This window comes from Perognathus longimembris, chromosome 18, assembly GCF_023159225.1.
Source record: "Perognathus longimembris pacificus isolate PPM17 chromosome 18, ASM2315922v1, whole genome shotgun sequence".
NCBI classification, from domain to species: Eukaryota; Metazoa; Chordata; class Mammalia; order Rodentia; family Heteromyidae; genus Perognathus; species Perognathus longimembris.
This window is the reverse complement of record NC_063178.1, coordinates 4,986,217-5,057,487: the sequence shown is the minus strand read 5'-3', so window position 1 is coordinate 5,057,487 and position 71,271 is coordinate 4,986,217. Positions and strand designations below refer to the sequence as shown.

Below are 71,271 nucleotides of genomic sequence, written 5' to 3'. Positions count from 1 at the left end.
GTTTAATTAGCAACAACAGATCATCCGCAGGTGTATTTATTAGGTCACATCTAGAATCATTTTCTGTGTATGCCACAGATTAAATACTTGCATCCCCTGAAATACTTCTGTGGAAATCCTACTCCCCTACCCCCTGCCAAGGTGATGGTATTAGGAGATGTAGCCTGCAGGGGTAATTACTAACAGTGGTGCCATCATGAATGGAATTCATGCCTTACAACAAAGGCCTCACAAGGCTTTCTTCCTCGGGAGGATACGTGAAGAAGCAGCAAGTGTCCCTCACCAGACATCAGATCTATTCCTGCCTTTGCCTTGGAACATAAGCATTGAGAAATGTAGACATGTTTTCGAGAGATATTCTGAAAGACTGTGTGTGTGTGTGTGTGTGTGTGTGTGGTAGGTGATTGGAATTGAGGGCCTTGCAACTTTTTGTGCCAGAAAGGTCTCTATCGTATGTGTCATACCCACAGTCCTTTTTGCTGTAGTATTTTTCAGAGAGCCTCTCACATTTTTGCTTCAGATTGGTCTAAGACTCAGATTTTTCTACCTCTGGCAACTGCATAGCTGGGATCTAAGGCAAGTACCACCTGCCTAGCTTATTAATTGAAGTAGAGTCTCACTAACTTTATTTCTAGGGGACCTTTGAGATAGAAGGATCTTGTCTTTGCCTCCTAAGCAGCTGAGATACAGGGTTGACTTGAAAAGCCAGGCAGACAAACTCAGACTCCAAGACAAGAAACTTGACTGCAGGAGGTAGTTGGAAGAACCGACTATAGAAACCCAGCAAGAGCTGAGACACTGATGGAGAAGATCATGTGCTCTGATTGTACAGGCACTTTAGTGAGTACATCGATCTCACCATTATCCCATGACGTAACGAAGAATTGGGTGCCCGTATCCAGGACCGAGCTGTCGTTACTGGGGTGCCTCTATGGGTGTCACTTCCTGACTGTCTGGGCTACATGGTGCTTAGCTCCCTACTCCGCAACAGAGCAGAGAGCCTCCCCTGTGGCGTGGGGAGCTGTCCAAGTGCTGGAATCTGTCACGAAGGCTATGGATGGGCACAGGTGGGCAGCGGGGCGTGGAAGGGACATCCTGGTTCCATCGGCAAGTTCAGATTGTGCATTTCTCCTATGCTAGCTTCCTGAACGCTGGCATTCATTATTACCTGAGCCCCACAGATCACCCAAACAGATGTGCAAGCCAGCCATTGGGTCACAGCGAGGCCCCCACAATCCAAGCACTCCAGAAGGCGTGTCATTTTTTACCCTCATGGTCTCTTACTCTTCCTCCTTCATCTGACAAAACATTCTCCAGGCCTTCCAAAACTGTGGCGAGTAACACAGCTGTACCTTGTGTCCTGCACTTTGACCCCTTATGAGATTAAGAGAGTCAAGTACACCACACAGTACTATTCTTTGTTAAATAAGCATGGCTGAGCTTTGTTCCACTGACTTGTGAAATTCTTTATACAAATAATGGGCTCATTTCTCCATTCCCTGACTCAAAACGCAGACGTCAGTGTGAGACTTAAGAGATTTCATATTATCCAACACCTTTGATCATCATTCCAATCATAAATCTCATCAGCCCTTAAATTATATGTGAAGGCTGTTAGAAATAAAGATGGCAATGGTCCATTTTCAGGACAAAGCATTCGACTCAGTGCAAAAATTACTATAGCTTACTTGCAGAGCAACTTGTAGATGTGACAATGTTCATGCTGCGGAGAGTCAGTAGACCAACAGGACTGACTAAAATGTCAATTGGCAAGAAGAACAGACTACAATGATTCAAGCTAATGAGTCGAAACCACCCATACCAAAAAGCACATACCCCGAAAAGCCTTTCTACCACAAAAGCACAAAATGGAGACAGCCCAAAGCTCACTTCTAAAATCCAACCAACCTCCAGAGCTTCATCTATTAGAATTACCCAATAGAAAGCAATGTAACTTAGGCAACATCTGGGAGGGAATGAAAACCCCCCAGTGCCCATTCAAGGAAGCACTGGGTAGGGAGCTCACACATCCAAAATATATTGCTTATTCTAATTGCCTAGGACACACCTGCTCATCAAACACCTGGTCTTGCAAGAGTGCCATTTAAGTCTTGCTTTTGTTGATCTAGCATGGGTGAGTGAACTCCTCACAAGTAGGTGTTTAGAAACAACTTAGGGAGATACATTCAGTGTTGTGGGGGGGGGTGTTTGTTTTCTTCTTTTATTTTATTATTTTAGATTCACCTATAATGTGATCAACTTTCTTTGACATTTCGCTCTCGGTGTGAAGTGTAGGGTACCACACCCATGTCAAATGTGAGCTCAGTAATCATTCTAATGTATTTGAGGAAATATCAATTTCATCCTAGCCCTTATAACACTCAAGAATTGCCCTCTGGCTAAATATCAGCTACTCCAAACATCAGGCTGCTATTCTCATGGCTTTGTACTCAGCCAGTGCAAAAGGAAACACCTTTTCTGAAAGCTGCTTGTCTTTATAGATGATTACAAATAATCTTTTAATATCCTCTGCACTCCAGCATTTTGATCTGCATGTCTTCTATTTGCAAACTTTCATTCGAGCAATCAAAAGTCTCTTCTTAAGCAGATCTCCAGGTATTGTGTCCAAAGCTGAGGGCATATGATATGGATAAACTTGACTTACGAGCCCTGAAGTCAGCCTCTAAGAAACGACATTTAGAGTAAAGATGAATGATCCCCAGAGCAGACATCTGATGGTGGTTGTGATAAGGTTCTGGAACCTTCTGCACCTCTCTGTGTGCAGAAAGGTTTGTGTGAAAGAAGATCAAATAAAGGATCTCCCCCTGGTCCCTCAGCCGAATTATCTTTCACTTACTGTAGTTAAACAAATATTGGTCTGGTATATAGGATTTAACCTTTATAAATGTGCACTTTGAGTGAGTGAGCTTATCTAGTCTTTGTTTAAAAAAAAAAAAAGAATAGCACCTTTGAATTCATAGTTTTGCTCTCCCGAAAGGAAAGCTAGTCAAAAAAAATTGCATAAAAGAATTAAGTTCCTATCCCCAATTCCATATTACCTCAATAGCATCCTGTAATATTAAAATACCACCTGGGCACCAGTAGCTACTCGGGGGGCTGAGATCTGAGGATCAAGGTTCAAAGCCAAGCCAGGAAGGAAAGTCTGTGAGGCTCTAATCTCCATCAAACTACTCAGAAAAAGCTGGAAGTGGTGCTGTGGCTCAAGTGGTACAGCACTGGTTTTGAGCAAAAGAAGCTCAGGGACAGCGCCCAGGCCCATAGTTCAAGCCCCCAGACTGGCAAGAAATAAGACAAAATATCAGTTACAAAGGGGGACAGTTGACAGCACCCAAATATTCTTTCCTTGAGGCTGAATCCCAACAAGCCAAGGGACTTAAAGACCGCCCTCACCCCACCCCAGCCGGAACCATGACATCTGGAGGTGAGTCTGGCTTTCACAAGCAATCCTGCCTCCTCTTGAGTGGGAAACCTTCAACAGGACACAAGCCTTCAGATTTCAGTTTTCTTACCAGTAAAGATAATCCCAGCATCTTCCTCAGGTAAACTGAGGTTGAAAATAAACATAATAATGTATGCAGCCATACCAAAGTGGGTAAAGCCATTGGGGTAAGGGAGAGCACACACAAAGCGAGCAAAGGTTTGCATTCTGTGTTGCCTTCCTCCCCTTAGCTTGGGGTGACGTTGCCAGGGAAAGGCCCCCGATGAAAGTAATCACTGCCCCCCAGGCTGAAGGCCTGCGAAGGGGTGGGTTTGGAGAGGGGTGGGAAGCCTATTACTTCCCAAAGAACCCCCTGTGAATCCTTCCACCTGCTCACTGAAAATTGTATCATCGTGAAAAAGAAATGTTATCGGAGGCCCTTCATAATGGAGTTCTGGGGCTTGGGAGTGACAGGGCTCATTTTGTCTTGGTGAAGCACACATGGCCATTTAGCTAACACCCGAGAAAATAGGTCCTCGGGACCCCATTAAAATCCCAGGGAACCTCACACCATGACAAAGCTCAACTCTTGGTGTCATTTTCCATTTGCTAGAAGACCTCTGTGGTTAGGATCTTTTTGAACAATAAATCAGGGAAAGCACACATAGCTAGGAAAGTTAGGAGGAAGCTCTATTAATTACCTCATAGGAGGAGTAGAGTTCTGAGGAATTTGCACAGCTAACATAAGAGAAGAAGGACTGAATTCTGAAAGGAATAAGCGTCCCCTGTGTTTCCAGTCCGAGTTATTTCTCAATGACCCACTCAGAAGCTGAAGGAGGCCTTGCAGCTTCTGAGGCGGCCAATGGCTGGGCGGGAGGGAGACCTCATCGGCATACACGGAGATCTGGGAACCAATCATCACTGCCTCCTCAGCCCTCTTCCCTCCAGCCTCCACCGTTGAAGAAAGAGGTCTGAAAAGTACATTTCTTACGCCTGACAGTCCTGTGCCCACATTCTTCCAGCAGCCCCACGGTCCTGCAGAGCCATAGTTATTTTAATCACATGGTGAAGGATAAAGATACGAATTAATTTTATAGCCAGTTAGGGCCAACGCATGGATTATTCAGGAAAATGAGTCTTTTTAGTGAGAATTTATGGTCCACGCAAGACCCATAACTTACAAAGCGCCTGTAACCTCAGCTGAGCAGGCCTCCTTTGAAATCATTGCTGCTCTAAACAGGGGTTTCCTGGACATTTCCAATGAGATGGCTTAGGGAGGGGGATGAGGCCTGAACCACATTCACACAGACAGAGTCAGGCCTGGCCCTTACTAATGTCCTCTACAAACCCCAGAAATCTCTTGGCTGCTCTGTTCTCAGTTCCTCTTATCAATAAAGCAAACTGGTGGCTCCCAGTTCTCTCTCAAAGAAAAAAAAAAAACCAATACATTGACAAAACCAATCTCCTCAAGCTCCAAAGGGATTTATTTGGCTTGTGCTCTTTGCAAGGCTAATCCAATTGGGGAGTTGAAAGTGTGGCTGACACATTTAGATGAGATTCGACATGGCTGAACCCACACCCTGGAAATGGTTGCATGTGTTCTCTCTTCTCTGTCACTAGTCTTAGTCTTCAGCTCTGGCCTTCCTTTGGTGTGTCCCAGGACAGGATTGAAGATGGAAGGGCCTGAACATGTAAAGGAATTTAGATCAGTAAAACAACCATCAGTGTTACATAGTTTCTTCTCATCTTAGATAAGGATAAGGTGCTGAATAAAGGCTGGCCCAGGGAGGCATTTTCATGTCCAAAGGTTTGTTGTTTTTTAAAATTTCCTCCTACATGCATTTAGTTTTAACATTATTCTAGGACACACCACAACACACAGAATCTCTCCTTCCCCTTCCCCATTCCCTCCCAGAAGGTGCAGCTTAAAAGGACATGTTTCAACCCTTCTGAGAAGTGTGAAGTCTTGGCAGAATGTCATATTTGAAGGCAGAAGAACCCTGCCTGATACCCAGGTTTTGTCGATCTGAAAACTGGATTCCTTCACTCCCTCCTCATTAATATGGGGAAAAGGGGAAACAGAAATTGAAATGTTCTCTCACATCCTTCTTTGCCATCAGGCGGAGTAACCATAGCAACAGGATAGCTAGAAGAAGTGAGGGGCGAGGACATGGTGAAGAAAGGCAATCCCCTCCCGTCTCCCCCACCTGAGACCCTAACCACTGCCCACATGCCCGCGGTTTGCCTTACGTTGCTTTTCCCATCTGGAGGTTGGTAGAGGACGTTTTCATCTTTCTCCTAAAATTTCCCGGAGGAAAAAAATAAACATAAACCACTTTTCAAGCAGAGAAAGTACATAGACTAAAGAAGAAGAGGAGAAAGATGAGTCATTCTTTACACACACACACACACACACACACACACACACACAGACTTCACCTTTGAAAGTTTGTTTAAACAAAATAATGTTTGCTGAAAGTGCTTCCGAAGAGATCAGAAATTTAAATAAATAAATACCAAGACCCTGGGGATTGTTTCCAAAAAGGACCTGTAATGTATTCCTCCTCCTTAGACAAAAGAGGCATTGTGTTCAAGATAAGGACTGTATCTGACCAAGAGTCCTAACAGACATCTGCTAAAGATTTGATCAAAATAAAAGTTTCTTCGAAGTGCTTTGACATACTTGTTGACTTCAATGTATGCGGAAGTTTCTAGAGGTCTCTGAGTTCCATCCCCCTAAAGGCATATGTGTTGCAAATTGTGTGTCCATTCAGTCAGACACCTGTTCTGTTAAATCTGAGACTGGGCACTAATTGGAAAACCGAGTCATTTGAGGCAAAGGATGAACATTCAAAGCTGGAGTTGAAGAGACAACTCCTGTCACCAGCATTCAATGTACAGAACCAAAGTTCTGTATTCTTAACTATGTTAATTTAGAAACTAGATGCAAAAAGGAAGTTAAATCTATAAACTAGATGTAAAAAAGGAAGCTAGGAAGTGAAGGAAAAAGCAACACACCAGAATATTCCATTAAAATGTCGTCATTAGGATGTCTCATCACAAAGAAACATCAAATCCAAGTCAGCACTGAATTTGAGGAAATGGTTCTTTGAGTTTCTGGAAAGTTATAGGCAGTAGATTTAAATTTCACTGGCCATCAATTGGGCTTTCTCCCTCTGTACCCTATCCCAGGAGTGCTTTAATTTAACCAAGTAAAGAAACACCGTGTTGAAAAGAATTCACTTAAATAGAAGCAAATGTAATCTATGTTGTAGCACTGATTGGCTTAGCAAGGCCTACAGACACAAAGGATTCGTGAACTCAAGGATGGAACTCAAGAGTTGGCCTCGTTCTACCTTAGCAGAAGAAAGAGCTAATCTGAATGCTTCCCCTCTCAATTCCATGACAAGTGGAAATCAAAATCTATTCCTGGCTGCAAAGTCAAGTCTCTTTTGTAAATATTTTGAATCCTTTGCTTAATTACATGAAGTTTTAATCTAGTCTCACACTGTGGGAGTTATGTGTTGTTGACTCTAGCTGTCAATCCTTAGGCAACCTGAAATGTTGCCAAATCATTTTTAAAAGTCAATGGCTTATGCCTGTAATCCTAGCTACTTCAGGATGCTGAGATCTGAGAACTGTGGTTCGAAGCCAGCCTGAGCAGGAAAGTCTGAGAGACTCTTATCTCCAATAAATTACCAAAATCCAGAAGTGGAACTGTGGCCCAAGTGGTAGAGTACTCCATCTTTAAGCACAAAAGCTCAGGGACAGTACCCAAGACCTGAGCTCAAGCCCCAAGAACAGTACCAAAATAATGTCAGGGAGAGTAAAATATATTACAACTACCCCCAAGGAACAAAAAGTATTAACATTTCAAAAGAAACAATAGAATACACCTGGTGTCCGTGGTTCATGACTATAAGCTACTCAAGAGGCTGCATAACCTAGAATTGTGAAGTTCTACACTTGTCCAGGCAGAAATTACCTAGCAAAAAGTTTGTGCTAGTGGCAAGGCTCACATGACATAGAGTAGCCCCAATGGGGAAGCGAGCTGAGTGAGTTGGAGTTTCTGACTTCAAGTCGTTGGACTGACTAAAAATTAAAAAAAAAAAAATTGAGCTGACTGTGTGACACACATCTGTAATTCTAGCATGTGGGGTGCCAAGACAGGCTAAATGGGAGACCAGCTTTACTATATGGCAAAAGCCTTGCTGAGAGAAAGTAAGATAGAAAGAAAGAAGGAAAGAAGAAAGGGAGGGAGGGAGGGAGGGAGGGATGGAGGGAGGGAGGGAGGGAGGGAGGGAGGGAGGGAGGGGAGAGCGAGATGAGGAGGCTGAAGATTTAATGACCAAAATATGGTTTAAATGTCAAAAAAACCTGCTATTCTTTTAGCATTGAAAATGAACTTTGTGAATGTGTGTAGCTAACAGTTAACATTGCTTCTCCATCCCAAATATATTACTTTACTATACAAGGATGATTCTTGAACATCCTTATCTAATGTCACTTGTTGAAAATCATGTTTTTGTTTGTTTAATTCAGAAGAGCGGAAGTTGTCAAACTATTTTATTGGACTTGATGAAAAGTGGGATAATTGAGTGCAGAGATCTTTATTCCAAGTTTAGCTAACTCACCTTCAACACTTCTTTGTTATTTCCCTTTGAGGATCTGCTTTTAAAGGAAGAGATAAGGAAAAAAGCATTCTCTGTGCCATGAAAATTTGAAGAGTGAGTGCATGGTAGAGTAATAGAATGCGGACAGTTACATGGGTGGAGAAATAAAAGGATAGGTAAGTTGGTGGGTTGATGGATGGATAGGTCAAAAGCACAGATAATATTTTTGAATATTCAAATTATTTATCTATCTATGTACATATATATAATACATATATATAGCTGTATATATACCTGCATCTATAATTTACATGTGTGTATATATGCTTCTGTAGATATAAAAAGCCATGCTATGTATCAATAAGTATTTTCTGTCTTAAAAACAGGTATATGCCACATGTAATGTTTAGAGAATAAATAGTTAACATTAGGTTGATTCCTATATTGCAAAGTTTCCTACTCTCAAATCCATTCCATCAAACATTTGTAGTTAGGAGTGTCCCTAGGTCTGTAATGATGCCATAGTTACTTCAGTAATTTCAGAAGCTCCACCAATCATTCAAGTATTATTGATCATCCTATCTTTCCTAATCCTTATTCTAGGTGTAGACAGGCCTCTGGGAAGAGAATTATCTCTCTCCATTCCCATTTTCAGAATAGAACTGCACTTTCTAACTAAATTTATGATTTTCTATAAGACACATTTAACTAGTAGCAGCTAATCACTATCATGGAGCTTTAGAAAATAAAATCTGTCCAATAAATGCAAGTGGTTTTACAGATATATTAAACCAACTGCCAATTTGCCTCTAGGAACAACTCGTTTTCATAATTTACCTTGTTTGAAATTTCAGCTCCATTACTTGAGTCTTGGGTACTGTGTGGCCAGTTCTGTTCTTTCCATGAATAAAAGTCATGACAGACAAATCTTCTAAGCTGGATCTGTTTTTCAGAAATGTTTGTTATTGCTGAGAAATTTCAGGCCTAACATTGTACTTTAAACCAAATCAGCCAGGTTTTTTATTTTAGAGAATCGACATTGAATCTCTGGAACAAATAACCATTGTGCTTATTATCTAATATGACCAGGTCCTTTACAGATTTTATGATTGCAATTGAAAACCTTATTTTGCTTCTTTTTTTGTTGTTGTTGTTTTGTTCTGTTTTAGGAAAGTATTTCACTCTGGGCTCGGCTCCTCTGTACAAAGATGAGAAGCATGCGGTATTAAAGAACTGTACAAGAAAACATGTATTCCTCCCACTTAGCTCTTCATTTTTAAGCTCAGAACTGAATCTGTGGGAGGTGAAACTGTTTGCAATCCAAGCAACTGTTTAAAGTACACATTCCTAAGCTACAATTTGAGTCGGTGTATCTCTGAGCCTGAGTACCACACCTACCCTTGTCATTTTTTCCAAGACTCTCCTCGGTTTCTATGCAAACAAGCAACCACCCTGGCTGATCACTAACAGGAACCACAGAGAGGATGAGCTGAGTCACCGGCCAATTAACGTCTCTCCCCATGGCCACTTACTCAAGGGGGAGCAAAATCAGGGAGAACAGATCTTTGCAAACCACCTTAATCACAGGTTTGTGTCAAGAAGCTATATTGTGAAATGAGTTCTTTCTTACAATGAGAATAGATTTTCGTTCGGCACATCCCTGGAATGAATATGCTGAATGACTACAGTTTAACCTAGTAAAGGGAAAACAGAGTATAAAACTGAAGGTCTTTCATTCACTACTATAGCCCCTCTGAGTCATGAAACATAACAGGAAACTGAAGCCCATACTCGGCCCCCAGAGTGCCTGCTACCCTCCCTCTCCTTGCTCCACTGCCCACTTTATCTCATTTAGCATAGAAACCACCCAAGAAACCACCACAAGGCTCTATCTTAAACAAAAAGCCGAGCGTTGACTGGTTTAATCCCATCTACACAAAATGCAAACGTTAGGAGGACAAGACCCAAGATCATCTAGGGCCAAAGTGAGAGACTCTGTCTGAAAGAGAATCCATTTTTGCACACAAGGCTAGCAGTGTGGCTCAGAGGGTGAATACTAGGAAGTGAGAGGCACTTAGTTCAAATCCTACTACTGCCCAAAACAAAAAGATACAAAAAAGAAGAAAGGAAGGGAGTTATCTGATAGAAAAAAATGCTTTTTGATTTTTTAAAGGGGAGTTCAAATAATGTGACTCAACAGGAGTTTTGATGTTTTGACAACAATCCTTTTCTATGGTTTTGTACATTCTTATTTTTAGGTTAAAAAAAATCCAGATGTGGGGCTGGGAATATGGCCTAGTGGTAAAGTGCTCGCCTCATATACCTGAAGCCCTGGGTTCGATTCCTCAGCACCTCATACAGAGAAAAAAGCCGGAAGTGGCACATGGCTCAAGAGGTAAAGTGCTAGCCTTGAGCAAAAAGAAGCCAGGGACAGTGCTCAGGCCCTGAGTCCAAGCCCCAGGACTGGGCAGCAAAAACAAAACAAGTAAACAAAAAAATCCAGATGTGTGGTCCCATGTGTATGTTGCGTAAAATACATTGAGTTCCACCAATTCAGAATTCGATTTTATATTATGATCCAGTAAATACACAAGTATACACACTATTTTATAAAAGTATGTGAACACTTTGTGCTTTCCTGTAGGTGTCACACCTGAATATTTTCTGTCCCAGTACTTCTTTACATCTCTCATTCTTTTCCTTCCTGCTTGCCTGTCTTCCTTCCTACCTTCCATTGCTCCCTCCTTCCTCCCTTTCCTCTCTCTTTTCCTTCCTCCTTCTCTCCTCTCCTCCCCCTCCTTTCCTCACTCGCCTCCTTCCTCTCCTTTTTCACGAGAAGCCCACTGAAGTGACCACATGAGCTTATGAGGTCTTAACCTATGATGTTAAAGACACGATGCAACATTGACAAGAGGGAGTCTGTGTGCGATTGGCTGTTTCTGCTGCTCCTGGCGGCCTGGGGGGCCAGTGAGGTGGTGAATGACCACTCCAACAGGAGCATCCGGTCTAATCTAGAGTGGACCAGGACTCCTCTATATACATGTGAAGGGAACAAGAAATGGAAAGAGAAAGAGGAGACAAAAGAAGTGGAAGAGGAAGCCTAGGAGAAGGAGAAAGAGGAAGAGGAGAGAGAAGAGGAGGAGGAGGAGGAGGAAGAGGAGAAAAAGGAAGAGGAAGAGAAGGAGGGGGAGGAAGAAGAGAAGAAGGAAGAGGAGGAGGAGGAGGAGGAAAAGGAAGAACATGTATGGCCCACTAGGCACCCTGGACGCATTAACACTGGGACATCCCATTTCAAACCAAGGAAGGCTGGGCGATGGGGCCTTGGAGTTCAAGCAAATCGCGTCTTCCTGGCCTCACCTCTCTGCCTTGCCTGACTTGATCAGCCATGCGTCTTCACTGCCACTGGTGTCTTTGTGTGACATGTACAAGATCATCCCTGCTCTGCTTCAGCAAAGCCAAGGGAGTGCGGAGATGCCTCTTTTCTGCATTAGGATCGCTGTGTCCCCAACTGGCCCTGGAAGACACCAGGAAGAGCTCACGATGCAGACCCCTGGGAGAGGAGGGAACAACAGAGTCCAGGCCTCACTCATTAGGACCAGGCATCTCCCTCCCCACGGAGAACACTCATCTGATTCACCTCTCCCCACTTGACCTACAGGAGGTGGACACCATACCCCACGACCACAGAGCTCCTGTGGGCAGGAACAGGACTGAGAGCACGCTTCCCTGAAACACAGGTGTCTCTGGCGTCAAAGGGCGAGAAGGAAGGCCATCCGGTATGCTTTACATTTGAGCATGAGAAGAACAACACATTTCACAGGGCCACGCTCAGTTCACTGAGAATGGAGACCAGAAAAAGAATGGCTTCAGCTCTCACAGAACCCTCCCTGTTGAATGGTTACCAGCGGGGAGGTAACCTGTGGGAGTCTTGCACAAACATGCAAGCGAGTTGCTTGCTTCTGCACACTTTAAGAAGACTGGTTATTCCGCAATCACAAGAGCTGTGTGACCCTCTTCGGTGTGTTTCTAGCCTCTGTGCCATCACCGGAGGGAGGGGAGCCCTCCATATAGATATTACTTTATGAACCATATTAAAATGACTGAAACAGAGCCGACGTGGTAGTGCATGTGTTTATCATATTTAACCCCAGGGTTCCATCCCCAGCACTAAAAACTTTTTTCGATCACCATCTTATTCTCGTTATTGTACTCTGTAGCACTCAGAGCCTCATACCTGCTAGACAAGTGTATAAACACCTGCATTTAGGTCACACACACACACACACACCCAAGTCCATTTAGTCTATTTTTCAGGTAGTGGCTTGTATTAATTTTCCTCCAGTTGATTTCAAACTCCTGATTCTCTTGCCTCCATCCCCAAAGGAGCTGAGATTATAAAGTGTACATCAACACTCTTGAGCTCATCTTTATTTTTTTTGTATTAGCACTTCAGTGGATCAACCCCCTTTCCCTGAGTATTGCCTCCCTCGGAGAAGAAAGAAAGCTGTATTCCTCTCTCCGCACTTAAACACGAATCCTTCCATCTCGCTGGACCCCATAGATGTGCAATCAATTGAAATATTTTAAAGGGAAAGGCTGCTCACCATTCCTTTACAATTTTTTTTTTCTTTCCATCTCTTCATTTGACACCACCAGGTACATTCCCATCACAGCAATTCACTGGGTGATTTCTCTTGTGTTCTCAGAGCAATGATTTTTATGAATAACTTTACATCAAGACAACTTCACTCTAACATAGATCTTGGCTTGTTGGGGCTGAAGACCGCTGGACAACTGTCAACTGAGGGGGAGCTATTGATAAATACGAACTGGAGCAACAATTAAGCAATGAGACTCAGAGGAAGCCAATCAGCCAATGCGCCCTTCGTCTTCGTCTCTGCTCATTACGTCCAGGAGCTGTCAGAGCGTAGCTCCTGAGGGCTGTGAACACCCAGCCGCCCCATTGATACTTCACCACCCCCTACTCCTCCCCTATCCGCTCACCAGGGTTCCATTTCATGGGATCACAGCTGTATTTCTCTCCTAGCCAGGAGATGCATCATGTAGAGTCATGACACCGGCCCTGGTGAAGTCAGAGAGATGACCCAGTTGGCCCTGGCTCCTCCCCGGTCCCCTCTCCCCTTACATGACGTGGTGGCATCTTGAAGTCTCCCCTGTCATCTCACGCTTCTTCTCAGTGCATGCCTTCATGACGAACACGCTGTCAATCTTGGCTACAAGGGCAGATCCACTCCGGGACCACCCAGGTCGTGGCTGGTTGTAGTCCCTCATTTATCCTTGGCCGTGGCGATGGGGGCCTGGGTCTCTTCCCTCAGTAGATCCCCCCACCTTTCTCATGTGGTGTGGCATCCCGCAGTGAGAGGAAGGCACCTTTCCTTGGTTTCCATGTTGGGTGGAGGCTGATGAGAAATTCTCTCCTCCCGTCTCTGAGGTGTGGAGCCCCAGCCCCCGCGCGACCTCCGTGGGGCGGAGGGTTCACCCAGCTGTTACTCAGTCATTTGTGACTTCGTCCAGTGCCTGGAGCTGGGAGCAGAAACATGTTTGCAAATAGATTTCCAGCACCTATCCCAGTTGACCGTGTAGAAACCAGTCTACTCTTGGAAACCAGCAGTTCGCTCTCCAGGGCACAGTACTTTTGAGGTTAAAAGTCTTGTCTTTGTTTCAAAGAAGAGGGCATGTGAACTAGATCCGCTCAGCTCATTCTATACATCGCAACGTGCTTAGAGACGGAAGACCTCATCAGGCTCCCCTTCAGGTAAAAGATCATATTGGTCCTTCAACTTAAAGAGCACATTCTTGGCCTGTTAAACAAAGAACTTGGGCCCTGACGTCATGGTGAAATTGTAATCATCGTTGTGTAAAAGCCATTATAAACAGGGCGAAGCCAAGAATCAACTGTACCCCGCAGGCAATGACTTCACCAAAATAAAGACAGGGTATGGCTGGACGTGAGAGACAGAAAAGGAAGAGGTCACCGGTGGTTGTGAATGCAGAGCCTTAAACAAAGAAAGATGGTCAGGCAGGAGCAACGTCTCCGTGCCTTACTTCAGGAAGGGCGGTGTTCATTCCTCAGGCAGCGCTCGTGCTGTGATCGCTGTAAAACGCCAGGCCTAGGAAGCAGAAGAAGCGCATGGTGTAGAGTTGCCTGGCCTCCCGGGGTGGGGCCCATTTCCTTACCAGGACCCCCCTCAGTCTTAACATGGAGACCTAATGGTTTCAGAGCTGGAGACACTCGAGCGCCCGTCTAGCTTGATCGTCTTCTGTGGATGAGAAAGGGTATAGCAAATTGGGATTGGGGAGGGGGGGAGGCTCATCTTTAAATAGCTGTACAAAGGAGTTTCAACTCAACATGTCCATTTATGTGTACAACACCTCAGGATCCTGTCACCCCTTCCATCATCCCCCCCCCCCACTCCATCTAATCCACCCATCCCCCCCTCGAGTTTCCTAGCTCCATTTTCACGTGCATTGAGAATCCTCACTGCTAGCATTCCCATCATTCCCCTCTCCGTTCATCTGCCTCTCCTACTTAAGCCCCACCCCCCACCCCCCCTACCCCCGACATAAAACCTATTTGAACTCGCTGCTCTTTGTTTTTGTTGAACTGACGGCAAGCTGTTCAAAGGACTCACCCCTTGGGATTCCACACACACACACACACACACACACACACACACACACACACACAGCTGCTTGCTCAGTCTGACCCTGTGCAGATAGGCATGTGACTCTACAGGTGCTTTTGTATATGTTTATATTCTAGATCTAACTTTCAAATAGGAGAGAAAAGGTGTGGCTTTTGTCTCCCTAAGCCTGACTTACTTAGCATCATTTTATCCAGTTCAGCCTATTTCTCTACAAAAGGCATCATAGTATTTTTCTAATGAATAAAATTCACGTAAATACATATATATGTGTGTGCTTGTGTGTGTGTGTATATATTTCTCACATTTCTTAATGCATTCATCAGTTGCACATCATCTGAGCTATGTTTATAATTTGACTGTTGTGAGCAGTGTGGTAACGGATGTACTCATGTCTTTATTGTATCTTCATGGGCAATCTTGGGATATTATATGTTTGTGTGGATCAGAACTTAAAATACTCCAGTGAAAAGTTTCACCTAAGAAAAGATGAACATTTGCATGACCAGTGACATCACATTGAACCCACGTTCCATGTCTGGCTTCCAGGAAAAGAACCGGGCCGACATTAATTAAGACTAATACATGATGATGATGGGTATGCGATGTTTACCCTTACGAAGACAAAAATGTCTATATGAATATAGAATTTGCATTGTCTAGTTCCACTCACAATACCATTGTCCGGCAGAGCTGAGTCTGTCATATTCAAAACACCAAGTTTCGGGGTTTTTTTGTTTTGTTTTGTTTTGTTTTTGGCCAGTCCTGGGGCTTGGACTCAGGGCCTGAGCACTGTCCCTGGCTTCTTTTTGCTCAAGGCTAGCACTCTGCCACTTGAGTCACAGCGCCACTTCTGGCCATTTTCTGTATATGTGGTGCTGGGGAATCGAACCCAGGGCCTCATGTATATGAGGCAGGCACTCTTGCCACTAGGCCATATCCCCAGCCCCACCAAGTTTCATTTTCACATATTTCCTGTTGGTTTACTAACTACCCAAAATGCCAGCTCTTGACAGTTCTAGAACCCACAAACGTGCACTTCTGACTGGTTTCAATATATAGCAGTAAGTGTGTATTTCTTTACCCACAGAGAAAGGCACATTCCCTGTGTTCATTTCAGACCTCACCCTCTTCTTTGCACGTAGCAATCCCCAGTGTTTTAATATTCGCGTTAAGAACATTCACTTCATTTGACCTCTCTTGGTGCCATGTTGACGGAAGCTCCCCCAGGAGCTGGTGTTGGGTCATACTGCCTCCTGCTGGATGATCTGTAGAAACCTCCCATCCCCAGGCCCCGATGGGAGCGCCCAGGGCTCATGGGAAAGAACACCTGAGAGGTATCTGCTCAATAAGACCAGAACCTCACTCGACACAGGACGCATGGTCTCCTCCTAGGAAGGCAGTCTGCTCAGTGGGGGCTGAGCCTGATGGACAATCAGCCACAAAGTGCTCCAGGCTTTGGGGTGAAAAGTGAGATTCAGGGCATGTGTTGGAATGTGAAAGGAATGCACAGAACTCCCCCCCCCATGAGTGCTGGGCAGCGGCCAGCCTCTCCTCCTCCTCCTCTGTCTCCCGTCCCTTCCTCCTTGCTCCTCATTATCTGTCTCTTCCTTTCTCTGTTTCTTCCTCTCTTCCTCTCCCTAATTCACCCAGGGCATGCACACCACAGATTTCCAAATATACACCACACACATGCAATCAGATATGCATAACATAATAGCACACACATAGCACACACCATACATGCATGCATACACATATATACCACACACAAATATTCACAGACTTTACACATAGCTATGTGCACGATCACACTGACACACACCTTGTGCAGAAATGCAAAACACACACACACACACACACACACACACACACTCCAAACTAAGCCTCATTTTCAAATGAAACTGGATCAGCAGTTATAGAGCTATCGAGAATAAAGAAAATTCTGTTCTTCAAGAGAGCGACTTCCTGGCTTTCCTCCCCTAAGATCTTTCGCTTCATCCTCTCTTCCTTTATAGCAGGTGTTCTGCATCCTGGTATAGCTTGTAGGATAGGAACTATGTCTATAAATCTGACTTTCTCACACACAAATGCACAGGCACACGCGCTCATGAACGTGTGTGCGTGTGTGGGTGTGTGTGCGTGTGTGCGTGTGTGTCTACACTTCTGTGCCTGCGTGCCATGTCTCATCTGCAGAAGCCTGTGTTCAGTGGCTGACGAGGCAGGACTTGGAGCTCTTACACATACTTAGAATATGAAAAATCCCCACATGTACAAGGTCTACGCGTTAGATATCTGCAGCTCACTAATCATCTATGTCACTGTCATGCCGTGCTGGGCTCTGTGTAGTAAATTCAGTAACACTGGCGCCGAGGGCTAGCATGCCTGATTTTATTCCATAGGCAGAAACTCTGGCTCCGGGGAATCCAGAGTACACGGAACCTTAAGGAAGACTCGCTCGCTTGCAGAAACACCCAGGACAACCAAACGTGGCAGAGTACCATCACCATGGTTACGAGAGTACTCCCGATCAGAATCACAACAATTTATTACCAATTTAGTGCTCTACTAAACACAAAATAGTACCTCTTTTAAGAATGTCAGGCTCTGTTTCTGGTCATATGGGATAGGGGCTATGGCAAGTGCCAAATTTCAGATTAAAGCTACAGGAAATAGTTCCTCTTATCCTGGAGGATCACTGGGGACCCCACCCCCACCCCATGGGAAAGTGACACTTCAACTATTCCCAACAGCCCTTCATAGTTACTTACTTAGCAAATGGCACCTGCAACCCATGCTAGCAATTTTCCCAACCTCGGATCAGGTGTGCCTAACTTCAAGCTAATGAAGAAATGATGGCTCTGAGAACTGCAGCCAGTCACTAACGACAAAGGTTGGTCCTAGTTCTGCTCTGCGATGAATAATTACTTCTGCAGGTGGAGGAAAAGCAGAACACTGGGCCCAGAACACTGCAGGAGGACCAGGCGGAGTCTGTCACACAGAATGACTCGGAACAAATCACAGAGAGTCAGAGCTGGGAACAATAGCCTGGGAAGCCCAGCCCCAGCTGTTTTTCCTCCCAGGCTGGGACAGACCAAGCCACTCTCTGGGGCTACTTTGCTGCCATTTGCCCTCCTTTCATTTCCATGTGATCTTGATGGGCTCAGCACTTATTCTATCTGGTAGAACCCAAGTAGCCCACCTTCTACCTCAGCGTGAAACCAATCCCGCCTGGGTAGCTATGGAGCTGAATTTAGAGAGAGCTCTGGGTTTGTTTTTGTGTGGTTGTTTGTTTTTTTGCTCTCTTGCTGTGGGGGTTTCTTCTGATTAATAATAATAATGAATCGTCCTTCCTCCTCCTGCCTCCCTGATGTCCGGCGTCCCCACAGCGTTGTCCACTGAAGGGCACACACCCGAGGTCTCCGTGAGGAGCAGAAGCAGCGGGGAGCTTCCAGCCCCGGACGCGTCCATGTGGGAACCCACATTGACTTTGCGCTTGGCTTTGGAAAAGTTCTAAATCTGCCCTCGGCCTCCTCAGTAAAATAGAGGTCAGCTGTTACTGCGGTGACAGGTGTGCAGCGTTTTCTACCGGCACCTGCGAAGCGCTCCCCAAACCCCTTTACGCCCTGCACTCTAGCAGGGGGGCACGTGGGTCTATATTCCATGCCACAGGGGGTCTCCTGACTGACCCTTTGGAAACCTTCCAAAACCGTCCTCAAGAGTCTACCCAGAGCCCTCGCTACCCAGAGAACACAGTGGACCACGAACCTCCAGCTTGAGGCTGGCCGGGAAAGCCGTAGCACAAAGCCCGGAGGTTTTGACGTGCCAGTTGGATACACATTTCTCTGTAGCTTAGAATCATACTTTTCCCTAAATTGAGAAATAATTTCATGCCATTTTCCGTACTAATTACCATCTCGTTACTATTAGAAAGGATGGTTTTCCTTGAAATCCAGAAAATGTTCTAGTTAATGTCAAGGCTGTCAAGCCGAGACAGGCTCTATTCAGAGGAAGATGGCGACACCCAGTGACCGTTCACTGAAGGTGCAGGCGTTTGCCGCCTAAGGGGACCAAGGCCATGGAGTTGGCTATACAAACATTTATCTGTGTCAGAATACCATCTTCACGAAACTGTGCCAACCTAAAAGGAAACTGAAATCCCACAGGCCAGGTGATCTCCGTGAGCCTGTCCCCGAATCCTCTACAAACCTAGAAGTGATGTGGTAGGCACATTTAGGTGACCCAAACACGAGTTCTGTCCTGTTCACTTGGAGGTCTCTTTGGTGTAGTAGCTGACACACATATTTTTAACTTTAATTGGCCCCACGTTACCTCCTGGCTTTTACTATAAGCTAACTTTGACATGGATGGGATGGACTTGAACTCTCTCATCTTTTGCCACGTGCTTCGTTGAAGCACCATGACAAATGCAATGTGCGGTTATAACTGCAGAATGGTACACGTACAACCCCACTCTTTCCTTGTATCCTGCATGAGAACTCATTCCACGGCTGCCTGGAAAAGACAACATGGCTAGTGGTCCTTTCGTTGTTTTTCTGTTCAGTGGGAAATGATTTGGGTTGTCTTGTCTGCCATTGTTGATGTAAGAATGGAGTTTAAATGTTTGTTCAACACATTCCTAAGCTAGACTTGATTTATAGAGTGAGCCCATTTTCCTGTCATCCAAAAGAGTGATCAAAGCCTAGAAGCAGTGTTCTCTCTAGCTGGTCCCTTGGCGCCATCTTTGTTTTCAAATGGTGGTGCTTTGCTTTGAGGAAGAGCCCGGCGCTGCCTATCCATCCTTCCCACCCCCATCTCAGCAGCTGCCGCGGGATGGGGAAGTCCAGTGCCAACCCGCCAGTGTGGACAGATTCTCGGAGGTTGCTTCGTCGGTCCTTTGTGGGGGACTGCAACCACCAATCCCCACCCATGGCCACGGAAAGCCATGTGGGTGCAAATGTGCTCAGAGACATCAATGACAGCTCTCCAATGACAGATGCCACACACAGGGCTGAGGAGCCCAAGGGGCTACACTGCTGCTCCCATGGACCCCCACTTCCGGGAGGACACTCGTGAGCGAGGACAGACTGAGCAGGGAAGTCCTTCCATAAACACACTTGCCAATGGAGGACCAAGATTGACTTCCAGACTACAGTATCCCCTCCCCCAGCCGCTCTCTCTCTCTTTCTTCCTCTCTCTTTCAGCGCGAGCGTTCAGACAAGTCCATGATTACGACAAAGCCTTCAAAGCTCAGATCATCCCAAGACCAACATCATGTCCATCTTCCTCCACCTCCTATGTGAGGTCTCAGAAAATGATACACCCCCAAAGTGTGGTGCGTTGGCTTCCTGGGTATCTAGCTCTGACCTTCTGTCTCGCCACCCTGCTAACTCCCCTCTCCTTTCCCTGCCAAGATGACAGAAGGGGCCTTCTCTGCCATTCCTCCTGTCTACCTACAGGCCAGTTGTTCCGAGATAAACTCACAGAGTAAAAGATTCCAGGGGACCTAGACCCAGAGCCCAGGCACACCGCACCCCAGGTGCTCTTCGATTCCCTGGATTCCTTCATCTTTCCTGAAGTTTGCTTGTTCTTCCTCTCGAATGGCAATCCCTTGCTGCTCTGAGGAGGGTATTGAACCTCCCACCATCGATCGGCCTCTTTGTACAGCTTCACGTTTGATGTGGCTCCCGTGTATTTGCCTGCTGATACGTGTGCGTTCCTTTTCTCCCGTTCTTCCAGCTGCTCTCCGTTGCTTTTATTCACCTGGATAACTGGGTCTGCACGGGAAGGAGATCGTGTTGAACCCCTGGCCCTGGTGTGGACGTGGAAATCAGCCCGATGGCCGGAGCCACCGTGGCCCCCGGCAATGTGAGAACCACACCTGCTCTTTCCTGTGTGAACAATCACGATGGTGTTAAAACCTCTGTGGAATGGGCAGAGCGAGGCTGTTCCCAGGTGCCGGATGCCGTTCCCCTTCCTCCCTTCCTCCCACGCCCTCGGGCTGTGGTGGTTTTCCATGACGAAGTGCAGGACCCTCTCGTGGTCTGCATTTTGTCCATACCCAGAATCCACTCCCCCCCCCCCGACCCCCGGCCTCCCAGGCTTCCTCCTGGGTGCACGGCTGAGGATTGCTGGGAGGGAGGAGCCGGGCCTGACTGGTTCTCAGCTCTCCCGCGACCCCCTGGCCCTGGGGTCTCTTCCCACCGTGGAATCAAGCTCTCCTCCTGGACGGTTCTAACGCGTTGCCTCTGCTGCCTGAATGCCGGGTGTCACCACGATCCAGATGTGTGCCCGCCTGCCCACCATGCGTGTACAAGAGAGCACGAGATGATGAACGGGAACCCTGCCAAGCCAGAACAGTGCACCCCACAATCACTGCGTGGTGGAGCAGAGAGCTTGGGGGGGGGAGGGGGTTCCCTGATGTTCTAAAAGAGATATAAATAGGTGTCATGCCATTCAGATCTCAGTCACAGCTCACCACCGGAGCCGGCTCTCAAAAGCTATCCTCTCAGGGCTGGGAAGACGGCCTCGTGGCACGAGTCCTTGCCTTGTATACATGAAGTCCTGGGTTCGATTCCTCAGCACCACATATACAGAAAAGGCCAGAAGGGGCGCTGTGGCTCAAGTGGCAGAGTGCTAGCCTTGAGCAAAAGGAAGCCAGGGACAGTGCTCAAGCCCAGAGTTCAAGGCCCAGGACTGGGAAAAAAAAAAAAAAAAGGCTGTCCTCTCGTGAGGACAGGTGTGAAAAAGTGCAAGTTCTCCCCACTCATTTTCAAGCACATGCTAGATCTGCTTGGAATCATCCGCAGGATTTCCACCCTGCTCAGGACACTTGGCTTAAATGTAATTCAGCCTGCAGCCTTGGTACTGTCATTTTGTTTAAAAAAAAAAAAAGAAGAAAGGATTATATGCTATAAATAAGTGTCCCTCAGACCCAGAAGAGGGACAGCTCATGAATAACACATGAACTGTGCACCGGCGGCTCTGCCCTTTGAATCAGAGAACATGTGTTCCCCTCTCTCAAGAGGGAGAAAGGCTTCTTTCTCTCCTCCTTTCAAATTCTAGGCTTGGAAGAAACCCAAGTCCTTCTGGGGTAATCCAACCTTGAACTCTCCACTCAACTCCCTTCAGTGGAAAGGAGGGCTTTCGGCTTCAGAGTCTAAATCGATCTCTTTGCTAAGAGACGGAGCAGCCGTCTGATCCCATAGACACACAGGGCTCTTATAATCTGGGTTTCAAATGTGTAAGAAGACTGGCTAGGTGCAGGGGCTGCCACCCGTAAGCCCAGGGGGACCATGGGTCAAGGTCAGCCCTGAGCAAAGGGGGAAGACTCTACCTGAAAAAACTAAACTGGAGCCACAAGGGGCTGGGGGTATGGAACAAGTGGGAAAGTGCCTGCCCCACGAGTATAGGGCTCTCAGATGAAATCCCAGTAAGACATACGAAGAAGAAAGAACAAAGCAAGGAAAGAAGGGAAGAAGGGAGGGAGGGAGGGAGGGAGGGAGGGAGGGAGGGAGGAAGGAAGGAAGGAAGGAAGGAAGGAAGGAAGGAAGGAAGGAAGGAAGGAAGGAAGGAAGGAAGGAAGGAGGAGGGAGGGGAGGAGGAGGGGGCAGGAGGAGGAAGAGGGGAAGGCATCAAGAGTATAAAGTCAGATCGGCAGGAGCCTTGGCTACATTATCCGGCCTGCAATGGCCTCCTAGCGTCCACTCAGCTGCCAGGAAAGCACTGCCTTCCGCAGGCAGAGCAGCAAATACCAACACAATATGTGCAAAAGCTAGTTAGGCACTAGTGGCTCATGCCAGTAATGCTTGCTACTCCGGAAGCTGAGATCTGAGGATCACGGTTCAAAGCCAGCCCAGGCAGGAAAAACTATAAGACTCTATACTCCAATTAACCACCAGGAAACCCGAAGTGGCGCTGTGGCTCAAAGCAGTGGCAGAGTGCTCGCCTTGAGCAAAAGAGCTCAGGGGCAGTGCCAAGGCCCTGAGTTCAAGCTCCACTTCTGACATACATATGTATATATATACATACATACATATATATGTACATATATATGCAAAAGCTCTTTTGCTCTTGCTGCTTCTTCTTGAGGCGGGAGGGTGAGAGAAAAGAAGGGAGGAAGGAGCCATGATTGCACCGAGGTGCACGTTCAGTGGCTGAGGATAGTGGGATCCCCCACCTCTGAAAAACAAAGGGACCGTACCGAGCACAAGGGCTCCGTGCTTCTTGCCTGATTTCAGGGCCAGATTGGGATTGGTCAATAACTTGGACCAGCAGGGAATGGTTGGAAAGGTGGATAAGCAATTGGATGAGCAAAGGAATGAAAGAATGCACACGGGAATGAAATAATGAGTCGTCCTATGCTCACTCTCCGTCTGCCATGTTCCTGGAATCCTCTGGAGTCTGCCTCTACTTCCCCCGCAACCTGTTTCCTGTTGCCATTAGGAAATGGACAGGTAGAGAGAGCTGCTGATGTACCCCTAAAGGTGGGACCCAGGCCCTGTGCTCACAGAAGAGGCGGAGGGGGAGGGGGGCCACCAGGCACAAACAACACTGAGTGCAATCCTAGCTACTCAGGAGGCTGGGATCTGAGGATCGCGGTTCAAAGCCAGCCCAGGCAGGAAAGACTGTGAGACTCTCATCTCCAGTTAACCACTAGGAAACTGGAAGTGGCGCTGTGGCTCAAAGTGGTAGAGTGCTACCCTTGAGCGGAAGAGCTCAGGGACAGTGCTGAGGCCCCGAGTTCAAGCCCCGTGACTGACAAAAAAAACAAAAAAACATTGAAAGGTAAAGCTTTTAGCAGATGCCCTTTAGAAACAAAGAAGGCCTTCTTTTAAAATGCAGATTTCCAGGGTCTATTATGGAGGAATACACAAAGACAAAGAATCTGCAGTCAAATAATATCATAATCCTCATAATTAATATTAAAAAGAATAGCTAGCAGTTAAGCTTAAATCAACACATACATTTAGAGGGCGCTCATGATAGTCCTATCTCCACACAGACGCTCGAATCATAAGATCCTATGTGAAATATTGGGGCAGTTACTATGGCAGCTTGTGAAATTCCCCTTCCATCCGCTCCCCCTGAAGAAAAAACACACCCCAATCCCAAACATTCCATGGTTCAAGGCACTCGTGGCCAAAATACTGAAGAAAACGATCTAAGCGATTTGCTTTGTTCCCATACAGAAAGAAGCACGCTGCCTCGGTGATAAGATTTGAGTGTTGATGGGGTGTCTTGATCCCAGGGAGCAAGCGACTTCCAGCCCCCTCCTGGGCATCCGCCTTGGGGGGGGGGGGGGTTGATGCTCAGTCACTGAGCAGCGCCATCTTGAAAGGGATTCATCCTTCCGGGCAGCCATTCTGAAGAAGGTGCTTGGAATAGTCAGCAAACCGTAGTGGAACCGTTCAGAACTGCGGGCCAGAATAGACCCTGGAAATCAAGTTGTCCGGCCATGCCAAAGCAACTGCAGACAGCACCTGAAATGCAACGGATCCATGAGCTTTTGGCAAAGCAGAAATGCAACCCATCTAGACCTGTGACCGTGTCATCAATACCCGAAGGGCCCTTGGCAGAACGAAGGTTCCCCAGCCCCGCCAGAGAGGGGTTGGCTGAGTCTGCCATTCAGACTCAGCGGCTCCATCCAGAGAGCCCTGAGCACAACTGGTGTGCTTCTCCAGGGCTCCCAGACTCGTCAGGAGAGTCCAGGAGCGTTTTCTCCGACGAGGGTCTCCAACTGCGGTAGCTCTTGCCCGGAAAGCCTGTCCATGCTTTGAGAAAACAGACATTGACGTTCCCACTACAGATGCGAGGTCTAGCTGTCTTCTCATAGAAGGCCATTTCGTCCACGTGAAAACCCACCCTTGAGGGTGGCCGCCTGCACCAACGCCCGTAGCCTCTAGAGGGCGCTGCAGCCCCTGAATCAGCATTCCCTGCCTCGCCTGTACTTTCTCCACATGGAGACTCCTGAACCTCAAATCTCCTGGGCAACCTGGACCGGCCTCCCACCTGTGCCATTTCCCTGACCCTCATCGGCCTGTTCTTCACTGGGCTCTTGCTCAAGGAAGCGATGAGGCTGGTTTGATCTTCTGCCCAGGAAACGGAAACGTCCTCGTCATTGACGCGTTTGTTGCGGTAGCACTGGTAACTTCCCTCAGGAACTTGTCCCAGGCCCTCACAACTTCTCTGGGAGATGCAGACCTAGCTTTCGACCTGCCTCTGCCTTGCACCAGACTTATTCACTGAGCGATTTTGTTTTTAACAGGGACAGCACACTAATTAACCAATTTCGCCACTGTATATGAACATGGTTTGTTGTACTCCCAAACGACAGGAATACCATCTAAGATCCTTGACCCACAGAGAACTACATAATATAATGATGACAACCATAATGGAAGCTCACACTTCACCATGAGATCGTTTGCAGAAGGCTTGTGTAAGTTACTACATCTTTAGAAGACAACCAGGAATCCTCATTCTCTTGAGCCACTATCTGGGGTCCCTAATTCTCACAAAAGAATACGTTTAAACTTAGAAAACGAATGACATACTTTTGCTTTCTGGAAAAAGTGTGTCTTTTTTTTTTTTCAAAAAGAACAACAAAAAACTGTTGTGCCTCATGGATAAAAGGGAATTATCTGCCCCGGGATGATTATTGGGGCTTGGGGGAGCTGCAACTCTCCTACTGAAGATTGGAAAATGGACAAGAGAGATCTCTCACTGAGATATTTCTAATGTTCTCTTAGCAAGAGCAACCATCTTTGGCATTCATTTTAAAGCAATCCCAATAGAGAGAAATAAAAAAAAAAGTATAGGTTGGGATATGGGCTGAAGCAAATTCAGCCCCCACTGTATAGTTCAGAAATCTGGTTTATTATACGTCTTCCTTCATTTGCATATGTCTGAAAATTCCCCGGCAAAAAGTTATGATGGTTCTGTGTTGTTGTTTTTTTTAACTTCACATCTGTCTCTGGCAGAGAGCCAGTAACTCCCAGCCCTGAGGTAATAACACAGCCCATCCCTCCCCCTCAGAACTCATCAGAGAAAAGTTTCAGACTTTTGCATTCCAGAAATAACCTCGGTACTGCTACTTTCCCAAAATTGTACCTGAGGTAATTGGAAAGAAAAAAAGTCTATGTTCACGTGTCCAAGATCATTGAAAAACTTATCAAGTAAGCCAAAGTGAGGGGAAAAGAAGCCTTTCCTTCTTACTTAAATTATCTGTAATTACGCAAAATCCATTCTATCTCTACCTCTATCTATCTATCTATCTATCGACCTATCTGTCTGTCTGTCTGCCTGTCTATCTAATCGGTCTACCTATTTGCCTTCAGAAACGCATGGTGTGTATAGCCCATAAAGAGTGTGTCCTTGTTGCTCCTTCTCCTCCTCACACATGAAGAAGAATGAAGTCCGTGAGCCTGGGTGTTTGCAGAACAGTGAAGACAGCTCTCAGCTCAGCCTAACCTTAGATAAGGAACGATCAGCCCTCGTGGAAAGACCAATCCTCCTAACGGCAGAACCCTCTGCACACTGGCAGAAGGCCCCACACAATCGATGGACCTCCAGCTCCCGCCCAGCCCGCACGTCTGTCTGATCGTTAAGATTTCCCCGACAGACTCCTGGACTCATATCAACATTTAACACACGAAATGAGTGGTCATTACTTTGATAAGGGAAAAGAAGTAAATAATCAAAAGTGAATCAGAAAAAGACAAGCTCCGAGGAAAAGGTTCTGTAGAGCTGGGTGTATGTAAGGCAAGAGCAAAGAGGAATCTAAATACCAACTAACTTCCTAAGCCAAGTTCTGGTAACTCACGCTTGTAATCCTAGCTATTCAGGAGGCTGAAATAGGGTGAATCATGGTTCAAGGCCAGCCCAGACAGAAAAATCTACAAGACTCCATCTCTTAAAAAGTTACCTGCAAAGAGCCAGACTGGAGGCCTGGCTCAAGTGCTAAAGTAGCAGCCATGAGCGAGCAAGATACGCAAGCTTAGGGCTCTGAGTTCAAGTCCTGTTACTCAAAAAAAAAAACTCTTTCTTGCAGATATTTCAGAATAAATGTGGGAGGAGCGAGGAAAGAAGAAAAATGAATGCAAACTATTTAAAGTATGCAAGTTCACTGCTAGCTATGTGCTAAGCAATTCCATTCTAGATAAATTTCTAAACAAATGGACTAAAAATAATATTTAAAGGAAAAAAGATTCTGCACACGGGCAAGTGGAGGAAGAAAGACAGAAAAAGTCGGACCAGATTGTAACTCTATCCATGTACAAAGCAGCACATAAAAGTTGAGACAGGAGGTGGATGCTAGGGGCTCACACTTGTAATCCTAGCTACTCCGGAGTCTGAGCTCTGACGATCATGGTTCAAAGCCAGCCTATGCAGAAAACTCCCTGAGGCTGTTATTTTTCTCCAATTAGCCAGGAAGTGTTGATCAATACCGACAGCACATTCTCTGCCCTAAATAATTAGGCCAGGATATTAAAGCCGTGGGCCCAAGAATTGTATAGCTAGCTATGAAGATAGAGCAGAGATCAACTGACATCTTCAAGATATCGGAAAGTACACCAGAACCTCTTTTTTTTTTTTTTTTTGCAAAAGAACACTTTGGGTGGAATCGGTCGAGTGAAATGAACACCAAAGCGGGGTCGGAAATAGGACTTCACTAGAGGAAAAAAATCATCCAGGTCTAGAAGGATCTAGGTGCCACCCTTCTGCACAGAAAAAAGCATGCGACCGGCCACAGTGACCAGCCAGGGCCATTGGTGTTCTGCTTTCATAACGCCCTTCTGATCCTCTTCCCATTACATGCCTGGCTTCCAGAGCAAGCCTCGTTCTCGCGACACAACAGGGCCATTTTTCAATCTCGCCTCAGAACAGTAAGGTTTATTTAAGTTGTTAGCAATGTGTGACTTTGTTTAAAGTAAAATGTCAAATGCAATTACAGTAGCACCCAAACTGACCTACTTTAAAGCTGACTTGATTTAAGAATGTCTCTGTTTTCCTTGAACTCTTAGTCTCTTAGCAAGAGATGTTGAAATAATAAACACTCCTGAAGCTACAGTAAAAGGCGAAGGGAGAAACCCATAATTTGGGCCCTGCTTTGCTAGATTGGGGGGCTTACCAAAAAGCTTTTTGATTTTTTGTTTTTTGGGGTTTTTTTTTGGTCAGGAAGCTCAGAGTGAAAATGATTAAGGGCAAGATTTGTTCTACAAATGGAAGACGCCTAACCTGGCTCAGGAAGGGCAGATCATTTAACAACGACCCAGTAGTAGCAAGGAGCCAAGAGTTGAGGAGCAGTTTGTCTTGTGCTCTTCAGTAGAATCTGACTTGAGGATATGACACCGGTGTGTGTGGGGGGGGGGGGAGTGGCTTCTCTCAGATGCTCAGGAATTTGACAGAGGGGCAAAGGAACCCATGGGGACTTCCTGGTGCCTGTGCGTGCCACCGAAGCTCTTCCCCTGGTCCCATCAGATTCGGCAGAAGGCTGATAGACACCCCTACTCCAGCCACAAACCTTCCACTTGGAGCTGTGACCCCAGAACCCACAACATCAAATTTCCTTCTCTGGGCTCCACTCCCATCAAATTCAGACCCAGCACCTCGACAAATGCTTCTGAATATCTCCCAGACGCCTGTGCTGAGGGCTACGGGTACCAAGTTATCATTCTCCTTGATGTTTCTCCTCACACGTGTCCAGCATGCAAGAAAGAGTGTTCACTAAGAAGTGTGAAGGGCCACTGGTACCTTGTTCTCAAGTCTGGCCCTTCAAGCAAGCGATATTCTGCATTTCCATTTCTCCTCACTCTTCAGCCTCTGCGTAGTGGGCAGACCAGCGGAAGTACCCTCTGGGGCTGGGGATATGGCCTAGTGACAAGAGTGCCTGCCTCATATACATGAGGCCCTGGGTTCAATTCCCCAGCACCACATATACAGAAAATGGCCAGCAGTGGCGCTGTGGCTCAAGTGGCAGAGTGCTAGCCATGAGCAAAAAGAAGCCAGGGACAGTGCTCAGGCCCTGAGTCCAAGCCCCAGGACTGGCCAAAAAAAAAAAAAAAGAAGAAGTACACTCTGCAGGCTCTCAGAGCAATCTCCAATGGTTCCCTTCTTAAAGCTAATGGGGTCCACTGGCCACACACCTGGCCCCGTGGAGATGTCCTCCTTGAGCATCAAAGTGTGGCTCTCAAGCGATAGATGCTTCAACAAGGTAGACACTTGAGTACAGTTTTCTATATGAATCCAATGAGGGACTAGATTCCAACACAACTGCATGATTTCAGTCTCTCTGCCCCAAAGAACGGCGCACAGGAGTTGGCTGGTCACCATACTCTGACTAGGCGGGTTTGTGTGGCTCTTGAGAGACAATTTTGAGATCTGATACATTCGCCTCCGAGCAGCGACTGATCATACGACTCTCACAAAACTTTCTAGCAAGCTGGCACGCTTGAACACAAGCTTTGTCATAAGACTTGCTCTTTAAATGGGAGTAGAGCCGATGGCGTTATCTATAGACAGAGGTGTCAGAACCACGAAGACGTCACTCCCCTTTCCCCTTTCTCTGGCCCTGCAATCACAGGCACATAGGTTGAGAAAGGTCAATAGGTGGGTGGTAGTAAAAAGCAAGAGGCTAGTGCCAACGGACACAGAGGGACAAACACCGCAAGGGAGAAAGAAACCGGGTTGCTGCTCAACAAGGCCAAGCTTACCTTGACGCAACAGCTCCCTGGCAGGTATTGTTAACAAATAGCCCCTAGAACCTGCAGCTTCCCTGTCAGAAAACATCAGTGTGGTCATCCCCGAGGATCATTTAAAGTTCCTTGAGCAGTTTCAGCAAAGTAAATGGCCAAAAAGTGACACATTGGTTGGTTTACGTGCTCCACTGGAAAACAGACGCATAAAAGAATCCGGTTACTTGCTAAGTGTACCAAGTCAGGTCCATAAGATCATCAACAACTCATGTGGCATTGGACCCAACTTGTTTTTCTCAATTATTCATTGACATCCATGGAATGGCTTCCTTCTCCCTGTATATAAATAAGAGTCCACGTTGTGGGCTCTTCATTTGGCTTCTTTCCCCGTGCTCCTCTTTTGCCAGATTCTATGGCCCATTGTCAAATCCCATTACGCATGCTCTCAGTGAAAAGCAATTCTCTGGCTCATGTAATCAGAGCAAAACATACCAAGGAGTTCGCATCAGGAAGATAAAAGAGCCATGAGTTTCCGTTGAGGACAGTGTTAATTATCCTGAGGTCTCAGCCTCAGAGTAATACAGGAAAAAAAATGGCGTAGGGTTCCCTCTTCTCATCTCTGCCCCTTTGTCCCTGGCCTTCTATACACAGTCTTTATGATGGCTCAAATTGTTTAAAAAAATTGTTCTTTCTGGTGACGCTCAGTCTGGATTCTCTCCTGTAGCATAGCATTGTGTACCCCTTGATAAGCGCCCATAACCGTGAGCCCTGTGACTGACACACAATAGACACCCAACGTAATACGCTGCTAACTGAATGAATGAATTGGAATTAATTAGCTCCCTTCCTGGAAGCCACTTGCACAGAGAAAGTTTGCTACTTCGTGATTAACGATGCTTCTGATCACATGCCTCCCGTTTGATGTGCCATCATTAACGGAAGGCTGATTGAATGAGCACTAATGTGATTGGATTCTGAATTAATCTATTTTAATAATTTATTGTTTTCATAATTCCAGGACAATGGGATCCGTGGGTGGAAGGGGACACCAGTGGAATTGACGATGATCAAGGCCGTTTCGCCTTCAAATCCACTTAAATCGCTTGGTGGGAAGGTCCCCGCTCTGACTGCCATCATTTTCCTTGGTGGTAACAAGTAGGGAAGCTGCCTAGCGCTAGCCAAGGAAGTCCTGCTTTTTTCTCAGTCTGCACACCTGCCCTTCTGCATTCGAAATGACAATGTGTGCAACCCAGTGAGTGAGCTGGGCTATAACTCCGTGGCGAGATGGTACTCAAGGCGTGAGCTCTCCTGAGGCTCGCACCCTCAGAGGAAGCACCTCCGCTGAAGTACGTGTTCAATCTTAGCGTCCAGTCACCCCACGTATTTCTCCTGTGCAAACGGCACTGACGGGGGAGGGAAGGAAGGAGCTCACTACCGTTTGCTGCCACCGTTCCAGAAAACATCCATCTGCCTTGGGTTTTGTTGCCGTGGCTGCTGCTGCATCTTTGTAATCATCATCAGAAAGAAGCCAACTGTGTCAGGCGGTTGAGGATGCTAGAAGCACCAAGCCGTCCAGGGTGCTGATCCCGGTGGGGGGGGGAGGGGGGTTGGGGGGGGACCCTCCCAGAGGTGGCGACGTGGATGACACTCTGACCTGACATTCCTCCCTCGGGAGGCCGGCCTGCATCCGTGACCCTCCAGGCCCGGCCAGACGGTCTCCGGGACCCGTGACACTCAGGACTCTTGCACCCTGGACTGCAGCGCAAGCACACGATTGCTTCACAGCACAGGGTCTTGCACACGCCGCGCTCCGCTCCAGTGTGGAAAGCGAGTGTGCAGCAGACGTGACTCGGTGCAGCAGAGCCTGTGGGCGATCAGACACCGGGCCACGCAGGGCTCCACCTCCTCGAGCCCCCGCTCCTGCCGGGCCTGCTCCTCGCGTGGCCAACACGGCCTCAGAAGTGGCTCAGCTTGGGAGAGGACGCGGCCCTGGGCTTGGGCATCCAGCCAGCCAGCCCAGGACGGTGGGAAAGGAAGAAAGGAGAGACACCTGGTGTCTCCTCCCGCTCGCCTTGGCCGGAGAAGGCCGGGACTCGCTGGAGTGACACAGGTCACCATCGGGACCGTGAAGAACAAAGACAGGGGCTCCCAGATCTCACCTCTGACCCCTCCAGACACGCCGTGGCGCCTCGGCTCTGGAGAACCCCCCCACCCCGCCCAGCGTCCCCCCAGCCTTCCCCGGAGGAGAAGCGCGGCCTCCGTGGCCACTGTCCATCTCTGCTCCTTAAACACGGGGGTCCACGGGAGTCGGGGAGCCTGCTCCCCCTCCGGCCTCTGGCCACCCAATGGGCTTGAACCATTCCACCATCACCCAGACAGTTCTGGCCATGCAGGAAGACTCAGAGCTCCGAGTGCTCCATGCTGGCATGGGGGCAGTGGCATGCAATGACGGACTAAAGAAGTTATAAAGAAATGCGCCCTCCACTGGAGAAGAGATCGGCTACTAGAACTTTCTAATTCATCGAAATCAATTTTTTTTGGGGGGGGGTCACTGGGAAATCACTTCTCCATGGATTCCCCAGGTCTAACTTGCCTAACAGGCTTTCAGAAAACTGGATCTGTTCCCCCACTCACTTTCCCTGCTCTCCTCCTGAGACTCCTGGCATGCTAGAACATTCCACAGCACAGCCTTGAGGGCTGGCCCTCCCCAGGGTCTGGGTTGGCCCCCTCCCCCCGGGTATGACTTCAGAGCAACAGGCGCGTACTCGGCGACTACGTGTCCATTTTCTGTTGCAGCCCCTTGGATGGTTAGAAACCTGAGGTGCGAACAAATGCCGGTGGTCAGCTCACCCACAATTCCCTAAAGAAGAAGCCCCTAGAGACGCATGCACCTTCTCCGCTTAGAGAATCATGGGGCGAAGCCAAATGGTCTGCCATCTTAGGATTGAGAAGAACGTCTACCACTATGCCCCTCCAGGCTCTGCTTTGCCATTGCTCATTTTTATGTGTCAGCTTGGTGAGATCATAAAGTGTCCAAATATCTGACTATGGTTCTTGAGACTGCTTTGGGGTGGGCGTTTTATCCAAATATTTTTAAGTAGCTAAACTAGGAGTGAAGCACATGTTCCTCCCTAACGTGGTTTGGTCTCATCCAAGCAACTAAACATATATACACATATACATACATTCACATATATATCACATATATATGCATATATATATATATATCCTTCTCTGAGCATGAAAGACTCTTCCAACCAATGGCATTCAAACTCCATCTGCCATGTTGACTTTCCTTAGCTCTGGAAAGAATGACTTCTGGACTGGAATTCACCATTGGTTCTCCTGGGTCACTGGCCTGTTTTCTTTTCTCTAATTAGGTAGTAAGTAGAAATTAGATAGATGGCTAGATACATAGATACATAGATATGTAGATATGTACATAGAAACATAGATTGGATGGATGGATAGACAGACACATACATACATGCGTGCATAGTTAGACATGACAGATGCGTAGATGGGTTGAAAGCTTGCTGTGTAATCTCTGAATAAAGGACTTCATGGAGAATTCATTGGGTGAAATTCAGGAGCACGGCAAATGTTCATTCAGGGTACAACTATTGCTCTGCCATTCTCTTAACACAAGGCTGCTGGACTCTTCCCACGGGCAGAGTATGGTTAGCTCTCCACAACCCCACGTCAAGGTGTGGTCATCAGTGAACTATGGGAGTTCACTCTCAGTCACACCTCCAAGGTGAGTTTCAGCCATGAGCTCAGCGAGTGAGCTGAGCACCGGCTTGTCTGGATCGTCCTGGGACCCTACAAGCGTTGTTACCCGCTTCCACGCGATGCCATTTGATCCTTAGCTCCTCACCCCACTTCACCTGCTGGTCCCTCCAGCCTCCCCTCCTCGTCTGCCTGTCTTCCTGCTGATCCGGCCACGGCTCCCAGCTCCGCCGCTGGGTCTCCGGCTCCGGCTCCGCTGCAGTAGGACTCTCCATCCCAGCCGTCCCGAGCAGACTAGACATGGATTTATTTAACTTGGAACCCATTGTGGCTACTACAAGGTTCACACGGCTGGTATGTGCAATGCTGGTCTACCTGTGAGAAGATCGCCACGGTTTCCAAGAAAACTGAAGGCAGCCACACTCCCCATGGGCTAGAGGCCGATGTTAAACCTCTGCAAGAAGGAAGGGGGATGGGGGGACTTGGGCTCCCGAGACTCCTCAGGCTGCCACAACAAAGTCCCACAGAGGAAGAGGGCTAAACAACGGAGTCTGATCGTCTCACGGCTGTGGAGGCTGAAGGTCCAAGATGAAAGTCTCACCCTGGTCAGTTTATCCTGGGACCTGTGGCCTTGACTTGCAAATGGCTGCCATCTTGTTTATCCTGACAATGGAATCGAATCTCTTCTTCTTGTGACAATAGCACTCTGATTAGATTAAGGACCATCCTAAATTACCTCATTTTTTCCCCCCTTAATTGCTTTTGGTGAGTTGGTTGGTTTGGAGGTAGGGGCCTTCCGAAATATAGCCCAGGCTGGCTTTGAACTCATGATCCTCCTGCCTCTTGCTCCCCCAAATGCTGGGATTACAGACCTGTACCACCCTACCCTCTCTTTAGTTGCCTTTGTAAAGAGCCAGTCTCCCATTGCAAGCACATTCTGAGGTTCCCGGGGATAAGACTTGAATGTGTAAATTTGGGGAAGATGCAACTCATGTTTGTAACATGACCCCTGAGTCTTTACCTTTGTGTCCTCCCTTCCTTCCCACCCCATCCTTATGCTTCTGCCCTAATGTAATGGGATTTGGAGAAGGGCCTTTGGGAGGTTACTGGGGCAGATGGAATCTTGGGAACGGGGCGATGGAATTGGTCGGTGTTCTAATAATCCCCCGTCTCCCTCTTCCTCTCTTCTTCCTTCCCTCCTTCCCTCCATCTCCCCATCTCTCCTTCCTTCTCTGGCCGGTGAGAATCCAGTCAGAAGGCAGCCATCTGCAAACCAGGAAGAGAATCTAGCAGCGCCTTGATCTTGGGCTTCCAGACCTATGAGAAACACCTTTGTGACCGCAGGCCCTGCTGAGTGACAGGAGCAACGATCGTAAGCAAGCAACGACCTCCACAAGCAAGAGGAGCTCTTCCAAGCCGCTCAGCAGGCTTTGCCAGGAAAAGAAAATTGACTACATCCTTCCCAAAAGATGACAAGAGGCTGCACTTCAGATTGTAATGGCAAAGAAGAAACGGGGAAAGGAATAAATGGTCAACAATCAGTTCAAGTGTGACTTATCTCGGTAACCTACATCTATCAAACGGACTGGATTTTTCACAGATTTGAGGGACTTCTTTGCTGTTCCAGTGGAACCTAACATTAATACTATCCTGAGGTATGGTTTGCACAGCTGCGTACCTCTCCAGACAGTTTTGTGAGGCCTCTTTAACAACACCTCGATTCACAATTAGACAACTTAGCACTGCAGCGCCGGAGGCAAACGTTCAAAGTGCGAATGACTTGAAGGTGAGCTCATTGTGAAAGCGGGTCTTATGAGGTCCTTTCTGCCAGTGTCAGCCAGGCACAGAACTTTGCCCCTGAGAAGCCTCCTTAGTCCTAAACACTCCTATCTGAGACACCCCCAAACAGAAGGATACCTCCGAAATCGATGAATTTCTTTGAGACAACTCTGAGCCACGGTTGCTGGGCTGACAGCATTTCTTCCACCGGCTTTGGATCCAGGAAAGGATTTAAGAAGCATCATCACATTACCAGCCTGTTATCTCTGTGTTAGCACAGACAAGTTTCCCTGTAAGGGCAGCCAGGGTGGCATTTGTCTGCTGGATCTCTGCCGCCACCTGGTGGCCAAGTACGGGAACATCCCAGAGATACCTTCCTGCAGGTGGCAAAGCATCTTGAGAATGACTAGATTCCACCCTTGACCCGTGATTCTCTTTTTTCACCTTGGTAAAAGGAGGATGGAACCAGTAGAGAGCTGTGCTGTAGAGCTTTAGGTAACATTCACTTCCCTCTCCATACTGTTCAGTAAGCTGTTGCACCTCTTAATGCTTTTGCCTCCACTAGCAAAGCTGCCCTAACTCTTCACTGTTTTGTTTCCTTTGCCAGATGCGTTACAAAGGGATAAGTGTGGTGGCTTGCAAGTCGTAGGTGCACATCTCCTTCCGGGAAGACATCTACTGGAAATGCAGCGCTTATTTTGTTTACTGGTAGCTCTTCGTTGCCATACTAATCAAGAGTGAATATTTGCTTGGGAATTAAATCTGATCAACTCGTTGAGCTCTTATTTCAGCTGGAACATTCTGCTTAGCCAAAACAAAGCAACTCGTGTTCATGCCAATGGTTACTATGCAGCGGACAGGGGTAATGTATATCTGTGGTAGGTTGTGAGAGCAAAATGTATGTGTTGGGATCTGGTGTTGTGTCTCATTCTTGTAATTTCAGCTATTTAAGACACAGAGATAGGATCTCAGTTCAGCACCAACTCAGGCAAAACATTAACAAGACTCTTTCTCCACAAAGAATTTCAGGTTAACTCATTTTTTTTTTTTTTTTTGCCAGTCCTGGGGATTGAACTCGGGGCCTGAGCACTGTCCCTGGCTTCTTTTTGTTCAAGGCTAGCACTCTACCACTTAAGCCACAGCACCACTTCTGGATTTTTCTGTGTATGTGGTACTAAGGAATCGAACCCAGGGCTTCATGCATGCTAGGCAAGCACTCTACCACTAAGCCACATTCGCAGCCCACGGTTGACTCTTTTTATCCAAACTGTACAAAAGCAATTCATCTCCAATGACGGATAACATCATGATGAAATTATCAAAACTGGCCAAATATCAAAACAAAACAAACCCTCACAGTAGGTAGTAGGTGCTGAATTAGGAATTTGGAGACAAGCTGAATTTGATACAGAGATGAAGGATGACATTCTTTAAGCGAAAAAGTTTGCTTTGAAAAAATAAGATATATTGTGGGAATGCCACTTCAGGAAGACAGAAAAAATAGGGAACTCCTCTAACAAGAAACTATTTGCTACAGGGGTGGTTGAAAATATGAGGCAAACCACAGGACATTTCTCAGACTCAAAGGTGGGAGAAAGCCCAGACTATAACTCACTGGGGATGGTCTACAATGCAAAGACAATGGGATGGAAGTAGTTATGGCCAACATTTCTCAACACAGAGCCTATGGCAAGAGATTCATAGAAATCTCCCCGGGGGGGGGGTGAAATGCTAGCTGGATGCTGTAATTGAAGATCCATTCTAAGAGTGCACGTTCCCACACTGAATGAGGCCTTAAGATAGCTTATAGTACAGTTCACAGAATTCAGTAAATACTAAACCATCCCAGTCTTTGGTGAATTGTAAAACAATTCCTGTTGGAGTGTTATTTCCCCTTCTGACTGTGAATTAAGAAATAAGATTTGGTTTATGGAATCCTGACTTCTCACAAACCAGTCCTTTTTGACTCTTCTCCCATTTTCAAAACAGTTGGTACAGGGGAAAAGAAGACTTTGTTGGAAAGGAATTGAAAATAATACCTTGTTATTTACTAACCACTCCTGAGGTATGAGCACTGGCTTACATCTGCAACCTGGAATCTGGTATAATATTCAAATAAAAGAGAAAATCAAATTACTGGCCACAAGTAAGTGTTAAAGTAGTTTGGACATTACCGACCAATCTTTCTTGCGAGTTAGATACTTTACATTAGGTGATAGTCATAGAGTCAAAGTACACAAAAAAAATTAGAGAGGTAATTTTATAAATTTTAATAGCATATATTGATTTCTCATAATGGACTTCACTCTGACATTTTTCATACATGTTCATCATTCAGAGTCAACCTCATCAATTTCATTTACCTCCCCTGCTCCCAGTGAACTGCTTTAGCATTTAAAGCATGAAATAAAAACATTTCAGAGAGCCCAAACAACTATTAACACAGAAGAAACCATGTTGTTAGCTTGATTAAAGAGTATAACAAAGCCCAGACACAATGTCTCATACCTATTATCCCAGCTACTGAGGAGGCAGAAACTAAAACATCACAGATTGAGACCGGCCCAGGCAAAAATTAACAAGACCTGGTCTTAACAACAGGCCAGATGTGGTGGGCCATGACTGTAATCTCATCGATGGAGACATAGGCAGGGGGTTTTGCGACAAGGCCGGACCAGGAAAAAACAGGAGACTTTATTGAGAAATATCCTTAAGGCACAAAGGGCCGGAGGAACAGATGTTACAGATCCAAGGCCCTGAGTTCAACCCATGCACTTCCAACAATTAGTTTTAAAGTACAGTGAAGTAAGCCAGGCTCAGAGAAACCCAGGCTGCATGGTTTGCGGGAGCTAGAATGCACCTATAGCTCTATTTGTAAATGCACTGGGGGGTAAGCAAGTGGTTACAAATGAATTCACTGAAGTGTAACAGACTCTGTGGAGAGGGCAAATTATGTAATTCTTTAGCAAGAAGTTAAAGCCCAACAGAAGAAGTACCAGGAAATGGATCCGTTCAAGAGGGGAAGGTAGAGTTCAGGGGAGACAGGGTAGAAGAATGAAGGAGTCGAGGAGGGGAGAGAATACAGGAAGAATTCATTATAGATACCACAGAACGGATGGCAATAAGGAAAGGGGAGGGTTGAAGGGCCGGTGAAATGGTGAATGGGTATTGAAGGGCTCAGGAAGCATTGTGTACACAAACTACTCTGTTAAATGGCAAGAGCATGCAATACGTAGCCTAAAATGTAAGAAAAGTGAGGGACGGGGGAGGTTGGAGGGGTGGGTGAGAATGTTGACAGTGGGTGTCACTGATCAAGATACATTGTATTTATAAACCGCGTCGATGAATGGCAACTCCTTTGTACAACTACCTAAAGATAATTTTAAAAATTCAAACAAACAAAAAGCCACCAAGCTTACCCTTAGCAGAAAACGATTTCTTTAGACTAACTGTAATACAAGGCTTATTTGAAACACTGGACTTCTTTTCGTGAATTTTCTTTGAACTCCTCTTAAAGATTTAGATACAGTGAAATGGTTTAGAATCAACAAATATACCAATAAATTCACCACGGTTACTAGTAATAATAAATAAATAAATAAGAATAGTAAACACGTGAACAATGCACACGTGCGGAAAGCTCTTTCAAATTAGGATGCTTAATCTCTCTTCTTTCGGTTACACTGTGGATGGGTTTTCCATTATTGTTGTTTTGCTTTGTTTAAGTAGCTTTCATTAGTTATCTGTGGAGAGGTTCGTTGTGTTCTGATTTTAGAAAATATTTATATTACATGTCACATGGGGATGTGGTGGTTGGAAAAAGGAAACTCAAGATGAGATCCCGGGGCTGGGAATGTGGCTTAGGGGTAGAGTCCTTGCCTAACTTGCACAAAGCCCTGGGTTCAATCCCTCAGCACCACATAGATAGAAAAAGCCAGAAGTGGTGCTGTGGCTCAAGTGGTAGAGTGCTAGCCTTGAGCAAGAAGAAGCCAGGCCCTGAGTTCAAGCCCCAGGACTGTCAAGAAATAAAAGATGAGATCCTGAGGGCGAACACTATTACAATAACCCAAGCATTTTCTTCTGAGTTGTTTCCATAACTCTTCCTCCAGCCACATGACTATTTTCCTGTTTATTCAGCTTCCTTCCATCCCAAAGCCCAAGCCGGCAGGCCTTGCCCTGGGCGGTCAGCCTCAGCACCCGAGATTGTGGGGCCCACAAGGAGCCTGCCAGCTCAAGATTCCTCCAAGAGGCTCCGCTGCGCTGCCAGATGTTTGGGTCCCACTGAGGAAGAGCGTGGAATGACGCGCGACTGCAAATTCGTGTTTCTACCAAGCTTCTTCTGAGGATTAGCAAAGGCCGGCGCCATGCAGCCTTTCCAAGAGGAGGCCGGTCCTCCACGTGGTGCTCCCACGGCTCCCGGGGCGGAGTGGGTTGCTCTTAGGGCTGCATTGGGTTGGCCTGGAATAAATAACCTTCTCCTACGAAATTCTCCTTTTCTTCTTTCCTTTCTTTTGCTGAGAAAACCGAAGCACTTGGGCTCCAGAAGCCGCCCTGGGAATCTATGACAGCTGTCCAGGTCTGATCTGACCATCCAGACCCTCGTTGAGAAGATGGGAGTGGCTGGGCCAAGGCACCCTGCACCCCACTTCCAGGGGGTGGGGCAGGAGGGGGAACAAGACAGGCCCCTGGGGGGTGGGGGGGAATCCTGTGTGAGCTCACTTCCACGCGTGCAGGCCACCTTGCCCGAGAAAGCTGAGCATGCCCGCCAGCCTCCCACCCACCGGCCGTGTTTTCCTGAGGGTGTGTTTACCTCTTCAACCTGGGTACAGCACCTTGAGCTAAGCATCTCCCCCAAAACATGTCTGCCATCTTTGCTCGGACCTCAAACGGAGCATGCTCAGGAATGTACCCAGCTCTAATGTGTTTTCCTCTCTAACTGTGCATAGTAAAATCCCCTCGTTTCCAAAAGAGCATTGCACTTACTACAAGTCATGAAACTTTCTTCACTGTCTCCTCCTCCTCCTCCCCCTCCCCCTTCCCCTCCCCCTCCTCCTCCTCCTCCTTTATTTTGGGTTTGCACTCCCCAAGAAAGCTTGGCTAGTGGTGTAGCATTGCTCTCCCAGTCTGGACCCAGATCCCACAGAGCCATTGCAGCCATCCGCTAGAGGCCGAGGCGCGGCTGGGTGCTAAAGCTGGTTCCCCAAACTGGCAGCGTCCCGCGGCCTGATCAACAAGGCGAGCACTTCGCGTCTACCTGCGCCTGGCTTTCCGTGTCTACACACACTCACGCACCCACCTTTGAAACCGCTCCCTTGCCACCAGGGCTCTGCACCTGTCAACGCACCCCCACGTCCACCCGCGTGACGCCACGGGGCTTCCAGCAAGGGAACAGAAAGGGAGAAGACACAAGCAGCAACCTCTGAGTGGCTCACGGACATTTTTAATATTGCTTCATAGGGATTCATAACACTGGCTAAGATTGGGCTCTGGTGGCTCGTGCCTATCATCCTTGCTACTCCAAAGGCTGAGAAGAGCTGAGCGCGGATGCTGGGAGCCAGCCTGGGCAGACAAATCTAAGAGATTCGTATCTCTAGTCAGCAAAAAAAAAAAAAAAAGCTAGAAGTGGAGGCATGGCTCAAGTGGTGGAGCACCAGCTGTAGGCAAAACAAAAGCTTTGGTATTGGCAGACAAAGTAAACTGGTGATAAATATAACAACAACAATACTAATGTGAGCAAGGAGGAACTATATCAAGATCTTTTTAAAGTCTTAATATCCAAGGCTCTGGATATTTACTTTATGTTTGTATGTTCAAAGGGGGACCCGAATCACTTCACTCCAATTTCCTTCTCTCCTCTAGCTCCTGTTTATAGACTCCGAGAAGGTTCTGCCCACTTCGATTGGCACCTGGACGGATGGCGAGAATTCCAGAAGCAAAGATGAGAGGTGAGAAGCCAGGACAAGAGTTCACGGGGAGACCGGAGAGGTTCGTTTCGGCTTTGCTTTGAGACAACGGGCTCACCGGAGGCCTGTGCGCATGTCGTGGGTGGTAGAGTTCTGTCAAGGGAAGATTTTAGAGAACTATTTCTGGAGACTTACTGTTGTTCATGGAGCTATAGAAATGAAAATAGGATTTGGATTGAGTTTCTGTTGTTGTGGCTGGGTAGAGCCTATTCTGCGGAGAATAATACCACAGTAGAAGTCAACAGAGGGATTGTGATTTCATAAATATGCATAAACATTACAATTCCATTGTGGTCTTAGGAGGAAAATGTGGGATAATGGAAGTCAGCTTTGCCTGGGTATTCACAGGAATTTCAGTATCCCACAGATGCCAAAACCCTTGGAAAACAGAAAAGGAGGGCAAGAAAAGAAAAGAATAGGTTTGATTTCACAACACAGAATGCTCTGCTCCTGTTAAAACACATGATATAGAAGACTATAGAAATGCTAGCAGGACGTACTATGCGAAGAACAGGTCTCTGATCAAAATATTAAATAAAAGAATACCTTTATAAGCATTTGCCTAGTAAAATGTGGAACTGTAAAACCGAACGTTGGCAGGGGGTTCTCTCCGGGAGGGGAGAAAACAGAGGGAACCGGAGATATGGTCGGCCATTCACCAAAACATGTAAGAAATGAGTTTGTGCTGATGTGGCTAGAATCATCTGTCGAGGTCTTAACCAACCAACGTAGCCAGAGGTGTAAAAACGCAACTCTAACTGAACCCCACGTGTGGAGAGATGTGTGCGAGATGGCGTGGGAGGGGGGTTAGGCCCAGAAGAAAGGGAAAGGGAGAACGAATGCCTGCCATGGAGGCAAACCCAACACTGCTGCTCCCAGACTCCACATCCGGGGCTTTCCCACCGTAGAGCATCTCATTTACCTCAGGGCCCAGGAAAGCGCAGCACACGCTCCCTGGCATTTAAAAACCCACCTTTCCCTCGCCACTTATTTACAGCAACATTTGCTTTGTTTCACTTATCCCTTTCCCAGCGCCAGCCCCGCGGTCTGAAAGGGGTTGTAAGTCTGAATAGCTGTCACGAAAGCAATTTGGGTACACAATAAATAAGCCTCATAAAGGACATATTTACTGAGAAGCAGAATGCTTGCCAACGCCATCCCTAAAGGAAAAGAGGCAGGCACCTCCTGCCCCGGCCCTTTCATGTCACTGCGAAAGATAAATACAACTGTACGGGAAGGAAAATTATTTTTCTCAGTGAGAGGACATGCAATGACTCGCGAACACGCATGCCTGCTCCTTGAATAAAAAGCTAAGCTCTCACTGGAGATTCATCAGTGGGATAAGTGCTTGCATTTTATTTTGTCTGCTCCTCGCTTTGTGGCTACTGCGGAGGTGTCTTCTGTGTGACTGGGCACAGTTTTCTTCTGTGACATTGCACTATAGGTGTATGTGTGTGTTTAATTCGCATTCATATGGACCAGTGATACTGTTCATTGGCTGCCTGGCCATGTAAATACATTGTAATTGTGTAACATCAACTGAAATTGTTTCAGGAAGCAGATGACTTGTGTGATGCAGGAGTCGATTAGTTTTCCTTATTAAATTTTTCACTGAAATATTTCCTCCCAGAAATCTATTGGTTCTAGACTGTTTATACTAGATTTTTGTATAAGCTGTTATTATTGATACCATAACACATACAACTATTCACCAGTGAACTATGGTAAAAAAAAAAAAAAACACCTCTTTAGAAAAGAGATAAAACAACCTATCATACATCTCCTGGGCACTTTTATTTTTTTAAAGCATTAGATTAGCTGGGCGATGGTGGCTCACACCTGTCATCCTAGCTACACGGGAGACTGAGATCTGAGGATCGAGGTTCAAAAACAGCCCAGGCAGCAAAGTCTGTGAGACTCTTATCTCCAATTAACAAGCAAAAAAAAAAAAAATCCAGAAGTAGAAATATGGTTTATATGGTAGAGCACTAGCCTTGAGCACAAAAGCTCACGGGCAGAGCCCAGGCTCTGAGTTCAAGCCGCAGAGCCAACACACACACACACACACACACACACACACTCACTCACACACACACACACCTGGGCACAGCTTATGAGATTAAACAAGTCAGATCACAGACTTCAGTCAAGCCTGAGAGCAAACTCTCAGTGGTTCAGCAGCGCATTTCTAAGCCATTCTGAGCCATAGGATCTAGTCCCAAGTTGTGTGTCATTGTTAATAAAGACTAGCCATGCTGGCTGGCGTCTGTATTTTGAACAGGGATTTAAGACAGATGCACTAGAAGCCAGCATTGAACTGTCCAGTGTGCAGTGATTTAAGGCAGTACATTTCAGCACCTGACCTTTCCCCATTGTGAACCAGGAGACGGAGGTCAGTCCTACACATCCCAGATGTGGGACACCTCTGTCCAAGGACAAACGTGCAGCTGGCCCTGCGGCGGAAGCTCCACCGTGCCGTCCTCTTGTACTCGTTTTCATTTATATTACATATAGTTACAGACCAGCTCCACTGAATAAGAATAAATCAAATAAATCATCATGTTGAAACCCAGCCTCGTCTCACAGAATGATTGATCGTGGACAAGAAACTGCATGTTAACCAGGTTTTCTAATTAAGTAGATGAATCTATAAATCCACTATACTCATCTGCAAGCTAAATCTGATACCATACAACGAATGAACTCGGTTGGAATTAATTCAGAAGAACATGGCCCTAATGAGGAAATTAAACAGATCACCAATTAGTTGGTCCAGATTAATTGCAATGACAATCAAGACAGTATCACTAGGTTTACCATCAGGTAAATGGTATAAATACCATCAGGTATTTATAGTTCTTTTAAGATTAGCTGTACGATTCCTCTGTACAGTTTTCTGAGGACTCAACTATTCAGAATGTCTCCTAAAAACCATAGGCCCGTGCCTTTAATCCGAGCTACTCAATGTAAGGAAACTGAGTCGGGGTGGGGGAGGGGGCTGAATAATGAAAGGGCAGAAGGAGAACTCAGCACACCAACAGATTTTTATTTCTGATTTTGGGGGTAACAACCTGAAAGGGCTGACAGAGACTTCCAGCCAGATTGGAGAGATGATGACATGCTCTCTCTCTCGTAACTTAAGTCTCTTTTTATTAGGCAGAGAAAGTGAAGTTCGGCCAGGTAGGGGTCTGGGGTAGTTTGTCACGGGAGGGGGCAAGGGAGCTGTGGAAGGGATACTTTGTGCAGAGATGGAATCTTATCTTGAGTTACAGGGAAAGAGTTATTTACAGCAGTTGTTTTTCAGCAGACACATCCACGAAAGGTTAGGCCCTCCATTGACAGATCATCTCTTTGACAGCCTACAGCTGCAGGAGATGTTTGGGAAGGGAGAAGGGAAGTGGAGACAATTCAAGGGCAGCCCTAAGAGATGACTGTCTTAGGGAAATGGGAGCAGTTTGTTAAAGTCATTTTCCATCACTCAGGAGGCTGAGATCTTAGAATCGCTCAAAACCAACTGGGAGAGAAAAGACTAGGAGTCTTTTAGCTCCAATTAGTCATCCAAAAGCCAGAAGTGGTGCTGTGGCTCAAGTGGTAGAGAGCTAGCCTTAGGCAAAACAGCTAAAAGAGAGAGACGGGCCCTGAGTTCAAGACCCAGTGCACGCGCGCGCACGCACGCACACTGCACAGACTGAAAGGAAGAGCTAGTAGCCTTGGGCAAGACAGCTAAAAGAGAGAGAGGGGCCCTGAGTTCAAGACCCAGTGCACGTGCGCACGCACACACACACACACACACACAGACTGAAAGGAAGAGCTAGGGGAATGACTCCCACCCACTCGCACAGTAGGGCATTTGTCCCATTTGTAGCAAGGCCTTGGGTTCGATTTCAGTGGAGAAGTAACAAAACTTGATACCGAGCTTTATGTTCTCTTAAAACCTTAATGCCTCTGGGTTGTTTTCACTAAAAAGACATATAACTGATGAATATTATTTCACAGGCACAACCAATAATGCACAAAGACAGTGCATGGTTGGGATCATGGGCGTTCCCTTCCTTCCTCCGTTCTCTGAACCATTTCCATTTATTCTTTCTATAATGGGCAGGTGTCTGTTTCAAAGCTCAAAAAATGTCAAACACTCAATTATAATGTTCATTTCCTTCTTTGTCAAGGATATCAAGATTCTTCCTTCCTACAAGTAAGGTAGAAAGTTGTAGAGTGTTGTCCTGATGATACCAATAATTTGCAACAGAAACTTCACATTTAATCTGTGCAGTAAAGATGTTGAGAACTAAATGTAACTGAAGAAAGAAAAATGTAAAGAGAAAAAATATACAAATGCATATCAAAAGATGCCCCTTATTTTGTTTTGTTTTTTTTCCAGTCCTGGGTCTTGGACTCAGGGCCTGAGCACTGTCCCTGGCTTCTTTTTGCTCAAGGCTAGCACTCTACCACTTGAGCCACAGCGCCACTTCTGGCCATTTTCTATATATGTGGGGCTGAGGAATCGAACCCAGGGCTTCATGTATGCGAGGCTAGCACTCTACCACTAAGCCACATTCCCAGTCCCAGGCCTTTCTTTTGAGGAATGTAAATCTGATCATTTTGTTCTAAGACAGCAACAGACTAGTAAGATATTAATTTTGTTGTGTGTGCAATTATACATTTCAGATTTTGCAGGTTGCCTTGATCATGTCTGGGTTTTCACTTGTACATTGTATTGTGTTCCTATAAATCGAGATTACACGTACATCCTAGAATGAGGTCAAGTGCTACTTAAGGTACTTATAAATTCTTGTCGTATGTATCTAGCTTCGTGATCAGTAGGGCTGTACGCTATGAGAATCCACCAGTAAGGGGTAATTACTGGGTTTATAAGGCATCTATTCTTCAGAGAGAGAAGAAATACTGTAGCCCCCCCCCCTACCACCCCCAGTGCCTTGGTTTCCTGCATGCTCAGAATAGGTTTAATAACCCCCAGCGGTCTCCCTAAGATCACAGAGAGGTGATGAGACCTTGGGCTGTGTACCCCGAGTCCTCTCCGGAAGAAGGGCACGTGCAGATAAGCCGCCTGTAGGCCTTGCTTCCCATGGTCGCCTTCCTTTCGGGTTCATTTGGGGGTTCATCAGGGAACACCCGACTCCACTGGGGCTGGCGGGGGGGGGGGGGGGGGAACACACACGTCCCGTGGCTTCTCCTTGGGATGTGGCCCCACTACGTTAGTGCCAAAGTCTTTCCCCGTCTAACCAGATTGCAAGCATGGGTTGGCAGGAGGAGGAGGGCTCTGTGGGTGAGCCTGCCCTACCTAGGGGGGTGAGGGGGTGAGGGGGGGACCCCGGACAGAGCAGCCACGGGCAGGGAAGGCACAAAGGGCTGGAGAGACCGAGTCAAGTAGAAGTGAGTCTTGCCTGCCGCCCCTGGGGACGGTCCCTGTGTCCGAGCAGCGCCCCCACCCCAGCCCCCGGGCGCACCCCGGGGGGAAGCCTTGCAGCCCCGGAAACGAGGCCCCTGCTGGGGACCGGGCCGGCACTGCAGGTGGAAGGCCACCCGCCCCTCGCCGGCCACGCCCCCTCAGGCCACGCCCCCTCAGGCCACGCCCCCGCCCGCCCTCCAGGCTGGGCTCCCAGCGGGATCGCCCCGCCTTTTCACCGCCAGCCAATCGGAGAGCCGCCTTCTGTTTCGGCTGACCAATGGGAGCCCTGGCCGTCGGGCTCCGCCCCCGCGCCGTGCGTCGCTTTAAGGACTCCAGCCCGGCTAGCCCGGCACCGGTCGTCACCAGCCATGTGGCGCTGCGGCGGGAGGCAGAGTCTCGGCGTGCTACGGAGGCTGAACGGCGGCGGGTGAGGCAGGGACCGCGGTGCTGGGGGGCCGGGGAGGTGGGTGGCGGGGCGCGGGCGGCAGCCGCCGGGAGGCGGGGATGGGGCGGGGAGGGGAAGGCCTCCCCCATCCCTGGGCCTAGGGTGACCGCTTCCAGGTTTGGGGGCTCGCAATCCCCAGGTCCTCCCCCAGCGGGAATCCAGCACCCCGACGCCGCTGTCTGCAACTTCTCCTATCCCCAAACCACAACCCCAGGTCGCAGCCCGAGGACCCCCCCGGGCAGGGCCTGCAGGGAGGGGTGGGTGGCAGGGGCCCATCCCCACCCCCCACCCGGGAGTCCTGCCCCACTCTCCCGGGCTGGGGTGCCGTCCCTGGAAGCCTGTGATCTGCTGGGGAGCCCGGCCTGAGGACCTGACCTGACCCACTTTCCCTGCCTGCCCCGACCTCAGGGCAGCCCCCCCCATCCCCTGCGGGGGTGTCAGGGCTTTTTGAAGTGATGTGGATTCTCACATGTGTCATAAAAGTAATTAGAGTTTATGGCGGCGCTCATTAATAGGTGGCCCCCTGTTTCATTATGGAGGGGAGGGGGGGGGGCTGAGGCTTCATAGCTTCGGGCTACTGTGTTTACAATTGTAGCCTCCTGAAGTGGAACTTCTTCTTAAGTGACTACAGCCCTGGGAAAACTGAGGGTGATGAAGTATTTGTTTTTCATACTAATCTGCAGAATCATCATTTATAGGGCGGCTTAATTAACAGCAGTTAGGGGAAGGAGCGTGGGGGTACTTACTAGTTAGGGCCCCTGATGGTCGGTTTGAATTTGGTGTGGGCAATTTTATTCAAGTGTGTAGGAAGTTGCCAGGGCCAGGCAGGAAAACACCTAACCTTGTTTCTCAGGGTTTCCATACATTTTTGTATTCTTAATGACAAACAATTCAGAATTTGGAGTAGTTCGTGATGTGGCCTTTGCTAAGCCAGCAAGGAAATGTGGGTGGACGTTAGCACACTTCGCGGGGAATTTCTCCTGTACGTGCAAAATATTAGAAGAAATATTTCTGAATTACGGTGTCGATTTCATAGAAAATCTCGTAGTTTGAGAGAATAATTATTTTAAAAAGCAAGTGATAGCTGGGAGTCAGTGGCTCGTGCCAGTTTCCCTGGATACTCAGGAGGTTGAGATCTGAGGATTGTGGGTTCAAAGTTAGTCCGGGTAGGAAAGTCCATGGGATTCTTTACAATTTAAAACACCCAAAAAACTGGAGGTGGAGTTGTGACTTAAGTGGAAGAGCAGTAGTAGCCTTGAGCACAAAAGCTCCGGGACAGCGCTCTGGCCCTGAATTCGAGCCCTGGGACTGGCACCAAAAAAAAAAAAAAAAAAGAGCAAGTTAAATCACCATTACTAATCGTTACCTGTTTGAATTATATCTGGATAGAGTAATACTGTTAAAAAATAAAACATTGTCTTTTTGTTGTTATTCAACATTAAGCGACCCACACTTTCTTTTTTCCTTGCTGATGTCTTGAGTTTGAATTCAGATACTTGTACTCCTGCAACCTACTTGTTTGGTGAGCATACTACCCCTTGAGCACCACCGGGCTTTTTTTTTTTTAACTAGTTATTTTAGAGACTGAGTCTCATGGACTTTTCTGCCTGGGCTAATTTTGATCCTCTGGATCTCAGCTTCCCGAGATCCTTCAGATTATAGTCGTGAGCCACATCTTTTTAAACACAGTGGCGAAAGGTTGACATGGAAGCTTGACTGGCCTTTAATTCCCCGTCACGTCCACAGTTTTAGAAGCCGCGATCTTTTATTTTTTCCTTTGATCATCTTTTCACAAGGCGGGAATTCCGCGGGTTTCCGAATTACGTGACCCTTGCTGAAAGATCAACTCACTTTAATGACTCTTCTCAGATCCAGCCCCGCACAACCCCGAGTGTGGAGGGAGAAGAGTGACGACGCCTGTGAGCGAGCGCTACAGTACCAAGTGGGGGAAAAGATCCATGGGTTCACCATAAACCAGGTAGGGGCTGCCACGGTTTGCGTTTTGTAACTCCAGGGAGGTAACGCGTGGAGCTTCCGTTGCCCTGGGGGGGCCCTTTAGAGCTAGGGCTGCAGCGTCCCACATCCTAACGTAGTCCTGACTCATCGCTGAGGCTCACCTGAGCAGAGTGGGCAAGTGACATGAGCCCCACGCCCTTTGTAGATCTCAGCTTTGTCCTTGTAATCAAACACACTGACGGCGCTCTGGCAGCCTACATTGTGCCTTACTCTTAAGCGCAATAAGGACTATCTCAGTTCCCTGGCGAAATTCATGTTTTGTCATCACATAAGTTGGCCATAAACTTATGTGCAAATGTGTGTGGCATTTAAGAAAGCCATCTGGCGCCAGCCACTGGTGGCTCACACCGGTCATCCTAGCTCTTCAGGAGGCTGAGATCTGAGGATCCCAGTTCAAAGCCAGCCCAGGCAGAAAAATCCATGAGACTCTTATCTCCAATTAGCCACCAGACAACTGGAAGTGGAGCTGTGGCCCAAAATGGTAGAATACTACCTTTGAGCAAAAGAGCTCAGAGACTGTACTCAGGCCCTGAGTTCAAGCCCCATGACCGACAAAAGAAGAGACAAAAAGAAAGCAAGCCACTTGCTTGGGAGCCAGCAGCTAACATCTGTAATCCTAGCTACTCAGGAGGCTGAGATCTAAGGATGGCAGCCAGAGCAGGAGAGTCAGTGGGACTCTTATCGCCAAAAGCCAGAAATGGAGCTGTGGCTCACGTGGTAGAGTGCTAGTCTTGAGCAAAAAACGCTCATTAGAGACAGCCCACAGGCACTGAGTTCAAGCCCTAGGACAGGCACAAAAAAGGGAGGGAGGGAGGGAGGGAAACTATTTGTCAATATGAGAGCATAAGATCAAGACTAGTCACTGGGAACTGCAAGCAAGGTCTGGAAACCATGAGTCACAAGAGCAAGGGCATCCACAAAGCTCTTCACAGGTCGCGTTATAAAGTTTAGATACACACACAAGTTACCGCTAGGGAAAATTCAGAATGGCAAATTCTTTCCCTTGATTTTACAAATTAAAAAGAAAATTAATGACAGGCTGATTGATAATTAGAAAGCTACTATTAGAGAGAGAGAGATCTCACTAGGTCCACTGATTTCAAATGTATTGATCATGTATGTCAAGGACGGCGTGCTTGGAAGCCAAGAGGTAATTTTCCAGCCATGCCTCCTGCATGTAACGGAAGAGCGTTTGGTGTGTGTCGTGTGTGTGATTGGGCCCCTAAATCAGGCTCAGAAATGCCTGTAATCACAGCTCTGCCAATCACTTCCTGTGGGAAAATGGCCACGTTGCTCTCACGGTCCCCGAGCAAAGGGGGGGGGTGACGCTCTGGTGTGATGTCACCGTGGTTGCAGGAAAGAGCTGGCCGGGTGCTTGGAAGACCGAGCACTTGGCTTTCATCAAACTAAAGAGAAAAGACAGCACCCACTCATTTCTATTGCCTGCCTCCCTGGGAAGTGAGGATTCCTTCTTGGCGGGGGGGAGGGGAGGCATGGGAGGGGAATGGACAGAGGGTCTTCCTTTATAGCCTAGCTTGGCCTTAAATCCACAATCTTCCTTCCTGCCTTAGCTTTGTGAGGGCTGAGATTATAGGCACGCACCACCATGCCCAGTGGCTTTTTCGCTCGTCTTTATTGAGTCCACTTCTACCCTCCTGGGCCTTCGTGGGGCTGTGTCCACAGAAAGACCCCCAGCCTTGCCATCCTCGAGAGAGGAAGCGAAGTTGATTCCTAGGGTGAAAGCCTCTTCCCAGTGTGCCTTCCCTGCAGGGCTACTCCAAGCCTGAGAGGCGATGCTGTGTGACATGCAGCAGGTGTGCAGGGGTGTGAGCTGCCCTTGAAGTGTGACACGGAGGCATAGAAACGGCCATACCAAGCACCCTGGCCTCAGCAGTCGTTTCTTCCATCTTCCTGAGGCTCCGCTCTTTAGAAGCGAGGATGGGTATACGTCCACACAGGGTTACGCGTGGCCCCTTTGGAAAGCGCCTGGCAACTGGTCCACCAGAGCCGCGCCTTGTCGTTAGCTTTATTTGGGTCTTAGTTCCCTGGTGGGTAAGATCAAGGGTTTGGACAGGAACGGCCTGGCCCGGCCAGCTCTGAGGGCTGCCTTCTGGACGGTGGCCGATCGCAGGCGGAGAAGCCCCGTCTCCCGTGTTGGAGGAAACGGTGCTGAGTTCCCTTCTGGCCTCAGGTCACCTCTGTTCCCGAGCTCTTCCTGACTGCCGTGAAGCTCAGCCATGACGCTACAGGAGCCCGGTATCTACACCTGGCACGGGAAGACACCAACAACTTGTTCAGGTGTGTGTGGTGGCCTTGTCACACCTACTCTCCAGTGTTTCCACCCAGAGCGTCTGGCCTGCCCCCGGTAGCGCCAACGAGTGTCTCCTCCGTAGCTCACTGTGATGGATGAAACACCCTGAAAAGACGGATACTGTTTCTGAGTGTATCTCCCCTCCTGTCAGTACGTTACAGCAGTGCAGTCTGACTCGGTGGTGGTTCCGGGCCCCGAGGTCGGTGACGCAAGGTTGTGGACGGCACGGTCGGCATTGTCTCATCCCCCCCCCTTTGTCCCTTTGCCTCAGTGTACAGTTCCGCACCACGCCCATGGACAGCACCGGCGTCCCGCACATTCTGGAACACACGGTGCTGTGCGGGTCGGAGAAGTACCCGTGTCGAGACCCTTTCTTCAAGATGCTCAACAGGTCGCTGTCCACGTTCATGAACGCCTTTACAGGTGAGACGGGCGTCCAAAGAGGAATCCGTGAAGCGACACAAGGTGCCCCCCAGCAGCTCCGGTCGGGTGCACGGGGGCCTGGAAACTCAGTCCTTTAAGAACGTCCTGTCACAGAAACTGAAATTGGGTGGGGTGGGGGGGGGGGAGGGAGGGTCATGACTTTTGTTTTTTCTGGAAAAAGTTCAGAGTGATTTTCTTTGGGGCCTGTTGAGGCACCTGTCACGTGATCGCTCACGAGGGTGTTGTGTGTGAATTTACTCCTGGTGAGTGTGAGGGTGGGAAACAGGCTGACGGGAGCACCGGGGCGTCCGGAGGAGGAGGGAGACGGCAGGGTGGAGGAGATCCGGGCTCGCGGACACCGGGTCCCCCTCCCGGGGCGCCCGCAGTCTCTCGGAGCGAGCACCGTGTACGGGCTCACGCGGGCGCCGGTCCGTGTGACGAGAAGACTGTGAGTTGGGCCAGCGAAGGTGGAGGCCCCCGAGGTGCGGAGACAGGAAAGGAAGTGGGGATCCCTTGAACGCTCACAACACCTCCCTTCTCGTCCCCGTCTCCAGCGAGCGATTACACCATGTACCCGTTCTCCACCCAAAACCCCAAGGATTTCCAAAACCTCCTCTCCGTGTACCTGGACGCCACGTTCTTTCCCTGCCTGCGGGAACTGGATTTCTGGTACGTCCCTGTCGGCGCTCGCCGGCTCAGGTGTCCGTGGGAGCGTGGCCCTCGTGATCACGGGGTCTGCTTGTTGTGACGCAGGCAGGAAGGATGGCGACTGGAACACGAGGACCCCAGTGACCCCCACTCGCCGCTGATCTTTAAAGGGGTCGTGTTTAACGAGATGAAGGGAGCGTTTGTAAGTACCGGCTCTTTCCTGTGTTAAGACTAGCCGTGTGAAATCGTGAGGTGGAGACGTGGGGGGGGGGGGGTGGTAGGTAGGGTCCATTTGCTCGTTCTCATCTTATATACTGGCTTCTCCAGCTGGCCAGGTAGGGTCACCATCAGCATTCGTAGGAGGCACCAGGCCTCATCCTCCACGCACCTGAGCGTCTGAGGCGTGGGGAGGAAGTGAGGGGGCGGGGCGAGGAAGTGAGGGGGCGGGGCTTGCGCACGCCTTCCTCCGCCGCTGCGGCCTCTTTCACTCGGCAGACACTTGAAACTCGTCCTCACGTCACGTCCACGTGGCGGATCCTAGTCCTTCCGTCCTTACCTCGCCTTTCCTTCCTCCTCGACTTCAGCCGTGCATCCAGCACACGCTCAGTGCGGATTGAAAGCTAAATTGGTTTGAATTTTTTTTCCCCCCCAAGACAGTCCTTGGGTCCTATGCGCAGGTTAGAAATAAATCGAGTGCTGCAGGTAGGTGCGGGGATGGCCCTGGTGGAAGTTTCTAGCGGGTCTGTGGTCCAGAGTGTGATTAGTCTGATGTGTTGTCGGAGGGTTTTGCAGCCATGGGGTCCTCGGTAACGGAAGCGGCTTTGTCGACTGTGTCACCAGACCTAGGTGGTTTAGCCAGCACGCAGCGAGGCGGTGTCCTCCTGTCCCGAGACCTCCATCGTGTGTCGTCTGTGTGGTCTTTGGTGACAGTAATGTTTTGCAGCGTGTGAGCCTATATTTTACATTCTCTCTCTCTCTCTCTCTCTCTCCTTTATGTCTCTTCCATATTTTAAGACCGATAATGAGAAGATATTCTCACAGCACCTTCAGAACAAACTCCTCCCCGACCACACGTACTCCGTGGTCTCGGGGGGCGATCCCCTGTGCATTCCAGAGCTCTCCTGGGAGCAGCTTAAGCAGTTCCACGCCACCCACTACCACCCAAGCAACGCGAGGTAACGCTCGGTGTGGGAGGCGTCGTGGCCTATCAAGACCCGCTCGGGTGTACTCTCACGGGACGCGACTCGGCTTCTCTTGATAACATTCATTTCAGACGCGTTTGGTGGGAACACTTGGCGCGCGGGGGGGGAGGGGGGGGGGTCCACAGGGCCTCGGGGGCTGTCCTCGCAGACGATCCAGTCCCCGGGACGGCGACCGGCGTGATGGAGACAGCCGGACGTCTCGATGAATGGCTGGTTTGGTATTGCTTGTAATAAAACACAGATCGTTTTATGTAAAACAAACAACGACAACAACAAGAATTCCCAGTGTGAGTTCCTCTTTCCAAGACTTGAAGATAACCCATTTTAAGTTGAACTGTGAAAATGTGTAAGAGTATAGACAAGTAGAATGGAATCCTTCATCTCTGTGGATGCCTTTTTTCTTTTTTTTAATGTGCCAATTCTGGGGCTTGAACTCAGGGCCTGGGTGCCTTCTCTTTCCCAGCTGTGCTTCCGGGGAGAAAAAAAGGTTTCTGTCATCAGGTGAAGCCCTGCAGTTACCCGGAAATGTAGTCTGGAAAAAGCAAGGGCCTGTGTCTTCTCCACCTAGTGGGAGGTTGTGTACACATTTCCTCCAGTGACGAGACAGTGTTTTTTATTTCTTTTTTCTCTTTCTCTTTCCTGCCTTTGCTTTCACTTTAAAAAAAAATACCAACGCAGACTATTTATATTGGTACGCATTTGTAGTTATGTGATAAAATGGAACCAAGATGTATAGTTCTTAGGCTCAGATTTTCCCACTGGTAGCCTGTGGTGATTCCTCTGCCATTTCTTGGTGTTCAAGGACTTCTTTGGTTTCCAGTCCTCCAGTCCCCTATGCCTCCTTCCCCAGGCTAACTGGCTGAGAGTTTTAGTCAGTTGTTTCCAAAAGAGTTCTGTGTGTAAGCTAGATAATAGGGGGAACTGAATCCTGTTGCGTTCTGCACGCCAGTGCAGTGTCAAATTCATTTCCAGGCCCTTGGTGGAAAAATGGGTCCTTAAAAATCTAGTTCTCCAAACGTTAACCATCACTCACACAACTGAATACGTAGTAGAGAAACAGATCAACTGTGGCATTGAAACTTTTGTCCTCTCATTGAATACGTGTGTGACCTTTGAAGCATGTAGAATCTGCGATTTGTAGCCTAAGTTTGATTTGTATGATTTTTTTTCCTTCCCGTTTTAGATAGATTATTGTATTGCTGTCACTCGTGGCAGAAAGTGATTTTAAAGTAGCTCCTAGGCTTTTAGTGCATTTGCGTTCCACAAAGTCCTGTATCCTTTGTGTCTTCTTTAAAGTATAGCCTGTCACGTTAACAAGGCAAATGCTTTCTCACTGTTGTGTTTCGTTCAACCAAGCGAAAAGAAGCCCGTTCCTCTGCCAAGCTTCCTTCCCTGTGGGGGTGGTGGTCTTGTGGGCACTGCCGGGTACTGCATTTCGTACAAAAAGCCATGATCCTTTAAGCCAAACTAGGCTAATGTGTTCCCTCGTCCTTTCAGGTTCTTCACTTACGGCAGCTTTCCACTGGAACAACACCTGAAACAGATTCACGAAGAGGCGCTGAGTAGATTCCAGAAGATTGAGCCGAGCACCACGGTGCCAGCCCAGAACCGCTGGGATAAGCCAGTGAGTACCCGGCCCCGTTCTTATCAGAGTGTCGTCCTGCCTGCTCCGGAGAGTGCTGGGCGTGTCGAGTGTGTCCTGCCGGGCACACGTGGGAGGGAGTGTCGTTTGGGGCCCTGCAAGTGTGTATGAGAGCGTGTCAAGAGTAAAACACTGCTGGGTCAGATCGGTGAGATGATCCAAGTGCCTCAGTTTCTCTTAAAAACCCAGCGGGACGCTGGTGGCTCTCGCCTGTCATCCTAGCTACCCCAGGAGGCTGAGAGCTGAGGATCATAGATCAAAACCAGCCTGGGCAGGAACGTCTTTGAGACTCTTATCTCCAGTGAACCACCCGCAAACTGGAGATGGAACTCTGACTCTTTAAGTAGTTGAGCAAAAGGAGCTCGGGGACAGCACTCAGGCCCTGAGCCCCAGCCCCACGGCTCACAATCGCAACAACCAAATAAACAATGAAAGAAAAATGGTAATCGACTTAGGGAATCCTCTATCTTAGGACGTTGTATACATCCGGGTGACCTATGGCCCCTTATAGGCAGCCGTATTGTTTGCCCACGTCACGTATCTCGTCGTTTTGCAGAGGGAATTCCAGGTCACGTGCGGCCCAGACTCACTTGCCAGGGATGCCTCTAAGCAAACGACGGTCAGCGTCAGCTTCCTCCTCCCCGAGTAAGTGTGCGGAACTCACGTTCCTTCCCGCCGGCGGAAGACAGCAGGAAAACAACACCCAGGTTAGGCGGTGGGAGTAATTACGATACTGCGAGGAGGCGGACGTCAAGCAGGTTTGAAGAGCAAAGAGCCAGCCGTCAAAATTTTTAGCACCAGAAATGGGTGTGGAGGAAAGTCGTGCCTTATGGTCCCCCAGAGAGAAAGCGATTGGTCTGTTATAGTCAGAAGCTCCATCTCTCCCGAGGAAGGACTTCATAGAAGAGCGGATGTCAAGGGTCGGGGTGTGGGGGGGGTCGCAGGGCCCTTGGACTGGGAGCACTGGCTGCAGAGGAATCTGCCTCACGAGAAACCTTGCCGTTCTGAAGATGCCGGGGGGGCGCATGCTAAGGACGGGGGAACCCAGGCTCTGCCACCCCACCCGCGTGCTGGCTGTGGCTTGAACCTGTGCCCAGCGGCCATCCCTTCTTTCTTCCCTACCTTACGGTGTCGATGGGATCCGTAGCCGTGCTGAAACTATAGATGTGAAACAGGTCCCTGTCACGTGACAGCATCTGATAGGCAGCGACATTAATGTTATGATTTCTGTGCTCCTCCCCCCCCCCCCACCAAATCCTAGCCTATAAGAAAAAAGAATCTTTGGTCCCTATAATTATTAAAATGTATGTCAAAATGCAAGCATTTCTAGAACTTTTAAGTGGTTTGGATATATAAGTGTTCATGATGATTTTAAGTGACTCATAACCTACAACTCCTTTCCCCTTTGTCTCCCCCTTTCTTCTTCCTTGAAGGATCACAGACACCTATGAAGGCTTCACATTAAGTCTCCTGTCTACCCTCTTGATTTCTGGACCCAATTCCCCCTTCTACAAAGCCTTAATTGAATCTGGACTGGGCACAGACTTTTCCCCCAATTCTGGGTAAGTTTTATTGTCAGTTTAGACCAGTAGCTCTCGGTGGGGGTGGTTTGGTTCTGACAGTGTCTGGGCCATTTTTGGTTGTTATACGGTGAGGAGTTGTTAGCATCTCACCAATGTCCTGTAAAACCCAGCAGTTCCCTGTGTCTAGATAGAGTTCTTTTACTGTTATTCAGAAGCTTGACGTATACTGATTTTTAGTAACACATGTATGAAGAAAGACAAGGTGTACCTCTAATCACATAGAAGTGGGAAGGCAATATCTTTAGGAGCCTCAGATTAGAAGTTCTTAGTCCTGATCTTTAAATAAAGCACCTTGCGGGTAAATGGTGGGACTGGGTGGATTTTAATGCCGTGTATGTGTGTGTGTGTGTGTGTGTGTGTGTGTGCGCGCGCGTGGGTGTGTGTATGTGTGTTTTCTAGCTATAACGGCCACACGAAGGATGCCTACTTCAGCATTGGCCTTCAAGGAATTGAAGAGAAAGACATTGAGACAGTCAGACACCTTGTGGACAGAACCATCGATGAAGTCGTGGAGTAAGTGTAGCCCGTTGTGAAGACGTGCCTTCCTTCAACCCCAAAGGTCTGTGGGGGCTGGAGGGGCGGGGCCTCCTCCATCCTGGCCCTACTTTGTCTAGTGAACATCTGTCTAGCTCACTTTAGCTGCTTAGACCTCTGCTACTTTGTGTTTCTTCAGAGAGCTTCTATTTCTTCTCAACATTGCAATTATTAATTGTGTTCCTTAGGAAAGGATTTGAAGATGATCGCATTGAAGCTTTGCTTCATAAAATGGAAATACAAATGAAGCACCAGTCTACCCGCTTTGGACTTGAACTGACATCAGTATGTGGTTTCCTTTTTGGAGTTAGTCGTATGTAAGGCTGAACAGACAGATCAAAGTTGATGATGCTTTTCTTCATTGGACCCTTGGAAACTCACTGTTTTATATCATATCTAAGTGTACTCATAATTTTTTTTCCTAGCTTACTTAATTGGCTTTTAGATATGCTATTGTGTGAACTAGATTTATACAGGCTGCTTTAGGTCGATAGTGGGGTTTTGTTTGTTTGATTGTTTTTCTGGGCCTGGGTGCTGTCCCTGAGCTCCTTTTGCTCAAGGCGAGCGCTCTACCACTTGAGCCACAGCTCCACTTCCAGCTTTTTCTGTGGTTTAATTGGAAATAAGAATCTCATGGTCTTTCCTACCGGAGTGGGCTTTTAACTGTGACCCCCGGGTCTCAGCCTCCTGAGTAGCTAGGATTCCAGGCGCGAGCCATTGGTGCCGGGCTAAATGCATGGTGATGTATGGCAACCAGCGTGCTCTCGGTAACCTTTACGTTTTCTGAAGATACTTTGAGCTATACTTCTTTTAAGAAATTAGAGCAGAGCAGATTTAAGGTAAGGCTTTCAACCGCATGATGAATTTTGCGATGAAGGCAGAGATGAGGATCTTGGTGGGTTGCCATTGCTGTGACGGGCGCTGGGTAACTGGGTGTTTGTGGGTGCAGCGGGGTGGGGTGTGCGGGGTACACACTGGCTTTCCACTTCCTCGTTCCAGTACATTGCATCGTGCTGGAACCATGACGGGGACCCGGTGGAGCTCCTGCAGTTGGGAGACCAGCTGACCAGGTTCAGACAGTGTCTCAAGGAAAACCCCAGATACTTGCAAGAAAAAATGGAACAGTATTTTCAGGTAAGGGAGTCGTAGGATGCACGTCCGCGCCTGCAGAGACGGCGTTTCCAAAGAGCGACTGTGGCGTTCAGATCCTGACCCGTGCCACGCGCGGGAATCCGTTTCCCACCGTGGCATCGAGCTGGCGGCCTGTGATGGGATCGGATGCTCTCCATGCTTGCTCCTCCGCGCGGCCAGCCCCCCCCCCGCCCCCCACCGGCGTTTGTGCTGGGTGCATGCGTCCTGTGGTTTCTGCGTTAGTGGGGTGGGACGTTTTGAAAGATGTTCGTGCCCGATCGCTGTTGCCTGCTTTCAAGGACAGCTCTGGTAGTGCGCGTTGCTGTGTTACACCGGGGCCATGGTTTAATCGTGCCACCTATGAATGCTCTGTGTTAGAAGCCTTTGCGTACTCTCCAGTCTCCTGACTCTCTTGGTCGTATTACAAATGAGCATTTGGTGCTCATGGAAAGTCATCTAATGTTTAGTTTTGCAGTAGATCAACAACCGTGTTGTCCAGGTAATAGAAAGTGGTAAATCACAAATTTAGTTCCAGCCTGTAAGTATTTAATAATGTAATGACAACGTAATGTATGAGTTTGATGTAAACTCATCAAAAGTTGATAATATGAGAGCTGGTCACTGGTCGTTCACACCTATATTTCTAGTTACTCAGGAGGCTGAGATCTAAGGGTTACAGTTTGAAGCCAGCCTGGATAGGAAAGGCCATGAGACTCTTATCTCCAGTTAACCACCAAAAGCTGGAAGTAGAGCTGTGGCTCAAAGTGGTAGAGTGCCAGCCTTGAGAAAAAGAGTTCAGGGACAGCACCTAGGCCCTGAGTTCAAGCCCCAGAACTGGCACACACACCAAAAAAATTACTAATGTTAAAACGTGGTATTTTCCAACAAGACGAAAAAAAATCCTGAATCCATAAATCCATTGAAGATATTATAACTATAATATGATCGTAAGATATGGCAGATATAACTTTAAGGGTTTTATATAGCTTGAGGATTTTAATCTGCAAACCAGGACCTGAGAAACAAGTTTTGTTACTATCTTTAAAAGTTGATAAAAATGGCACTTCAGCACCAAGAACACACCGCCATAGGCTGATATAATATGTTAACATTTATTTGTTTGAACTTTTTTGTGAACTTCTTGTTTGTGGTGGTTGCAGAATAATCAGCATAAGTTGACTTTGTCGATGAAGCCAGATGAGATGTATTATGAGAAACAAACGCAAATGGAAACAGAAAAACTCCAGCAGAAGCTCGAGTCTCTCTCCGAGGAGGACAAACAAAAGATCTATGAGAAAGGTCAGGTGCTTCGTGTGATGCGTAGTCATTCGCAGTGCTCAGCCAGATTGGCTGGGCTTTTATTGAGTTAGTAGTTGGAGGCGACACGTATTGTTTAAAGTAGGACGGATGCGAGTGCGTTCAGGGGTTACTGCTGGTGATTCTCAAAACGTGGACTTGAGCGTGAGAATTCACCGTGAGTTGATCAGAAGGTGAATACCCATGGGGAAAGAAAAGGCGCATGAGAGATTGATTTCAAGCCTCGAGTTGGTGGGTTTCTGTGTGTCTGTGAAGGATTATCCTCCTTACTATATGAGGAGTTTTTGACTCGGGGAAAGAGAGAAGATGGTGGATACCTTCAGTGGGGACCATGATTCAGTTAGGGAAGGAGCAATTCGGGTGGCAGAGTGCTTCCCTGATGCTAGAAGTTGGCAGACCCTTGTCCCCACCAGTGACACTGTCTTCCAGCACGGGGCCTGGCCTGGCGAATTTTGAACCTCCGACAAGGGCAGGAGAGGTGAAATGGGACTGAACGTTCATCCTCCTTCGTTCCTCCCTAGGTCTGGAATTGCTGGACCAGCAGAACAACCCTCCGGATGACTCGTGCCTGCCGGCCTTGAAAGTCTCCGACATCGAGCCCACCATGCCGTGCACGGAGCTGGAGGTGGCCACCTCAGGTTCCTGTCCCTCCCCATCCCTGGGCTCCCCCAACCACTTCAACGCCACATCCGCCCACGGAGGGTCGGGGTTGGGATGTTTCCCCTGTAAGGGCCTACGCGTAGCAGGGACGTTTGTGTGAGACTGTCATACACGAGCACTGAGTCTTGCTGTTGGAAGCTGTGAAGCCACCACACGATCGCTCACGTATTGAGTGTGATCCGAGTTTTCCCGGTTGGGTCTTTATTGCGATCCACCGCGTTTGTGTTCCAGCTGAAGCCGTCCCCGTGCAGTACTGCGCCCAGCCCACCAACGGCATGGTGTACTTCCGGGCCTTCTGCAGCTTGAACACGCTTCCCGAGGAGCTGAGACCCTACGTGCCGCTCTTCTGCAGTGTGCTCACCAAGTGAGTCCCAGGTTCACAGCGGGGGCAGCCGTGGCCTTCGGGGTTTGAGTAATAACGTCCTGGGTGTGGAACTGTGCCGTGTTAGCACACCCACAGCAATCACCATGCAGTCAGTGTTTGAATCTCAAAACCCACACCTTAGCGTTGGAAGATGGGAGGTATGCTGTGCACAGTGCGTTTGTGGAGAACTGGCTTTCCTATGCAGACTATGTTTTCTTACTGTGCCGTTTTACATCAGAAGTATTAATGGATCTGGAGGATTCGGTGATAACGTGTAGTAAAAACCTCGAGGATATGGAGCCATGAGCCTTTTGAGAAGGAATAAGTTGGGTTTGATCAGGAAATGTAAACCATGGAGTGCCAGACTCAGGCCTGAGAGAATGTGAATGCAGGGAACTGGTGGCCACCCTCCTCCTCCCCCTCCTCCTCCTCCTCCCCCTCCTCCTCTTCCTCCTCTTCCTCCTCTTCCTCCTCCTCCTCCTCCTCCTCCTCCTCCTCCTCCTCCTCCTCCTCCTCCTCCTCCTCTCCCCTTCCCCCCCCCCGCCCCCGCCAAGCTATCGATCTGCAGCTGTCCTCAAGAGCCGGTGTCTGCACACATCTGGAGCCCCCTGCCCGAGTGCACACCCGGCGTAGATCCTCTCTCTGTTCCTTGTCAGTAGCCGAGGCGGCAGGATATGTAGCGGATGGGGATGCAGACTTCCTTTTCCTAGAAAAATGGAGGGAACCGACACCACAGTGCACACTGGGCAAGACCTGAGCACAATCTAACGTGGTCCAGCATTGGATCACGTGCAAAGTGGCGTTTGCTTTTGGAAACTTGCCTGCCACCCTCCCTCCTTCCCTCCCTCCCTTCATCCATTTTTTCCTTTTTTAAAATTAAATCGCTTGTCCTTCCATAGCAGTTTCAGAGAGCACTCACGTGACCCCCTTGGCTCAAGTTATTTCTTCTGTCAAAAGCATCAGTGATGTTTCTTCCAGATCCATGAATACCCAGAGGGTAGCCGCTTCACTTCAAAGCTTACCCAGTCTTATTTTTTCCCCTTTTCCCATCCGTGACCACCAGACATTTTGGGGAAAATGTGGTTGGTATGAGAATAGTTTCAAAGCAGAAAATAAAACATTTGTAACTGAAGGCCGTTAGTGCCAGCCCTTGGGCACCTAAGTGTCCAGTGAGTTAGACACTGGAAGTGTTTGCTGGAGAGGAGACACGGACTTGCGGCTTGCGGAGAGAGCTGGCGGCGTCCGTATTGCTGCTGCCCAAGCGCCTTTGGGCTCCGTAGCCGTTCAGATGCAGGAGATGTTCGTAAGGCTAGATTTGACAGTCTTACCATTCAAGGTGCACAGTTTCACACATGATCTGGTAAGACAGGAATTGTCCCTTTTACATCCCAGGCTGGGCTGTGGCATTCTTGACTACAGAGAGCAGGCTCAGCAAATCGACCTGAAGACGGGGGGCATGACCGTGTCTCCCCAGGTGTTCGGGGACGACTCCGACCTGGACGCCTACGAGCAGGTAGCCAGCCCCGTCTTTCCCGTATCACGCTTCGAAGTCAGTCACGCTGTTTCTAGAGCCTCTTCGGTTTAGGCTATAGCTCATTTCTTCTTTTGTATTTGTTTTTTCTTTCGTGATTCAGGGTGTTCTCTTTTCATCTCTCTGCCTGGATCGAAACCTACCGGACATGATGCATCTGTGGAGTGAAATATTCAACAAGTAAACTCTTTATAAAAGCTGTGCCTCCTTAGCGCCTGTCAGAGACTGAGCTCTGACTGTTCTGACGTGTGCGGAGTGGAAGAGTTTAAGTTGATTTGTCGCGTGTTAGCACCCTCGCCTGTTTTACCTGTCATTCTCATAGACGCATACCGTTTCTGATGATGGTAAAAAAAAAAAAATACTCAGAAACTTAGATGCGATGCGATGAGATCTCCGGGTTAGGAGAGGAGGCACGTGCGGTCTCCAGGAATTCACCCTGTTCTTATTTTCCCATAGCCCGAGCTTCGAAGAGGAAGAGCACTTCAAAGTGTTAGTCAAGATGGTGGCGCAGGAGCTCTCCAATGGCATCCCAGACTCCGGGCATCAGTACGCGTTCGTCCGCGCCAGCAGGACCCTCACGTCTGCCGGGGACCTGGAGGAGACCTTCAACGGCATGGACCAGGTCGGGAAGGGGGGGGAGAGGCGCTTGCTTCTGGTTTTGTGAGAGCTTCCAGAGCTAGCAGCGTTTCTCCAGTAACTGGGTGTTTTATGTCTCCGGGAACATAGCTCTCTAATTTTAACTCGGCCTTCTAGGTTCCAGATATTCCAGATGTTCAGGGGGGAAGTGGTATAACTGGCATTTCTCCTCGCCACACCCTTCCTTCCCCAGCCCGGCCAGTAGAGCCTACGGGCAGGAGTTGGGCACGGGTCCCCCGCTGCGCAGGCGGGACTCTGGGGCCGAGGGTGCTTGATGTTGCAGCCGGAGGCGTGAGTGCGTGCTCCTTCTCAGGGTATGGGTTCCTCTGGTTCAGGTGAGGCTGATGAAGAGAGTCGCAGAGATGACGGACATCAAGCCAGTCCTGAGAAAGCTGCCGCGGATCAAGAAGCATCTGTTGACCTGTGATAATATGAGGTGGGCCCCGGGGTTCGTCCCTGAACAGAGGTTCTGCCGGTCCTGCCACCTGCAGTCTTTAGCTCTGTCTCATGGGATGGTAAAATTAGGCAAATGTAGCTTGTGGCTGTAAATTAGGAATTGATTCTAGACTATCAGTTAACACTAAGACCATTTTCTGTGGGAATGAAAAGAATAGCATTTTAGGGGCTGGGAATAGGGCCTAGTGGTAAAAGTGCTTGCCTCGTATACATGAAGCCCTGGGTTCGATTCCTTAGCACCACATATACAGAAAAAAGCCAGGAGTGGGGCTGTGGCTCAAGTGGCAGAGTGCTAGCCTTGAGCAAAAAGAAGCCAGGGATAGTGCTCAGGCCCTGAGTCCAAGACCCAGGACTGGCAACAAAAACAAAACAAATAAAGAATAGCATTTTAAATTTAAATGAAAGTTATAGGAGGTGAGGAGGAAAGTGAACTACTTTAATCCTAGGCCCGTGAAGTAGATTTAGAACAAAGGGTTAACACGGATATCTTGCTTCCAAAATAAAAGTTTCATAAACATATACAGAGTCGGACTAAGAGTGCAGTTTCTTTCAGAATAAGATTATATAATGGCCAGAGCTATGGCTCATGCTATGATCCCAGCTACTCAGGAGACTAAGATCTGAGGACTGCAGTTTGAAGCCCTTGGACAGGAAAGTCTGTGAGACTCTTCTCTCTGGTTAACTAGCAAAGTGCTAGACTTGAGGTGTGACTCGGGGTAGATCACCAGCCGTGAACAAGAAAGCCTCACGAGAGTGCAAGGCCTTCTGTTCAAGCGGTTAAAAAATGGATAAATTATATCATGAAGCAGTTCAGTCATATACACAAAGCTGGCCTTACGACCTCAGGTTTGTGCATTTAAGCTTTTTAAAAATCATTCATCACTTATTTATAAAATCATATTACTAGGGACACTAGGTTAGCATCTGCTGGTAGGTTTTGCGATCAGGAACCAGTGGCAGATACCACAGCACTGTCTGGGTGGCAGGAGGGTGTCTAGGGTCAGCCGTGGTCACACGAGCCTGGCTTGACCTTCCCAGAGCATACTGGGTAATTTAACTCCGGGGCCCTTCTGCTTCCTTCACAGGATGTATTACAAAGGATAGAAGGAACGATCCATGCCGAGCAGTTAGTGTAGGGCCTGGAGTATAGTTAGTGTCCGCTTATTTGTGTCTCCCGTTAAATTCAATTGAGGGCCAGGGTGGGGGCGGGGGGTACCTTGTCGGTAATTATAATTCGAGTAATTGTATGTGATAGCACTTGTGGTTCTCTGGGATTTGGAAGAGTTATACAAAACTAGACTGAGAGTAGGGTAAGTTTTGAGGTCCCCTAAGAGAATTTTCTAGCTTGGCAGTCAGTTGACGTTTTTATATTGTTGATTCCTGGACAGCGTTTCCAGTCTTTGGGTGTTGGCAATCAGAGGGGTTGTTAACAGGCCCTAGTGCTTCTTGCATTCCCTCTGCGCTTGGGAAGCACGCAGCATGTCCACAAACACGCCATCTTCACGCGTCAGCCGTGTTCACACGTGGATCAGCTGTGACACGGAATCGTGTGCCAGTGTCAGGAGCATTCGAAAGCCCGATGCCACGCTGATTCCCACATCCGCTCACTCTTCCCGCTTAACATCTCAGAGTATTATTTTAACACAAAAACCCTGCTCCTCACGTCTCCTCGTTCCGTCGTTCGTACACTGCGCTGGGTCCCTGCGAGGCTTCCGTTCGCTCACCGCGGTCTCCTTGGCGCAGGTGCTCCGTGAACGCCACTCCTCAGCAGATTGCCCCGGCCGCAAGGGAGCTGGAAAACTTCCTCCGGAACGTGGGGCGAAGTAAGAAGGAACTGAGGCCCGTGCGCCCCCACGTGGTCGAGGTAACCCCAAGCTCTGGTTCTCATCAGAGCACTCCCAGTGGGGCAGCAATGGTCACCCCATTGTCAGAGATGGGGAACCCCAGTGTTAGAGTCAGTCAGCTGCTCAGAAGAGATTTCAGTCCCCGCTTTGTCTTCAGATCCTGGGTCCCGTTTCCGCTGCTTATCCTTCGGAAGGCTTAGTTTCCTAGTAAGGAAGAACAGAGACTTTGGTTTGGAAGATGGCGTGTTTCATATTCCAATTGATTTCCAGTCTCAAATGGTGATCCGGGGAGATCTGCCTCCTGTTCTCCTCGGCGTGGGGAGACACGAGGTGGTGAAATCCTTTTTGCTGTGACTCATGGATGCGTGGACTCTTTTCCAGAGTACTACTATCCTAGGTGGATCTGTTTGGTGAACATAGGACACTGGTTATCATCAGTACTGATGGACTTAGGACATGAGTTTTCGTCTGATGGACTCACAGTCCTGCTGCTATCTACTTTCTGTCACTGGAGAATGCTGATACTTGGCAGATTTCGAGGAATTCTTTCTTTGTCTTCCCTTCCCCCGTTGCTGGGCTATCTCCCTGTTTCCCAGCTATCTCTTCATCTCCTCCCCTCCCCTGTGTGCGAGTCAGAAACCTATGAAAGGAGCCTCTGGGCCAGGACCTCTGACTAGAGCTATTACATCATCTCCTATTCTGGATGCTGTGTGTGTGTGTGTGTGTGTGTGTGTGTGTGTGTGTGTGTGTGTGTACACACACATGTATGTACACATGAACACCTAGGGCTTGAACTCCAGGCCTGGGTGCTGTCCCTTGGCTTTTGTGCTCCAGGCTAGTGCTCTACCACTTGAGCCACACCTCCACTTCTAGCTTTTGCTGATTCATTGGAGATGAGTCTCACGGACTTTCCTTCCCAGGCCGGCTTTGAACCATACCCCTCAAATCTCAAACCTTCTAAAATAGGATTGCAGGGGTGAGCCATCTGCGCCCAGCTTGGTACAGGGTTGAGGCTAGAATGCCCCAAAGAAGGAAAGCTTGACGTATTTTTCTTTTTTTTTTTCTTTTTTGGCCAGTCCTGGGGCTTGGACTCAGGGCCTGAGCACTGTCCCTGGCTTCTTTTGCTCAAGGCTAGCACTCTGCCACTTGAGCCACAGCGCCACTTCTGGCCGTTTTCTGTATATGTGGTGCTGGGGAATTGAACCCAGGGCCTCATGTATACGAGCCAAGCACTCTTGCCACTAGGCCATATCCCCAGCCCTGAAGTATTTTTCTTGATGGTATACAACAAGGTCCTGTTTGACAATCAGAAAATCCAGTAAAAATGTTTCGCTTCTTTAAATTGAAACACGTTATTTTAAACAGTGGAACACATCTTCCCTAATAAGGTTTGAACTGAAAATGTGATAAAATCCTTGCTGGCTGTCTAGAGGGTTTTGGGGGGGGGGTGTCTAGAGGGTTTTGGGGGGTGTTTTTTTTTTCTTCTCACGTATATTGGGGACATTTACTTTCAGAAAGCTGTGCCCGGCCACTGCGGCGGAAGCTCCGACAGTGACGGCTCCCCGATGATACGGAAGCTGGTCACGGTGAGGGGCCACGGGGCCCGGGGGACCTCCCACTCCCTTGGGGTGCGCGGATGCCCGGCTCAGCCTCCTGACCCACTCATCTGGATGGGCTTTGTGACCGGGAACTGCACGGGCGGGGAAGGGAGCTTCACCGCTGCCCCAGGTGGCCTAGTTGTGTCTTGCAAAGCCCCGGTGCCCGGTAAGGACCGTGCTCTGGTGACTTGGACGTTTGTCACTCTCTGTGGCCACCTTGCAGGCGACTCTCCTTTTAACTGTTTGAGTCGCGTGTCCTCAGATTGCCTTAAATGTAAGCAGTAGAATTGGGTTTTTTAGAGGCGGATGGGAGAATCTTGCGCTGGTTGGGCAGGTGCTCTACCCCTTGAGCCATTCCTCCTGCCCGTGTGCACTCGGCTATTTGTGAGGCAGGGTCTTGCCTTGTGCTGCTCTGGGGCTCCCGTGTCCCCAGCCTCCGCGCTTCCGTCATCGCTGGGATAACAGGCACACACCGCCGTGCTCAGTCCCCTAGTTGAGATGGGGTCTCACGGACTCCCGTGCCGGGTGGGTGTTGAACGCGTACCCTGCCGTTCGAGAGGGGCGCCCAGCTAGTGACCCACGGGAAGCCGGGGTGGGGCGGGGCGGGGGGGGCGAGCGCCTGGCCCGTGCAGCCCGGTGTGACCCACGCCCGCCCTTCCGCGCTGCAGGACCCCACGTTCACCCCCTGCCAGATGAAGACTCACTTCCAGCTCCCCTTCCCGGTGAACTACGTGGCCGAAAGCGTCAGGACCGTGCCCTACACCGACCCGGATCACGCCAGGTAGGAGGCGTGCCCGGTGCCCCCTCCGCGCGCCCCGGGGGTGTTCTGCACCCCCTTTGAGCCCTGGGCCCCGATGCCACCCGCCGCCCGTGGGGTCTTCCTCTACCCACACCGTGGCCCACTCGCCACAACGCACGCGGAGAAGCTCAGAGAACACGTCCTCACTACTGAGCCTTTGCGAGCAGAAAGCCCTTCACTCCGCCTAGCTGCTTTGTTTTTACCTGTAATTTTTTTTTGGGGGGGGGTCGGGTGTGGGGCTTGAACTCAGGGCCTTTGTGCTGTCCCTGAGATCTTCAGCTCAAGGCTAGCGCTCAACCATTTCGAGCCACAGGACCACTTGCAGTTAATTGGAGAAAGGAGTTGCGTGGACCTTCCCGGGCTGGCTTTGAACCTCCGTCCTCAGATCTCAGCCTCCTGCGTAGCTGGGATGACAGGCGTGAGCCAGCAGCACTCGCTTAACTCTTATTATTTTTGTCTCCCTCCCCCCCCCTTTCTTTTTTGGTACTGGAGGTCGAACCCAGGACATTGCATTTGCTAGGCAAGAGCTTTGCTTTGCCAGAGCTACATCCTAGCCCATGACTGGCTACTTTTATAAACAATTTCTAACCTTCCTTCATACCATCCTGTGAGCCACAGACCCCTAGGAACCCAAAACACTACACTTTAGAGATGGGGATTTGCGGGCTGAGGATATGGCCTAGTGGCAAGAGTGCCTGCCTCGTATACATGAAGCCCTGGGTTCCATTCCTCAGCGCCACATATACAGAAAACGGCCAGAAGGGGCGCTGTGGCTCAAGTGGCAGAGTGCTAGCCTTGAGCAAAAAGAAGCCAGGGACAGTGCTCAGGCCCTGAGTCCAAGCCCCAGGACTGGCCAAAAAAAATAAAAAAAAAAAAAAATTTAAAAAAAAAAAAAAGGGAATTTGCTTGCTTCTGAGTCCTTGTGTTTCCTGACAGAAATGTCAGTTCAGGGTTTCCTTATTTCTTTTGCCACATTCTGAGGCAGGGAATTTAAAAACAGCGCTCATTTGTATAAGCCCCTGTGGTATAAATTAGTTGTTGGAAAACTACTTTCTCACTTTCTTTTCCTGGCTATTTTGGGGATTTTCAGGGACCCCTGAAAATACCAAATCTGCAAGTACTACATTCCTTATGTACAGTGTCGTAATATTTCCTGCAATCTACACATTCCTCCATTCAACTCTACACTGCTTACACTACAGTGTAAGGACTATGTAAACAGTTGTTCAGCATGTTGCTGAGACCAGAAGAAGTTCACATATGTCCATACAAATGCAACTTAAAATTTTTTTTTTTTTTTTTGGCCAGTCCTGGGCTTGGACTCAGGGCCTGAGCACTGTCCCTGGCTTCTTTTTGCTCAAGGCTAGCACTCTACCACTTGAGCCACAGCGCTGCTTCTGGCCATTTTCTGTGGTGCCGAGGAATCAAACCCAGGGCCTCATGTATGGGAGGCAGGCACTCTTGCCACTAGGCCATATCCCCAGCCCAACTTAAAATAATTTTGATTTGTGAATGGCTTGCGATTACATATTTCTGATTTGTGATTATGATACATTTGTTAGGATATATTTATTATTGATAGGTTCTGTGTTCACTTTTCCTTCTCACTTCATTCTACTCACACATTTCTTGGGATGATGTGATTTGCAATGCTTTCTTTCAGCCATGGTGTTTGACTTGTGATTTTTTTTTTCTTTTTAATCCTTAACTTCAGCCTCAAGATCCTTGCGCGGTTGATGACTTCGAAATTCTTGCACACAGAAATTCGAGAAAAAGGGGGTGCTTACGGGGGAGGCGCTAGACTGAGCTACAATGGGATTTTCACTCTTTACTCCTACAGGTAGGTTGTTGGCTTACCCCCTCACCTGTGGGGACACGCAGTCACCCTCGCTGGCTGTATAATTTATCACAGGGCCATTTCCTGTATGGGGGTGGGGGGGGAGTTGGAAAAAGGAGCGGTAATCAGAGCGGGAGTTATTCATGCTATCTGGCACTGGGTTCAGCACTCAGACTTAGCTCTTACCCAGTGTAGAAAGTGAATCCTGAGTTTTTGTGGTTTCCGGTGAAATTCCTGCAGAGCGATTCCTTCTGTTTGTACCTAGCCCTCATTTTAGAAACCCGAACGTACAGAAAATGTTGCAGAGTTAAATCAGCACGTCAGTGTCCTAACTCTTTCCATTGGTTAAAAAAAAAAAAAAAAAAGCTCCAACGTTCCCTTGGATTTCCTAGGGACCCAAACTCAATAGAAACGCTCCAGACTTTCGGGAAGGCCATAGACTGGGCTAAATCTGGGAAGTTCACACAGCAAGACATCGACGAAGCCAAACTTTCCGTGTTCTCCGCAGTGGACGGGCCCGTTGCTCCTTCTGACAAAGGTATTTACGTGAGCCGTGAGAAGCTCCGCACGTGGTGTTTACGTGGTGTTCACGAGCTCTACCCCCAGCTCTCTGAGTCGCTTGGTTCCTGGCTTCTGTAGACCATGAATACCGAGTTGGCTGTTTCACTTTCTCCCATCTGGGTCCTTTTTGATAAGACTGTCACATTTGACAGCCTCAGCACTGGCCTTGAGAACAGGTTTCTCGATAGGCAGTCAGGAGCCTCTCGCTGGCTGCCAGTGGCTCACGCCCGTAATCCTCGCTGCTACTCAGGATGCTGAGATGCAAGGATGCTGGTTCAAAGCCAGCCCAGGCGGGAAAAGTCCGTGTGACTTTCATCAGCTAGCAAAAAGCTGGAAGCGGAGCCGCAGCTAACATTGGGAGAGCCCTCGCTTGGAGCAAAAGACCAAGGGACAGCGCCCAGGCCCCGAGTTCGAGCCCCAGTACCCACCCCAAAACAACAAAATCTGCCAGTGTTTGCCTATCAAGTGGATTCAACCCTTTTATTTCAGAACCTGAGTAATGCAATGTCCAGCAAGGCCAGGTGATGGCCCGCGGCAGTGTCTTTGCTAGGTAGAGAGCACGGTGACCCGTCAGGACAACACAGGCCCCAAATGGGGGCGCAGGGGAGGGGTCCACGCAGCACGCGCGTGCGTTGGCTGTCCCCCCTGTCTGTGAGCACAGGGCCCCCCCGGGGGAGCAGCTCCCCACCGGCTGCCCGCGTTCACCTTTCAGGAATGGATCACTTCCTGTTCGGCCTCTCCGATGAGATGAAGCAAGCTCACCGGGAGCAGCTCTTCGCCGTGAGCCACGACCAACTCACGGCCGCGAGCCACGAGTGAGTGTGCGGGCGTCTGGGCGGCCTCGTGCGCTCCGTCAGCGAGCGTGCAACGCGGAGCCGGGAGGGAGGGAGGGCTTCCTTCCCGTGGGCCTTAAGAGGGAGGGGCTCGGGCCAGAGTGCCGGCCACTGAGCAAAAGCCAGCCTCTGACGCGAGTCCCAGGGTCGGAGGAGAAAAGGAAAAGAAAACTTAAGACTCAGAGAGGGACTCAGCCGCCTTCTCCCTTGCAGGTACCTTGGCGTTGGGAAGAGCACACATGGCCTGGCCATTCTTGGACCAGAGAATGTGAAAATTTCCAAGGACCCATCATGGGTCATCAGATAACGGGCCACGAGTGTCGGTGATCCGTCATGGAGCATAATAAGACAGCAGACCACTCAGCTGGACTCAAACTCAGGACGTCCATGGGCGGGGGCGGGGGCGGGGGGGGGGGGGAGGGGGAGGACGGGCTCTTCAAAGCCAAGCCTCTGAGCTTGACAGGTTTCCCATTCAGAGGACGAACATGTGACTGCTTTTACCAAAAGCCAGAATGATGCTTAACACGTGGCCAAAGGTATTTGTTGTCTGAAATGAAGGCAGTACTACGACCTCGAAGAAACTAACTGAAACGATTGTGTCTTACA

General features: G+C 48.5%; 1 protein-coding gene across 1 annotated transcript; it reads left to right on the top strand.

Moving 5' to 3' along the window:
- The first annotated feature begins 46,661 nt into the window (after positions 1–46,661).
- On the top strand, positions 46,662–71,064 carry Pitrm1 (pitrilysin metallopeptidase 1). Its single transcript, XM_048367463.1, has 27 exons — positions 46,662–46,721; positions 48,609–48,717; positions 50,947–51,053; positions 51,338–51,489; positions 52,044–52,158; positions 52,243–52,339; positions 53,152–53,312; positions 54,837–54,963; positions 55,538–55,626; positions 56,415–56,543; positions 56,964–57,077; positions 57,287–57,383; positions 58,098–58,232; positions 59,390–59,528; positions 60,068–60,184; positions 60,438–60,570; positions 61,963–62,083; positions 62,205–62,281; positions 62,558–62,723; positions 63,073–63,173; positions 64,937–65,057; positions 66,552–66,623; positions 67,304–67,416; positions 69,149–69,274; positions 69,664–69,809; positions 70,545–70,647; positions 70,879–71,064. Exons 1-27 carry the CDS (start codon positions 46,663–46,665, stop codon positions 70,970–70,972), a joined length of 3,120 nt encoding a protein of 1,039 aa, XP_048223420.1. The 5' UTR covers position 46,662; the 3' UTR covers positions 70,973–71,064.
- Positions 71,065–71,271: the final 207 nt, after the last annotated feature.

What these genes read in the sequence shown, in the direction of transcription:
- Pitrm1 (XM_048367463.1), top strand. Translation starts at nt 46,663, where the DNA reads ATGTGGCGCTGCGGCGGGAGGCAGAGTCTCGGCGTGCTACGGAGGCTG. An exon ending in TTGACCTGTGATAATATGAG is followed by an intron (nt 63,174 to 64,936) that starts GTGGGCCCCGGG and finishes TCCTTGGCGCAG; the next exon opens with GTGCTCCGTGAACGCCACTC. An exon ending in TTCACTCTTTACTCCTACAG is followed by an intron (nt 69,275 to 69,663) that starts GTAGGTTGTTGG and finishes TGGATTTCCTAG; the next exon opens with GGACCCAAACTCAATAGAAA.